The following is a 60,171-nucleotide window of genomic DNA, read 5'->3' on the forward strand; positions in this document are numbered from 1 at the left end:
TTTAATTTCCTCATAGGTTGGCAACTTCCTGTTCAGAGAGGGAAAGATGAAGCCGTGTTTACAGTTTTCATTTTCAAGCGGCCGCTGGTTGTGAGGTGCGGCAGTGTTCCTTGAGCAAATGGGTTCATAGCGGGCAAGCGAGTGGCAGCCTGACATTATGACAGGAGGTCAGCCAGGAAAAAGAACAGGGACGGATGAATGACCTCTCTCGCTGATAGCACCTTTTGTCTTTACTTCCTGGGGAAAATCCTATCCTTTCTCTCTCTCATATTCACACACACACACACACACACACACACACTTTTTTTTCAAGCTGGGGATTTTTTGAACCTGGGGTTTTGAGTGAGCCAGGAAGATGCTCTAGAGCCCCAGCTCTTTTTCTGTCTTTATTTCTTCACACCAGTTTTGTTTATTCATGTCCCCACCAGCTGCCTGGAGATTTTAGGCCAGATCAAGCCCTGACTTTCTCACCTGAAGATCTGCCAAGCACGTGCTGGCACTCAGCCTAGAGTTTCTGGCTTTGTGCCCTCAGGTAGAATTACTCGTTTCTTGCTTTACCTCAGATTCCTTATCAAGACCAACAGCTAGGCAAGCCTATAATCCCAGCACTCGGGAGCACAAGGCAGGAGTACTGAGAGTACTGAAATGAGACTGGAAATTAGAAGGCCAGCCTGGGCTACACAGTAAGACTCTAAGAAAAGGCCAGGGAGGGCGGCTGGAGAGATGGCTTAGCGGCTGACAGTGCTTCCTGCCAAAGTTTATAAAGTTTATTTCTCAGCACCCACAACTGGTGGCTCACAAACACCTGTAACTCCAGCTCCAGAGGACTGGGGGCTGGAGAGATGGCTCCGAGGTTAAGAGCACTGGCTGTTCTTCCAAAGGTCCTGAGTTCAGTTCCCAGCAACCACATGGTGGCTCAAAACTATCTATATCTACATATAGGCAGCACAATATATTTAAAAAATGAATCTTAGAAAAACAAAACAAAAACTAAAACAGTTCCAGGGGACTGGACGCTTTCTTCTGGCTTCTATGGGCCCTGGCACACACGGCAGATATTTACATAAACACATATAAATAAGCAAATAAAGGAAGACACAGTGGCCCACTGCAAGCCCGTCACTTGGGATGCTGACCCGGCAGGATCAGGAGTGCTAGAACTTGAAGTCAGCCTGGACTCCGAGCGTGAGAGTGTAAGAATGGCCCCCATAGGCTCGTATATTTGAATGATTAGTCATCAGGGACTGGCACTGTTTGAAAAGGATTAAGAGGTGTGGCCTTGTTGGAGGAATTGTGTCACTGGGGGGAGTTTTGAAGTTTCAGAAGCCCAAGCTAGGCCCAGTCGCTCTCCCTGCTGCCTGCAGATCCAGATGTAGACCTCTTAGCTACTTCCCCAGCACCGTGTCTGCCTCCGTGCCACTGTGCCCTCCGCCATGATGATGATGGACTAAGCCTCTGAAACTGTAAACCAGTCCCAGTGAAATCCCTTCTTTCTAAGAGTTGCCTAGAACACTGACTAAGACAACGAGACGATATCTAAAAACAGAGAAGGGAGAAGGGGAAGCAGAAGCAGCCCTGCATCACCCACAGTGGTAGCTGTGCTGGGCCTCCCTCAGTGCCTGGCTCAAGTTCTCTGCTGAGGCAGGAGCATGGATAACAAAGCCATCTTTGCTGTGCCTTTGAGCTACCAAGGGGAGGGCTGGAAGCAGGAGAGAAGGGTGAGGATGGAAGACAGAGGGAGGGGACCTTGCTTCTGGTGAGGACTTTCGGAGGCAGGTGAACAGGAAGCTGAGGACGGGTCATGGGCCTACTGACTGGGGTGCCGAAGTCAGCACCGCTCGACAGCCCAGCATGACAACTTCTCTTGAACTCTGTCTCAGCACCCTCCGCCATCCTAAACAGTGCTCCCAGAGCACAGAAAGGCTTATGAAATATAAACATACATCATTACGTGTGCTGAGCAAGAAGGGATGCTCATGCCCTCCTTCCATCTTTTTTACAGATCCTGGAGATTGAAGCCAGCTCACTGGATTTGGTGGCAAGCTCCTTTCTCTGCTGAGCCATTTCACACCCCTTGCAAACAGTTTTTTTATTCAGTTATATCAGCCTTTAGTCTTTGCTGTACTATAAAATAAAGTAGGGAACTTAATATCTATATTTAATAAGCTCATTGTTTATACACAGGAAAAAAAAACTTTCAAAACAAGGGCTTGCTACGCAGCTTGAACCGATCTCAAACTCAAGATTTTCCTGTGTCAGCCTTCTGTTATCTGACAGGCTACTGCCATTATCTCTAACTAGAAATAACACGTATTTTAAACTTTTTTTAATTATATGTATGTGTATATGTGTGTGTGTCTGTGTGGGTATGTGCTGGTGAGGGCTGGTGCCCCCTGGGCAGGAGTATTGAATCCCCTGGGGCTGGGTGGAGTTGCAGGCTGTCCCAAGCCATCAGCAGCAGGTTCTGGGACTCAAACTCAGATCCTATGCAAGAGCAGTACTCAGTCCTGACTGCTGAGCCATCTCTCCAGCCAGAAATAACATCTCCTTTATTCTATTTATTGTTTATTTTATTTTATTTATAATTTATGTATAAGGTCTCTGCCTGTATACTTGCATACCAGAAGAGGGCATCAGATTCTATTATAGATGGTTGTGAGTCCCCATGTGGGTGCTGGGAATTGAACTCAGGGCCTCTGGAAGAACAGCCAGCCAGTGCTCTTAACCGCTGAGCCATCTCTCCAGCCCCTGTAATAACATCTCTTTAAGGAAAATATTCTTCCCATCTTGTTAGTAGCTGCTTGAGTTCAGCCTGCTGAACAGGCCTCTGTGGCTGAGGTCTATGAAGAGAGCGAGTTTCCTTCCTGCCATGTACAAGGGACTTTGTGTATTGTCTCCCTCCCTCTCTCTCTCTTTCTCTTTTCTGTTATTACTGTCTGAGTCCAGCCATCTCAGGGACAACTTCTCCATCTTGCTGGCAGGGTCAACTAGGTTCATGTTCCTAGGCCCACTGGGATAGGATCCTACTCCTATCCTGACTGATGAAAGTTCCTTTGCTCAGCCCCTTATGTCAAGGTATGATTGGACAATGATACAGCCCACCCTGTTCCCCATTGCTTTGTGGTTTCATCCTTTAAATGTGCTGTACAACGTCCCTTCAGGGTCACAGTTCAGCTCCCGAATCTGTTCTTCGGCCCTGATGGATCAGTAGTGGCTTGATCCGCATTGACCTGGTGTTTAAGTTATGTTGGATGGAAGTGAACCCCACAACACTGGGAGTCAGGGTTACTGCAGTTACAGGCCACCTGGTATGGGTGCTTGGATTTGAACTCAGGACCCTAACAAGAACAATACACACTCAATAGCCACTGAGCCATCTCTCCAGACCCATAAAAAAGAACTTAAACTAAACCGAACACATTATATAATACTTGCAAAGCAGAGAGAAGCCAAAGTTTAATTTTGTAAACAATATATTTGGTTTGAGATTTCTATTTTTTTTTTTTTTTTGCAGTGCTGAAGATCAAACTCAGCATTACGTGTGCTAGGCAAGTATTCAACCATGAGGCTGCATCCCCAAACACAGGTTGAATTTAAATGCTTAAATCAAACGTTAAGGGGAGCAGAAAGTGTAAGTGTCGTTCTTACTGAAAATGGTACTTTTGCTTGAAGAACTCCTTCAACCATGGTGGTCAGGAGGCAGAGGCAGGCAGAGCCCTGTGAGACAAGCCTCCTTTACATAGCAAGTTCTGGCTGAGCTGACGCTACACGGTGAGTGAAACCTTGTCTCAAAAAAAAAAAAAAAAAAAAAAAGGCAAGAAAGAAAATAATAGACTCGCCCTCAAGTCACTTCCTTTCTCATGAACCACACTGAATGGCTCAATAATTCCCACCGGGGTTTATATCACCATGCATGGAGACATTGAGTCCAGACCTGAAACGGTCAAGTTCAACTCCGCTTTCTCTTATTTCACTGTGTGAAGTTTGGATGTGCTCAGTCATTAAGCCAAATGGAGAAAATGCACAAATAGACACTAGCCTAAAGCATGCTAACCTGGCTTTTTTCTTTCCTTTTTTTTTTAAGACAGGGTTTCTCTGTGTAACCCTGGTTGTCCTGGTTGTCCTGGACCTTACTCTGTAGACCAGGCTGGCCTCAGACTCAGCGATCTGCCTACCTGTGCCTCCCCAGTGCTGGGATCAAAGGCGTGCGCCCTCACTGCCTGCATTAGCCTGGCTATTTTTAAGTTTGGAGTAGAAAATCAGTAACAGCCAAGCTTGCCTACAGCAAGGTCACACGCCTGATAAGCTCTGATGGAAACAGGATGGGGCTGGAGCCAAGGCTCAGGGGTGAAGGGCGCTGCTCTTGCAGAGGACAGGGTTTGGTTCTAGCGTCCACACCAGGCAGCCCACAACAGCCCGCAACTCTATCCAGCTTCAGGCGGGGCAGGAGTCTTTAGCCTCCTTAGTTACCTGTACTTCAATGTACACACACACAGAGAGACCTTATTAAAAATAGATAGATAGATAGATAGATAGATAGATAGATAGATAGATTGATTGATAAATAAAGGAACTAGAGAGATGGCTCAGTGGTTAAGGGCATCAGCTGCTCTCCAGAGGACCAGGATCTGATGCCGAGCACCAACACACAGTGGCTCCTAACCATCTATGACTCCAGTTCCGGGGAATCAGATGCCCTCTTCTGACTTTGGCAGGAACCTGGCACATGCATGATGCACACACTACACACAGACAAAACACGTAAAACAAATATCTTTAATTCAAGGAACGAGCAAACGTGTAAAGTGTGCAGATGAAGCCACGCGGGATTTCCATGAGGAAAAAAAAAAAAAAGATTGTTGCTGGCAGAAGTGAGGATCCATGCTTCTCTTGCTTTGGTACTTAAAAAGTCAATGTATAGCTGGAGATGGTGGCATAGGCCTGTGATCCCGGCCCTCAGGAGGCTGAGGCAATCGGATCCTGAATTTAAGGCTAGCCTGGGTTATACAGTGAGTTCAAAGGCCAGGCTAGACTACATAGAGGGACCTTAGCTTCCCAAACAAGCTCCCACAGGTGAATGTTATTTGTTATTCTCTTACCCACATTGGTGTACGCACATTTATGTACACACGTGTGGGGGCCTGATGTTGGCATCGAGCTTCTCTATCACCCTTCATCTTATTTTCTGAACTGGGGTCTTTCAACCAGGTCTTTGAACCTAGAGCGTGAGGTTTCAGATAGGCTGGCTTGCAGGTGAGCTGCCTGTCTCTGGAGCTTTACATTGGGGTCCAGGCACGCGCCACCACACTTGACATTTCCGTGGGTGCTGGGGATCCAAACTCATGTCCTTATCTCACAGCAAGCCCCTTACTCATGGAGTCCCCTCTGAAACCCCCAGTTTAGACCTTTTAGTAAAATCTAGGGCTGGGGAGATGGCTCGGTGGTTAAGAGCGCTTGCTCTTACAGAGGACCAGAGTTTGCGGCACCCCTGCTGGGTGGCACACAACCATAATTCAGGCTCCAGGAGATAGGCAGTTTCTGTGTTCTGGCGGTACCTGAACTCCTGCACACACACACACACACACACACTAAGACATTTCATTTTATTTAAATTGTACTTTTTAATTTATTGTATGTGTGTGGTTGTTTTGCCTGCATGCATGTCTGTGTTCCATGTTTGTGCCTGATTCACACAGAGACCAAAGAGGGCATCAGATCCCCTGGGACTGGGGTTATAGAGTGTTTGAAATGTGCTGTGTGGGTGCTGGGAATTGAACCCAGGCCCGTGGAGAAGCAGCTAGTGGTCTTAACCACTAAGCCATCACTCCAGCCTTCACAATAAATCTTAATGGAAAAAAAAAAGTTTGCCAAAGCTAAGAGTTGTGGCAAACGTCCGAAATCCCAGCACTTGGAAGGTGGAGGTGAGAGGATTTTGAATTCTAGTTTGGTCTGGGCTTTATATAGTATCTCAAAAAGCAAAATAGCCAAGCATTTTGTTTTGCTCACTGACACTCAGACTGTCCCTTAACTTTTTTTTGTTTGCTTGGTTGGTTGGTTGGTTGGTTTTTGTGAGATACAGGATTTCTCTGTGTAACCCTAACTGTCCTAGAACTTATTCAGACTACAGAGATCTGCCTGCCTCTGCCTCCATTATGAGGTAGAGGATCAGAAGCGTGTGCCACCACTGCCTGGCTGTCCCTTAACTTAGCTTTGACATGTTCTTAGTTTTTGAGAAAGGCCAGCTACCATTCTGGTTGTTTGCTTTCCATCTTGGTCTGTCTTAGTCTATGAACCCTTCTTCTTGCTTCTGGGGTGTGGGATGCTCCTAACTTGAGTCTGTCTGAAGCATGCCTCCGTCATAAGTCCCTAGGAAATTGTAATCCTACATCTCCAAGCACCTTCCAGATCTGTTGACCTGTCTTCCTGTCAGTCCTCCACAGCCCCCCAAAACCCTGCCTGCCTTGCCCTTAGACCACCCAGGGCCCAAACACATCCACGGGGGGGGGGGGGACACCGGGAGGACTCATTGAATCTGGACAGAAGCACCACCGTGAACACACCTGTGGTTCTCAAAGAGGAACTGAGGGGGGCACGACCCCGAGGGACCCGGGGGGAATCACCGTGCCAGGGCAGCAGGGCCTTAGTGGGAGGTCCTGGGTGCCACCGATTCAAGCCCTTCCCCTCTTCTTGACGGGGGTTGGGGGGAGAAGGGGAGGGGAAGTTTCAGGGAAGCAGAGGAGGCGAGAAGCCACGAATCGTAGAAGACGCTCCACCTATAAAGTCACTTTAGAGTGACGCCCCATTGAAACCCTCTCCTCGTGGATCTCAGCAGCTTTTTTTCTCCCTGCTGGTCCTAAGTCCGAGGTGGGCTCCTCCTTCCACCTGCGTCCCCCACCTAGCTTGTCTGTCCCTTCTCTTTAGCACCGGTGGGAGGCATGCACTGTGGGCCTTTCCTCTCCCCAGAAGGTGGAAGGAAGGACAATTTCCTCCTCTTCTGGCCTCAGCTGGGAAAAGGGCCTCCCAGACACAGGGCCCACAGGCAAGTGCCCTGCCTTTGCTGGGGTTCCAGCTTTGGCCTTGGCAACGCAGCCGGTTGCTAGACTTCAGCTTCCTCATTTCTACCTTGGGACAGGAAAAAAATGTCCTCGCAGGGTCAGGGTATTATGGCATAAGACAATGCCAGTGACAGCAGAGAACAAGGGAGGGAAGTCCTGTGGAGAGAGCAGCCTCGGAATGGGTTTGTGGTTGGAACCTCACAGCCCAACACACAACATGCTCCTCCCTGGCTGAGGCTAGGCTCTTGGGCTACTCGCCCTATGTGTTGGCTTGTTTATTCTCACACTGGAGAAGGGCTTGGCCAAGTCTGGCTATCATTGAGATAGTCTCCTTCACAGGTAGCCCTGACTGGCCTTGAGCTCTCTATGCAGGTCAAGATGATGTTGGACTTCCCTGTCTTCCAGTGTCCCCTTGGGAGGGCTGGGATCACAGACCTGGGCCGCCATCCCTGCTTCCTGTGTCTATGAAGCTAGACCCTCAATGGTCTCGGTCTGAGCAATAGCTTTGCCCACCACCTTGGGTGGCTTTTAAATCAGGGCTTCACTCTTGCACCCTATAAGTGTGAGTGACCGCGAGCCACTGTGAAGATCACTCAAGGAAAGTCACCCAACGGCACCCTGTGGCGTAGGTGCTACTGATGAATTTAAGACGCAAACGGTCATGTGTGTGAGGCAGGCTGGGAACCCATGGGCTGCATTTGGAGGCGCTGAAGACTCCGAGATTCAGGAAGCCATGCTAATCACACAAAGCCATCTAGCTAGTCAGGGAAGGAGGCTTGGGTCTGTCACAAGATTCAGCACCTTCCACTCGCGCCTTCCACTCCCGCCGCCCACTCCCTGCTGCCTTGACCCTGTGACAATGTGCGAGACTGCTGAGGAGACGTGGTCTTATCTGTAAGATACACTGTCCATCTCTCTGCAGAAAGTCTTCTGTGTTTCCTGCCTTAGGGGCTTTTCACAGTCACTTGTGGTTCAAGCAGAAGCCCTTCTAGTCCTTGGTGAGAAGCCAACCAGGGAGGTGGAGCCGGTGTCCAGGAGGGCGGGGCCAAAAAGCTTCTGCTAGCTGAGGCCTGCGCGGACAGAGGCTTCGGAGTTATTGGACTAGAAATGGATCACAGGCTATGAGCACCTCCGGTGTCTGGGAACCACGCCTGGTCCCTGGAGAGTTTTGGGGAAGAGGTTACAGGGGAGATCGCTGAAAGTCAACATTAAGGACAAGGTTTTAAGTTTTACCAAAGAATCTGGGCTTCCAGACTCCAGGGGAACAGGGAGGCTGGGCCTGGCAGAGAATCGCCAACCTCAGGACAAAAGACATCTTTTGTTAGAGGCAGAGTATCAGTGAAGCTCTGTATGTGACCTGTGAGCCAGTTCCCAGGATGAGGTTCAGAGAGCCTATAGTACGTGACCCCCTCAGAATCAACACCAGGCACCCTGGGCTCATTCAGTAAGAGGAATGGGAGCAGAAGGGTTGAGGACGTGGCTCAGCCTTTAAAGAGCTCACTGTGCAAGCACGAGGACCTTCCGTCCCCAGAGCCCACAGCGGAAAAGTTGGCATGGTAATCCCAGCGCAGTCAGGGGGACACAGGAGGATCCCTGGGGCTCACCAGCCAGCTGGATTATCTGAGTGAGTGAGTTCTAGGTCCAGTGAGACACTGTCTCTTAAAAGAATGTGGTAACTGAAGGAAACACTGACATCAGTCTCCCTCAATTCCACAAGCACTCCCACACAAACAAACAACACAGGGACACTGCGGTGAGGAGGTGGCCGTTTTGGCAGCTGAAGTAAGGAAAGGGGAAGCATGACCTCACTAGCAGAGATCCCACACAGGGTCCACACAGACTAGGGAGCCACAGCCCCTGCAGAACTGGGGCACCCCCAGACTTCCTGAACCTTTCACCAGCCCTTCTTCTGCTCAGTCTTGGCTCTCATGGCCATGTCACATCCCCCTTGAGGCAGATTCCTAGTCTAGGGAAGGTGCTGGGGCATCCTTGCCTCATTGCTAACCTACAGCATGAGCAGAGTGGGCAAGGCCAAGCAAGCTCTCCACCAATACTGTTCACTAAGCTCAGTGCAGCTGTCCAACCAACGTCCCCTGGCTATGCCCTTCCCACGAGCCTGAGGGTGACATTCCTGGACCTGCACTGCCCAGAAGAGAAAGCTGATGTCTAGAGAAGTGAAGTCATTTGCCCAAAGTCATAGAGGGTCAAGGGTCAGGATTCAACAGGAGCCTCTAGCCCAGGCTCTCCCACCTCATCATCTCTCTTCCCCCAAGTGAGTGTGACCTCCATGGAGGCAGAGCCTTGGCCTCCTAGGTCCGGTGCCTTTCATTGACTGTATCTGACAGCGGATCACCTCACCCCACCTCAAAGTTTTTCCTTCTATAACACAAGGGCTTCGGGTTGCCCAGGTGAGCCATAAGACCTCAGTCTCCTGGGGTCTTTTTCAAATCCCCATTCTGCTATGGATGGCCTGGTAGTTAGAGTAGGCCAGGAACCCAAAATGCCCGCACTCAAGCCAGTGTCCTCAACCGATCCCCCTGGGAACTTCAGGGGAATGGTGTGCGGTCTCCCTCTGCCAAGCGGGCAATATGGGAGCATTTACCACAGACATTGAGTTGTGGGCATCTAATGAAGGAAACTTTAAAAGGCCCTTGGAGCAGAGCCCAGCCCGCAGAGAAAATCTGTGTGCTGTGGGGTTCTGTTCTCTGGGCACAAGTGGACCTTTCTCTACTACAGCTGTGATTACCTACTGGAGGCAAAAGATCTGGCCTGCTGCCAATCCCTTCATGTGGGTGGTGTCATTAGAACCTCACCTGACATTCCAACCATCCCTCCCTCCTGCCCCCCTCCTGCCCACCACTGCGCACCATCCTGCCCAGCTTCTCGTAGTGTAAGGAGCTGCCTGAGCAAAGGGGAGTGGAAAGTCAACTAGGGACACCAGTGATGTCACTAGCTCTGAGCAGTTGTCTGGGGTGGGCTTTTGGATGATGCAGTCACCCAAGCCACTCGTGTTCCTACAGACAACCCCAATAAACTCCTCCGTTCACTAAGCTAGACTGGAAGGAAGTTTTCTTTGGTCTAGGGTAGCTTTCTGTTTCAGGGGTGAATAGAAATGGACTCGCCAGAAAAAGTCGCCTAAGTTTTTGGGTTTTAACTACTGTGTTGAAACGTGAGGAAAACCCTGTTTCAGGAGGACCAGCCTTGAGTATCACTGTGATGCGTGCTCCTAGTCTGACATCTACTCCCCTGGCTCAGACAGCTCCCCCTTAGCTCCAAGGGGAAGAGTTGTGGTTAGAACCCTGGCGTTCTGGAAAGAGGAATCTAAAATAAAATAACAAAGCACGGCTACTCACGGTCAGCAGCTGGGTCCCCGAAGCTTGTAGAGCCCTGGCCTGGCTATTTTGTGTTCAGATCCGACGACTCAGCTAGGTTCCCCACCTAGGTCCTGAGAGCCGCAGCTCAAGCCTGGTTTTTCTTGCTTTGACACTTTCGCAAATGAGCGAGTGTGAGGAGGTCTGGTCTTCCGTTCCTTGTTACCACTTCCCTCCTGGGTCCCTGGTGCCACAGTGTTCTTGCCCTGCAGTTGAGTTCTCTCTTCCTAGAAACTCTGGCCATTGTAGGGCCTAGGCCTAGGCCCTGGATTCCGGAGACTTGGGTTCTAATCCAGCCCAGGTATATGATATCCCACAATTCACTTGACCTCAGTCAAGTTTAGTTCCTTCGTCTTTGACACATGCCAGGCTGCACATGGGCCTCCTCCCCCTAGCCCAGAGCTTTGAAATGCAAATACCTACAGGTGCTGGCAAATTACATGAATGAGTGGTGGCTGCTTGTTCTGGTTTCATTCTGTGGCTGTGACAGGTTCCACCATCAAAACCAAGTCAAGAAACCGGGCATGAGCTGGGTGCTGTGGCGCTCGCCTGTAATCCCAGCACTCACGGAGGCAGAGGCAGGCGGATCTCTGTGAGTTCAAGGCCAGCCTGATCTACATAGCAAGTACCAGGACACTGTTGTCTCCAAGTCTTGAGATCCCAAAAGACCACCACCAGGAGTCGAGTCCGTTGCAAAACACATGAGGAGCTTTGTATTACAAGCTACAGCTTGGGCTCACACATCCTCACCCGAAGCGGTTGAGGGCCGGGAACCTCAAGCTCAGGTTAGTTGGGTGATTTAAAGATTCCAGTCCCTCCCAGAGCGCCCAAAGCAGGGGGATTCTGGCCTGGCAAGCATCCATTGGTGGAAACACAAAAGGGATGCTGCATTTTGAATTGATTGGCTATAGGAAGGCCCCCAAACCATTAATGGTCTAGCTTCCCTTGTTTGGCTGCCCTAGGGAGGAGGCGTCGGTTTCCTAACAACTGTATCTCTGGGGGCAGGAAAGAATGCAGTAAGGCTAGTTCTTCCCCGCAGGTGGCTGGACATGTCTCTACCTGGCTGGCCTTCATTCAGGCTTGTGCTTTAAACTTTAAACCAATACCCCAAATTCTTTGGTCTCTCAGCATGAGTGTTTCGCCTGACTGTGTGTGTGTTTGTGTGTGTGTGTGTGTGTGTGTGTGTGCACCGTGTGTGTCTGGTGACCTCAAAGATCAGAAGAGGACTTTGGATCTCCTGGGACTGGCATTTTAGCCAATTGCAAGCAGCCCTGTGGGTGCTGGGATTGAACCTGGGAAGAGTAGCCATTGCTCTTAACCACTGAGTCAATTTTCCACCCCCCTCCTCCTTTTAAGATGTAGGTCCCAGGGACTGACTTCAGGTCCCCATGCTTGTCTCCATGGATTGGTCTCAACCCAGGCGTGTTTCTAATGTCCAGTTACATTTTCACAGCCGTCCTCAGAGAAAGTCTCTGACTAGAATCTTCTGTGCCCCACAGCTATGGAGTTGAGTGTGATGACATCCTCATCTGTCCCGCCTATGATCACCACATGAAATCTTCTCTGTAGGAGGGGTGGTCTGGGCCAGGGCTTCTTCAGGAGGGAGATTATTTTTGTGCTGTGGCTAAAGTTGCCAGATCCGGCAGTGTTTCCGACATGCATGCACCTACTCACCTGGCAGGGGAGACACCGTGACCACGAGGGTAGTTTTCTCGGGGCGAGGCTTATCCATTGTACTCCGGATATGCAATTTCCCCAAAACACGTGTGAAACTTGACTGCGTAATTGGTGGTAGGGCCAGGGATGTCGCTCAGTGGAAGAGCACTTTCCCAGAAGGCGATCGGCCTGAGCTTCCATCTCCAGGCCTGGAACAAACTGTTTTTTTATTTAAAATGGAGAGCTAATGGGATGTTGACTGGGTGATTTGTGGGACGGCCTTGTTGGGGTGAGGGAGCACAGTTGGCTGGCACACCAGCCTGGGGATTCTACTGCCATCTAGTGGGTAGATGCTGGGACTGCAGCTAAGCATGGAGCATCCGGTGAAGAGGACCATGCGCTTGTCCTGAATCTGACCTGTTTGGGGCAACCGCCACCCCCCGCCCCCACCCCCGGCCGTAGGGAGGGGCGGCCTTGATAAGGAGACACCCTTGGCCTTGGGAGGGGGGAGGTAGCTTCAGCTCTTGCTCCTCTTCCAAGAACAAGGAATTGACATCGAGGAACTGGGTGAGAGTTCAGCTCCTCCAAAATGAGAACAAAGACCAGAAACTCGAGGTGTAGCCCTCCCGCAGCCTGTGCTCCGCTTCTGGGGAACCACGGAAGCAACCGTAGACGCCAGGGGTGAAGTGGGTAAGATCTTCGGGAGTCCTGACTCCCAGACTTCTGGAGGGTGCCCCCACGGTAAAGAAGAAAGAGCTGTCTCCCAACACCTGGCTGCGTCAACTGCCCCTCAGGGTGTGTGATGGTGGTTAAATGCGTGCACGAGTGAGTGAAGGAAGGGATAGCGAAAGCAAGCAAACATTGCCAAGGTAGGGAGAATACTCAGAGTTGAGCTCTCTTTTTAAAAAGATTTATTTTATTACTGATGTGTGTGTGCACAGGCATGCAGTACTTGAGGAGGCCAGAAGAGGGCGTTCCGTCTCCTGGAACTGGAGTTAACAGGTGGTTGTGAGCCGCCATGTGCATGCTGGGAACTGAAGTTAGGTCCCCCCCCCCCCCAGGAGCGGCCAGCTCTCTTAACTGCTGAGCCATCATTCCAGCCCACCCCACGCTCCACCCCCGCCTTGAGTTCTCTCCTGTGTGGCAAGTCACTTCCTCCATCCGGTCTCAATTTCCCCATTCCTGGAATGAGGAAGTTGGAAGAGAAAAGGTATCTCTGAGACTCCACACACCTGAATCACCCAGGGTCCTGTCAAACATACTGCTGGCCCTGTCCACAGACTCAGTCTTTTCTGGCTGGCGGTGGGGCAAAAATCAACGTGCTCAGCCAGCTCCTGAGTGAGGTGCCGCTGCTGGCCTTGAGCCCATCTCAGGCCCATGTGGTCACTACGGGTGTCCCAGGATCTCCCCTTCGCATCCTGTCCGGCCACCTGGGTCCACTCAGAACACATGTCCTCCCATTCCTATGACACCTGTCCCTTAGGGACCCCGGGCTTCTTCAGTGCCAGCCTTGCCATCCCTCGTCCTGTGAGATGCTGCCACCTACTGGCTGCGTCTGAGCAGCGTTGGAGAGAGGTGGCTCCACGGAGTTGTTCTAGGATCTCCACACAAATACACACTCACACAATAACAATAAATGTCTTAATGCAAAAATACAGAGAAAGAAAACAAGCGCTAAACAGCAGGGAGAAGGGCAAACGCCAGGTAGGCACAGGCGATCGTGGATAGTCTCTCTCTGACCGGACTCCAGGTGGGCTCCCTGTATTTATAGTTAAAGCTCAGGCCTTGGCGCCGCTCTGCCCTGTCCAAATACCGAGCAAAGAAGACATGGTGGTACACGCTTGTAATCCCAGCCCTGGGGTGGCTGAGGCTGGAGGCTAGTGTTGGGTTTGAAGTCAGCCCAGGTTGCAGAGTGAGCCCCTGTCTCAAACAAAGAACCCCCGGGTGTTGCTGGAGAGGTGGCTCAGCTGCTAAGAGCACTGGCTACTCTTCCAGAGGTCCTGAGTTCAGTTCCCATCAACCACACGGTGGCTCTCAACCATCTATAATGAGATCTGGTGCCCTCTTCTGGCATATAGGTGTATATGCAGGCAGAACATTGTGTACAGAATAAATAAATCATCTTAAAAAACAAACCCCCCCCCAAAAAAAAAAAAAAACCCTGGGGGTCCCTCCCGTGGAGTTCCTTCCACTCTCAGGACATCTATCTTCCTTATTTTTTCTTAATTTAGATGAACTCTGCTAAAAAAAATTCCTTCTAAGTCATGGTCCCCCAATATTTGGCCACTTGACATTTGGGACTGCTTTGGGTCCCCCTCTAATGTGAAAACCCCTGCCTTGCCACTGAGCAAGACACTCGACCTTGGATGTCTGCTCTTATGAATTTTGCATCTACGGACCCTTAGCTCGGCTTCTAGGCCTTGTCTGAAACCTGCCTTTAGTCCTCACTGTAAATGCGGTTGAACCCCACTACTCCCTCTCACAATGGTATTCAAGGAAGTCGTCATAGCCAGGTGCTGTGGCATCTGCTTATACTCCGAACTTCTAGAGGCTGATGCAGGGGGTCCAGGGGTCAAAGCCAGGGCCCAAAAGAGATAGATCACAGAGTAGATCTGTGATCACAAACTGATGAGCTGAGGTCCATCCCTAGAAACTCCTCCACAGAGCTGTCCTCTGACCTCCACTTGTGCCCTGTGTGTCCCTTTCCCCACACAAATATACACGAATAATTAATAAATAAATAAATTTATTTATTAAAATGTTAAAGGCCAAGGCCAGCCTGGGCTCTTCCCCCCCCCACCTTGAGACAGGGTTTCTCTGTGTAGCCTTGGCTGTCCTGAACTCGCTATATAGACCAGGCTGGACTCAAATTCACAGCGATTCACCTGCCTCTGCCTCCCAGAGCGCTGGGACTACAGGTGTCCCAGCACACCCAGCTAAGCTCTTTTAGAGAGAGAGAGAGATAGTGTATGAGAGAGACAAAGACAGAAAGAAACATCCTGAGAGCTAGACCTGGTGTACACTTTCAAACCCAGCACTGGAGAGGCAAAGACAGGCAGATCTTTGTGAGTTCTAGGCCAGTCTGATCTACATAGTGAGTTCCAGGACAAAAGAAGAGGCAGGGGGACAAACCACCTGGACAAAGTGTAGGCAGAACCCCAAGTCCTATGCAATTGGATTTTAAAAATATACTTAATCATGCATGTGTATGAGCGCTTTGTCTTCATGCACATCAGAAGAGGGCATCGGATCCCATTACAGATGGTTGTGAGCCCGCTTATGGGTACTAGGAACTGAATGCAGGACCTCTAAGAAGAGCTGCCAGTGCTCTTAGCCACTGAGCCATCTCTCCAGCTCATCCTATGCAATTGTTAAAGAAGTGGGTGAGAGGGAGGCGATGATTCCTGCTACTACACAGTCTAGGACAGAGGTAACCAAGCAACAGCAGGGGCGGTGGCCGTGGGCTCACTCTGGACAGATGTCAGACCATCTAAGGTGAGGCACTCCAGACCCACAGCTGGCTGGAGAGGCCCTGGGGAGGCTCACCTTGGACTTCCCGGAAAAGGAAGTAGAAGGAGCCATCACGTAGTTTTCCACCATAGGCTTCAGAAGTACACTCTTTTCTCCTTACTGTTCCCCCTCCCACCACGGTGAGCCTTTCAAGCAGGCCTCAGCCTTCGGTTTGGGGACTTAGGCCTGCACTGGTCGATGCTAGCTGAGTACCCTGCTCAGGCTCTTCATTGCCCACCGCCTGAGTTGGTCTCCAGGGGCCGGTCTTCTTCGTGTCCATCCAGCCAGAATCTGCCTCGCCCCTGGTGTCTCTTTGGTGGTTTTCTACCCACTGCTCCTCAGCTGTAAGTTACATCTTGGAGATGCTGTTAGATCTCCATGAAAACGCCATACTTTTCTGTCCCTCCCTCTCTCCCTCCCTCCCTTGGAGTGAGACATGCCCCTGCACCTGTACCTTTGTCTGCAGCCTCCCTTGAACAGCCTCCTTACAGAGTTTACAAATAATGTGTCACAATTTTATCTTTCAGGTTTTTTTAATTTTTAAGACTTTATTTTCACTGTTACGTATTATTATTTGTTGTTGTTGTTGCGGAAGGAAGCATGTGCATGACCTATAACGAGTCTGGAGAACAGAGGACAACGCTGTAGAGTCGGATCTCTCCTTCTGTCTTTTACGTAGGTTCTGGGGATTGAACTCAGAAGCAAGCAATTTTATTCACTTCTTGCTAACTCAGGTTTTGTTTTGTTTTGTTTTGTTTGAAGATAGGGTTCCACACAGAAGCCCAGATTAGTCTTCTAATCTCATCAGTCCTCCTGTCTCAAGTGCTAGGATTCACAGGTGTGTATCATGCTGGTGCAGACAGGCGCTAAGGAAGTTGCCTTGAACTCAGTCTGTAGCCCAGCCTACAATTGGAACTTGGAATCCTTTGGCCTCAGCTTCTTCTAAACAGCTGTGATGCCAGGTCCATACCATCAGGCAGAGCTAAGAGAACAGCATCTTTAAGCACAGCTTTTAGGACCCATGACGAAGGAAGAGAGGAGCTGGTGAGCTAGCTCCCTGGTAAGAGCACTTTGGACCCTGGATCCCGGCAAGCGCCGGGCATGGCTGATGCACACCTGTGACCCCAGCACTGGCTGTGGGCAGCACAGCACGGGGAGCAGACAGGAAGATGACCAGCCTTGCTAGTCAGCCAGCCTGGGTCTGTGTGGGGGAGGGGGTAGGTGGAAGAGGAAAGCAAGCTCTGTGTTCAGTGACAGCTGTCTCAAGGGAACTAAACAGAAAGTGGTAGAGCAGGACACCTGGCATCTTTCTGTCACACACACATGCCAGGAGCCAAAGCTATTTACTGAAGCCAAAGCCAATTAATGAGCCAAAGCCATTTAGTGGAGCCAGTGCCAATTAGAGGAAAAGTTACCCAACAGCCACACTAGGGCCCTAGGTCATGGGTGATAGATTTATGTGAGAACATCTGCTCATTAGTCTTGGAGCATCCTTGAGATATCTTTAGGAAACGTTCTTACGGTATCTTGCAAGTGCGGTATCTCAAACCATAAAGCACTCTGGCTATCTTCTGCAGCAGTAAATAAGCCTTCCCCCCTTTTCTGCCTTCTCCCTATATAGTTGTGCAAAAATTTCTAATAAACGAGGCTTTGATCAGACAGACAGACTTAGCCTCATTCTTTGTGTCTCTTTGTCCTACTTCATTCTTTCCACCCCCGCCCTTTAGGAACCCGTTGAAGTCCCGAAGGTCGGGACACACACACACACACACACACACACACATACACACACATTACAGGGCCTGTGCCTGAATGAAAATGAGGACATGACCACTCCTACATACGGTTTCTCTGTCTACCTGTGTGGCTTTAAGTCATTATAGCATCATGAGCCTCAGGCCCTCTCCCTCCTCTCCTTCTTCCTTCTTCTTTTCAACCTCCTCATCCTCTTCTCTCCCATTCTTCTCCTCGGTGCTCGGTTATGGGCACACACCATGCTCAGCTTCCAGCTCGCTCTTTTTCTTTGTTAGTTTATTTTTTTTAGATGTGTTTATTCTGTTTTATGTGGTGTGTTTCCTCTTCATGTCTGTGTGTGTATCAGAGGCATGCCTGATGTCCACAGAGGTCAGAAGGCGCCAGCTCCCCTGGAACTGGAGTTACAGATAGTCAGGACACACCATGTATCTGGGTGCTGGGAACTGAATTCAGGTCCTCTGGAAGAGCAACAGGTGTTCAACACTCAGGAGGCAGAGGCAGGCAGATCTGAGTTCCAGGACAGCCAGGGCTACACAGAGAAACCCTGTGTCAAAAACTAAAACAAAACAAAACAGCACTGCAGGACCCAGGTTTGGTTCCCCAAACATACATGGCTCACAAACATTAATAACTCCCATTTCAAGGTGTCTGATGGCCTCGGCGGGCACCATACATGTATGTCATACAATACTACATGCAGGCAAAATACATAAATAAAGTGAAGACATCTTTTTTCTTAAGTGTTTGCTGCTCTTGTTGATGACCCAAGTTCAGTTCTCAGCATCCAAATCAGGCAGCTCACAACCAACCACCTATAAAACTGTAGCTCCAGGAGATCCCACACCATCTTCTAGAGAGTTGGCCAAGGTGGTCACAAAGGGAGGAAAAGGAGAAACAGTGACTGCTCAGGCTTCTGTCCGACACTCCCAAGCCCGCTCTTCAGGGTCACAGTCTGCAGGGGAGGGCAGGCAGGCAGGGCTGCTTGAAAGCTGAACTCCCTCAGGACCAGAGACTCTGCAGAGCAAGCTGTGTGCCACGTGACCCAGAAACTCCGGGGGAGCGAGGGTGTTCCGGGGCAGCTGCCCATGAGAACCCACCAAGAAAATACTCACACGAAGGGAGAGTCTTTGCTGTGTTCTCACAGATCATAGGTACCTGATCTTCTCTTTCTACACCGGGGAGCAAATTCTAGAATCCAAATGTTGGGTTGGGGATGGAAGCCGAGAAAACTCACTTCAGAGACAGAAGCTTAAAATGCAAGCTTTATTTTCTGTGCAGGCAGGGAGGCAGCCAGTTCAGGATCTGAACTGTGTCCCCAAAGGAAGGACTGTACATTTTAAAAGGATGGGAACAGGAGCCGGATGAGCTGTTGCATTGACCAATCATATTTTGACACAAGGGGTTGAGCAAGGAAGTAAACGTGGGTGATGGGGCCTTTCCATCACCTGGTTCCATGACCTTTGACTCAGCTTTTGCAGTCACCTCCTCTCTTGGACCTTGGCCTGGAATTTAGAATGATAGGAGAACAAAGGAGAGGGCAAGCTTTAAGTCAAGACAGGGCAACATATTTACAACTTGTGTGCCTCAGTTTAGATAACAGATAATGACAACTTCCCTCTTTCTGGCCTTTACTGATTAACAGACAAACATGAAATACCTGAAGAAACAGGATAACAGCTGGGTTTCAGGACCTGGGAATATGAACTCATTTTTGACCCTGCCAGCAACATAGAACTTGTCTCTGAGATGGCAGGACTGTCTCCAGAAAACCAAGTAGCATTTCTCAATTTCATTGGCCTAGTGTTAGCTGACTGCAGCAGAAAGAGCGAGAGAACTCATTCTCAGGCCCTCAGAAGGTGGCTGAGGCGCGGCATCCTGAAGGTCAGGGAGTGGTTGGAGGTGCTGCATCCTGGAGGACAGGGATTGGTTCCCGTTCCTGGGATGCTGAGGCAGCCACTCCCACAGGGAGAACACAACGCACTGTTTCCTTGTCTTGCTTTTGTTCTTTGAGCTGCTGTTGTATTGTAGGTTTATTTATTAGATTTTATTTTATTTCCTGTGTTGGGGCAGGAACTCTTGTAGACTTACTGGCCATGTGGTCAAGGATAAATGTGAGTGTGTGAGTGGGAACATGCCAAGGCAGGCATGTGGAAGTCACAGGACAACTTGTGAGAGTCGGTTCTCTCCTTCCGCCATGTGGGTCCCGAGGACCAAATCCAGGCTGGGAAGCTTAGCACCAAACTCCCTCACTCACTGAACCATCTTTTCTGGTCATGATCTTGAACCCAGCTGCCGGGATCAAAGGCCTGTGCCACCATGCGGGGCTGAGGACGGAACCAAAGTTTCTTGCATGCTTGACAAGCTCCCCACCAACTCCTCAGTCCTTTTTCTTCCTCTTTCCTTTTTTTGAGACAAGGTGGTCTCAAACCTGACTCGTGGCTGAGGAAGCCTCCTCTCCCTGCCTCTGTGTCTCAAGTACTGCGATTGTAGGTTTGGCGTCACCACTCTGGATTCTTTTATTTTGCCTTTTGAGACAGGGTCCCACTCTGTATTCCAGGTCAGACTTGAACTCACCATCTTGTGCCTGTGACTGTGTTAGGACCAGCCTAGCACTCTCACCGAGTTCAACTCGGGAGGGAAGGAGGAAGGGAGCACTCTGAGTCACATCTGAGGGGAGGCGAGAAAATCCCTTACAGTTCAGCTAAGTCTGGGCTATACAGAGAGTTCCAGGTCAGCCTGTGTCAGAGCGAGACTCTGCCTCCAAAAAGAACGAAAAAATGAAAATGGAGGGTATGTGAGCCTACATTGATAGTCCCTACATGTGTGAGGTGAAGGTGGGAGGATTAAGAGTTAAAGGTCATCCTCAGCTACATCTCAAGTTCAAGCCCAGCTTGAGGGTCACAAGGTGGGATCCTGTCTCAAAAGACAATAAGCAAAATGAATCAAAACTGTAGAGAGGTTGGGATGTTGCAAGTCCCAAGACAAATTATCTTCAGACACTCTCAGACCTCCTCATAGGCAGTTTACTGTCCTCCTCTACACCTGACCTAACAGCTTTGCTACCACTCGGTAACCTCTTTGGAATGTACTCCTACTTCCCAGCTAACCGAAGAGCTGAGAGTGTCATCAGATAGCTTCGGTGGCCTCCGAAGAAGTTTCCTGCCTTTGTCGCGACCTGCCTACCTGAAGTCTCCCCTAACGAATCTGAAAAGAGCCCCGACCCGTGACTTCCTTTGCTCTGTTACTGTAAAAATGGCAGGAAACCGCTTCCATGTGGGAAGGTGGAATTTGGGGCTATCCCAGACATGCTCACTTGTATTTGGTTCTTAAACTCGCTTATCCCTGTTGAGGTGAAAATTGTGGTTCTGTGGCAACACGTTCATAAAATGAGCTACCCAAGCCTCTGGGCACCAAGTTCACTCGAGGAGGCTGCCCTGAGTGTGCACTCGCTTGGAAACACCCTCCTGCAACCTGCCTGGCAGTGATGAAGACAGTCCAAGGGGAACCTTATGCCTCTCGGGCTGACTGTGAGGTCTGCCAAGACTGTGACCCTCTCAGGTACTCTCAATTCTTTGTTCAGTTTATGATTAAAAATTTTTAACTACCTTTTATTTACTTAACATGGGAGCGGTGCATGCGTGGAAATCTGAGGACAACCTTTGGGAGTCAGTTCTCTGTTTACACCACGTAGGTCACGGGGACCAGCTTGGCAGCAAACACTCTTACCCGTTGAGACATGGCACCAGCCTAGTTTCCCATTAAAAAAAAAAAAAAAGGCTGAGCCAGAAGCAGTGGCGAATGCCCATAATTCCATCACTCAGGAGGCAGAGGGAGGCGGATCTCTGTGAGTTTGAGGCTAGCCTGGTCTACAAAGCAATTTTAGGACAGCCAAGGCTACATAAAGAAACGGTGTTGAAAACAAACAAATAAAAAAGGCTGATATGGCGCCCATCCTCTAAGGGGTGGAGGTAGGAGGACCACCTACAGATTTGAGGCAGCTTAAGCTATACTCTAAGACTGCTGCATATGTGGATTGGAGTCCAGAGGGACACCTGCTGGGATTTTCAGATCCTTATATCCCCAAACAAAAAACGTGACACACAGGTGAGGACGAAAATGGATCCAGTTGTGATGGTCCCAGAACTCGGGAGGCAGAGACAGGCAGCTCCCTGTAAGTTCAAGGCTAGCCTGGTCTACACAGTCAGTTCTAGGACTGACACCCAGGGCTATGCAGAGAGACCCATCTTAAAAATAAAATAGGAAATGTAAACAAGAAGTGGAGAGAGTTTTTAAAGGAGAGAAAGGCACTTGGAAGAAGAGAGGTGGGCTAGATAGCCAAGACACGTCCAAGATTCAAAGGCCTGAGGTCACCTGAATCGATTCATTTGCGCAGGGTCTGCTCCTGGAGAGCGCCAAAGCTCCAGCATGCTGTGTCATTACCCGTGGCCTGTAATCTTACTCATAGGCAGCCCAGGCCTGGCCAGGTTTTCCAGTCTTCCGCGGCCAACTGTTTTTCACGGTAACCTGGACACTCCGGTTCTGTGCCTTAGCCCCTGGCAGCTGGGCTAGCATTCCTCCAAGCCCATTACCTGTGATGTCTCCTCTTGCTCTCCCTCAGGCTCGTGGTGCACAACTGTTTTTGTTTTCCTATTTCTATTTATTCTTTGGGAATTTCACATTGTACATCCCAATCCCACTAATCTCCTAGTTCCTTCTGATCTGCTCTCTGCCCGTGCAACCTTCCTTCCCAAAATAAAATAAAGGGGGCTGGAGAGGTGGCTTACAGATTAAGAGCACTGGCTGCTCTTCCAGAGGTCCTGAGTTCAATTCCCAGCAACCACATGGTGGCTCATAACCATCTATAATGAGATCTGGCAGAGAAAGGGATGATTGGAAAGTTGGAGCAGTGGGAACACAGCAGGTCTCAGCTGGGCTTGGTGGCTCCTGATCACAGGCCGCAAGCAGGAGAATCATGATATCCAGGATGGCCTGGACCCCAGTGGGAGACCCTCCCTTCAGGAGAGAAGAGAGTCAGGTGGTCCCTGAAGGGAAGTTAGTTCACTTCCTCCTTTGTTTCTTGCTGTTCCCAAGAGTGAAACTTGCAGGATCTGTCAACTAGGCTAAGCTCTTTTTTGTTTTGTTTTGTTTTTTGTTTTTCGAGACAGGGTTTCTCTGTGTGGCCTTGGCTCTCCTGGAGTTGCTTTGTAGACAAGGCTAGCCTGGAACTCACACCCAGCTGCTAGGCCAAGCTTTTTTTTTTTTTTTTTAAATTTATTCTTTTTTTAAGATTTATTTAGCTTGATGCTTCTCTGAGTCTAAGGGTTTCCACCCGCTCACTTACCCTCCCCCTCAGCCCATGACCCGCCTCCGTCCCCCGCCCTCCCGGTCCGACCTCGGAGCAGTTTAGTGAGAAGGCGCCTGTGTCTGGCAGAGCCGGTGTGAGAAGAGCCAATCCTACCCGGCTGCTGGGATAATCAAGAGTTTTGGCAGGACCTTTGGAGTACACGTCGAGATAGTTTGGAACCCGGCGAAAAGCACAGACTATGGCGCTGAAGCGGATTAATAAGGAACGTAGTGATTTGGCCCATGACCCTCCGGCACAATGTTCTGCAGGTCCAGTTGGAGATGACATGTTTCACTGGCAAGCCACAATTATGGGACCTAATGACAGCCCATATCAAGGTGGTGTATTCTTTTTGACAATTCCTTTTCCTACAGACTATCCCTTCAAACCACCTAAGGTTGCATTTACAACAACAATTTATCATCCACATATTAACAGTAATGGCAGCATTTGTCTTGATATTCTACGATCACAGTGGTCTCCTGCTTTAACTATTTCTAAAGTTCTTTTATCCATTTGTTCACTGCTATGTGATCCAAATCCAGATGACCCCCTAGTGCCAGAGATTGCACGGATCTATAAAACAGACAAAGATAAGTGCAACAGACTATCTCGGGAACAGACTCAGAAGTATGCCATGTGATGCTACCTTAAAGTCAGAATAACCTGCATTATGGCTGGAATAAACCTTAAATTACTGTTCCTTTTTTGATTTTCTTATCCGGCTGCTCCCCTCTCAGACCTCATCTTTTTAATTTTATTTTTTGTTTACCTCCCTGCATTCATGCGCATGCTCATCTAAGAAGACTTTAAGTTCTTCCAGCTTTGGACAATAACTGCTTTCAGAAACTGTAAAGTAGTTACAAGAGAACAGTTGCCCAAGATTCAGAAAATTTTTAAAAACTGGAGCATGTGTATTATGTGGCCAATGTCTTCGCTCTAAGTTGGTTATGAGACTAAACCAATCCTCACTGCTCTAACACGCTGAAGAAGCCATCTGAGCAGGAGGGAAGTGGATGCTCAGCGGTCACATGAGAGGAAGCAGCATTATTCTAGCAGCATCCATTCTTGTTTAAGCCTTCCACTGTTAGAGATTTGAGGTTACGTGATATACTTTATGCTCATAACTGATGTGGCTGGAGAAATGGTATTAATTATAGCATCAGCAGAACAGAAAATGTGATGTATTTTATGCATGTCAATAAAGGAATGACCTGTTCTTGTTCTATAGAGAATGGAAATTGGAAGTCAAACACCCTTTGTATTCCAAAATAGGGTCTCAAAACATTTTGTAATTTTCGTTTAAATTGTTAGGAAGCTTGGAGCTATTAGTTAATCTATCTTCCAATGCTGTTTAATATAGCACTGAATAAATGATGCGAGTTGTCAATGGATGAGTGATCAGCTAATAGCTCTACTAGTAATTGATTTATTTTTCTTCAATAAAGTTGCATAAACCAAATTAAAAAAAAGATTTATTTATTACTTATACAGCATTCTGCCTGCATGTGTGCCTGTATACTAGATCTCACTATAGATGGTTGTGAGCCACCATGTGGTTGCTGGGAATTGAACTCAGGACCTTTGGAAGAACAACTAGTATTCTTAACCTCTGAGCCATCTCTCCAGCCCCAGCCAAGCTGCTTTAATCATATAAAACAATGTAAATTTGCTTATCTATCTATCTATCTATCTTGTGGCAAAATATAGGTTCTTTTTCCAAAGGAGCTTGATTTGCAAAGTCTCTTCCGGAACCAAAGCCATGAGGCAGACACAAACATCAGCCTGCTTTAGTCAGTGGAAAATTCCAGATGTTTGTAGCTTCTCAGCTGACAAAACTGGCAGCCATAGAAGATGTTAAGTAAATCAGGAGACCTTGTTAGCTCCATGTTTGGTGGAATAAAAAGCCAACCCATGGGGCATATTGTATAAGAGGCCATATATGGTTTGCGACCTTAAAAACACCTTTAAAAGACGATTTTGATGTTTCAGCAGCTCCCCTTACAGATCCAAGGTCAGAAGAGCAGCCATTACTAATATGAACTGTGTCTCCAGAGCAGGGGCTCGGCTTGAACTCTGATGCTGCGGACTTAAGTGGGCACATAATTTTTCTTTCTTTTTTCTTTCTCTTTCTCTCTCTCTCTCTCTCTCTTTTTGTTTGTTTGAGACAGGAAACTCCCTCTGTAAATCAGGCTGTCCTCAAACTCACAGAGATCCAACTGGATCTGCCTCCCAAGTCCTAGGACTAAAAGCATGTAGCACCACCACCCAGCAACACATAATTTCTTTTATCTCTGCGTGTATGCCTGCGTACACATGTTCACGTGTGGGCGCACATGCATGGATGCATGAGGCAGCTAGAGGTAGACACTGAGTATCTTCCTCAGCCATTCTCCACATTATTGTTATTTTGAGATGGGGTCCCTTATGGAATCGGGGGCCCGCTGATTGGCCAGGCTAGCTGGCCAATGAGCTCCAGGAATCCACCTGTCTCTCCCCTCCCTCCGCCATCCTAGCACCGCGGTTACGTACATGCTCGGCAGAGTCTAGCATTTTATGTGAATTCTAGGGATCTGAATTTAGGTTCTCATGCTTGTGTCTGAAGCATTGAACTGTTGGATCCATCTCCAGTCTCCAGAAACATAGTTCCCAGAAGGTGTTTGGTAAAGTGTATCAAAAGCCTTACTGTTTTTTCTGCTGTTGTGGAGATAAAGGCAGGCTGAGACTCAAGGTACCTGGAGGCAGGAACTGATGCACAGGCCTTGGAGGAACTCTGCTTACTGGCCTGCTCCTCACGGCTTGCTCAGCTTGCTTTTCTATACAACCCGGGACCACCTGCCCAGGGGTGGCGCTGCCCACAGTAGGCTGGGCCCTCCCATTCAACCATCCATCAAGAAAATGCCCAACAGACTTGGCTGCAGACCAGTCTGAGGGAGGCATTTTCTCAGTTGTGGCTCCCTCCTCCCAGATGACCCTGGCTTGTGTCAAGTTGACAAACTAACCGGCTTATCTCATGACCTAATAACTTCATGGTCGGGAGTTTAAGGGAAATTCATGTAAGGAAATGAAAATTTATACGGATACCCAGAGCCCAGCATATAATAGCAAAAACAGTGTAAACAGTGGCTGACATAAAATTAGTGTTATATGGTGACAGCGTGAAACGCCAATAATCACGAATGGATGTCTGTAATACACGGAAGCATGTTCACAACATGTTTTCAAAAGCATAAATAAGCCAGACTGGGCATGGTGGTGTACACCTGCAATCCCAGCTCTTGGGCAGTGCAAGCAACGAGATCATTCAAGGACGTTCTCAGCTGCAAAGCAAGTTTGAGGCCAGCCGAGGTGCACGACAGCCTGTTCAAACAAAAACCTACTACCACAACAAACCGAAGCTAAACGAGCCTGGCTGTTTGGGAAATGTTCTCTCATGTGTTGTTGAGAGCTACGTAAGGAACAGGGACTCCACACACACAGCTCCATGGCAAGGGACTGCCAGAGAATAACTCCGGAGCAGTGACTGAACCAGTGAGAAACTGGACTGAAACACTGAGCGCCCACCCCCCAGCTCCCGACTGTAGGTGTGGCTCCGTAACTCAGAAGGCGGAGTTCTAGGAGGTCTGGAAGGCCGAGCTCCTCCCTGAGCATCACGAGAGCCGTGGGAGTTTCCCACGGACTTCCTGTGCTCCGTTGGGTAATTAGAATCAGATGACTGGCGTGGCTGACAATAGACTCGCAAGTTCTCTGGGAACCAGCCCTAGATCATTCCCCAGGAAAAAAAATTCAGGGTGTGAGGAAGGAGGTGTGGGTTTTCATACCAGTTCGGTAACATGAGAGCCCTGCAGCTCAAGCTCACTCTGTCTGTCTCTGTTCCCCAAACCCCGACCGGGTCTTTCTGTGTGGTGTGTCTTTGAGGGCACATGTGTGCCTGTTGAGGCCAGAAGTTGACACTGGGTATTCTCAATGGCTTATTACACTATTGGCTTACATTATTTATTTCATTTATTCTATGTGCATGTGTATGCTATCGTATGGTGTGGATGTCTGTTCTCTCCTTCCACCATGCGGGTCCCAGAACTCAGGTCCTCGGGTTTGGCAGCAGGGACCTTGACCTGCTAAGCGACTTCACCAGCTCCCCCTCCCCCCCTTTTTTTTGGAGGGGTGGGGAACAGGATCGTACTAAGCCTGGCTGGCCCGGAACTCAGAGACTCACCTGCCTCCACTTCCCTGAGTGTTGGGATTGCCACTGCTCCCAGCCTTCAATTGACTTTTTGAGATGAGCCCCCTAACTGAATTTGGGGCTCACTGCCTAGACTCTGCAGCATGTGAGCTCCCAGAATCACCCTTTCTTCACCCCCACAGCAGTTAACTTCCATGTGAGCCCAGAAGTTCTGAACTCAGGGCCTCAGCTACATCAGACAACACTTTGCCAGTGCCCACCCCCTTGCAACTGGTTTACAATGTAGATTCCCCTGCTGAAACCTTCAGGCTGGGCCTCCTTAGCGGTGGAAAGGTGACTTCTAACTTCCTGGCAACGAGCAGGTTATGCCCTGCGTTCACTTCAGAGTTGGCACTGCCTGTTTCTTGACACCGCAGAGAGCCAAGACAAACCTTCTCAAACCTCAGCTTCCTTCGCTGACAAATAGGAAAGGGCTTTTCCTCCTTTTGGATTCACGGAAGGATTCGTTTGCTTTTGTAACCTTTAGGGTGTGGCAGAGGGCACAGCCCCAAAGCAGGCACTAAATAAATTTTGGCAAAATAAATATTGTAAAATACCCACAGGCTCTAGTGGTTCATACCCTTAGTCCCAGCACTGGGGAGGACAAGGCAGACAGACCTCTGACTCTGAATTCAAGACCGGACAAGGCTACATAGTGAGAACCCGCCTCAAAAACAAAAATACGGGTGCATTTGTTAGCTACTGGCTTCCTCCTACTGAGACTTGCATCCTCAGAGAGGCGTCCATCAGCATTTTCCTACTTTTTGTTTTACTTTGTTTTGTTTTTCGAGACAAAGTTTCTCTGGGTAGTCTCGGCTGTCCTGCAACTCACACTGTAGATCAGACTGGCAAAGTTTCTCTGGATAGTCTCGGCTGTCCTGCAACTCACACTGTAGATCAGGCTGGCCTGGAACTCAGAGATCCACCTTCCTTTGAAGGACCAGCATGCACAGAGCTGATCAAGGGCATCTGTAGGGCCTTACGGAGACTCTGGCGCCCACTTCTGGCCTCCCAGGGCACTGCAAGCATGCCATACGTAAACAAAAAACCACTCATACAGAGATAGATAGATAGATGACAGATGGGAAAGAAGGAATCAAGCAGGCAGAGGGTGATCAGATGTCCTGAAGAAGGTATTATTTTTCACACATGGTCCCCAGTTAGGGGCTCCAGTGAGCTATTGGTAGCTATTGATGAATGATGCTGAGACAGGAACATGGTGAAAACCAAAACCATGCTCTCCCAAGGCCAGCCTGACTCTGACCTGGGGGAGAGAGTGTCTAGATGGCACGACACTGGCTTCATGCTACCCAAACCTTCTGTCAATAACAACATCCTCTAGGTGAAGCGCCTAGGAGAACACAAACACACATGAGCCTAGGTGCTGGAATCTCTCTGTGGCATCATGCTTGAGAGTATAGCAACAAGGTTTTCTGAATCCCAGATACTTCATCGCCACAATGGAGATCAAAACAGCACCTTGCCCTTAAAAATTGCTGTGAAAAATGAAATGATGTAAGCAAAAGTCTAGTATGAGGTAGAGAGCAAATACTCATGTGTACAGGTTTGCAAATTTCTGGGGCAACTGAGGACAAGACAAGTTAATTCTGGATGGCAACGGTTTTTAACATGTTTAAGTATTTTTGGCTTAAATTTTATTCTGCATCACAATTTGGAGTCAATGATGTTTCGTTGAGACAGGGTTTTGCTATGTAGTCCAGGCTAACCTAGAAATTGAGAAGCTGGGATTACAGTCATGAATGAGCCCCAGAATTCACAGAAATCAGTGTTCACCTTTAAAAGGTTGACTTTGGGAAATACGTTTTTTCTTTAAAAACAAAACAAAAACAAACAACAAAAAAAACCTCATTTCTTTCCTGAACCTTGTCATTCTGGAGCGTTTTGTTTCCCTCAAATCTCTCCTGTTTTTTCCACTTACTAAACAAGGCAAACAAAACAACCCAAGTCTTAGAGCCCAGCCAGCGCCGTGTTTAGAAAAAGCAGGCCCTGATGGTGGTGTCTCAGAGAAAAAAGTAAAGTTAGATGGGAGGGGACAGGCAGAAGAAAGCGAAAACGGTCGTGCGCAGAATGGTTGCAGGCTCTGGGTGGGGAGCGCACGACCTCTGCAGCCTCTGGGGCCGCGAAGGGACTGCAGGGCAGAGAGACAAAGACGGGGCGGCCCCGCGTGGGCCTGGCCCCGGAAGCCAAGAGCGGGCTCGGCGAGCAGCTGCCCGCGGGAGCTCCCGCAGCGCGGCGGCCGCGCCTGGGCAGTTACTCCCGACATGCTCCTCCCGCAGGATTTCAAACCACGACAACAGCCTCCCCGCACTTCCTCCGGCCTGCCCCAGCAACAGGCGGTGGCCGGCGCCTCATTGGGCGCGGGACGCGCTGCTGTGTACTCATTGGCTGCGCTGTCACCGGCCCTCTTCCGCGCTCACAGCGGCCTCCATTTTGTCGGTAAAGGCAGGAGGAGGTTGGTCTGAGGCTGAGCTGTGATCTGTGACTCGCACGTAGCCTGTTTAATCCGTGCATCGTTTCTCCCTGGAGAGGGAGGGAGGCTTGGGGTCGAGAGGGAGCTGCCGCCGCCACCAGAACTCGAAGTCGGTGAGTGTGGCGGGGGCGGCCATGTTGGCCACCGCGGGCACCATTGTTGGGCTCGGCTGAGGAGGAAGCAGGGCCGGGCGGGCGCGTCTCCCCGGGAGCTGAGGAGAGCCAGCGGGCTCGCCTTGCGGGTGACCGGGAACACGGGCTTCCGAGTATTAAAACTGGAGGCCCTCCCAGCCTGGTGGACGTTCGCTAATTTGGCCAGTTAGAACTGAATGAAGTGTTGACGAACCGCTCGCTTGGGGGAGACGTGCATGGCTAACATGTAAAGTGGTTCTGGTTTGCGAAAACTTGATACCAGCACCGCAGTCATAAGTAAAAGCACAAGGTACGTTGTTGGGAACAGAGCCTTGGGGTGGGTTTGAAAAGAGTTAGATTCGGATGAAACTAAAACCAAGCCACGGCCCCTAGTTTCTTGGTGTCGTCACAGAAGCGAATGCTTCCTTAGTTTGACTTTAAAACTTGTAGGACTTGGGAGTTATGTCTTCTAAAACGTCCCCAAGAGTTGTAAGGTAACAATTACGAGGTCAAAGAAAGTCAAACATCTTACTTTCAGCCTTGAAGCAGCAATAGCCGTTCAATTATGTCTAATCGACCACTTCCTTGGGTGGATTTAAAATGATTTCTCTTTCCTTTTCTAGCTAGGACTTCTCTCACATTTGTGTGCTGAGGAGACTCGATGTTGGCCTCAGCTCCTAGGCTGAAATCAGCAGATTGGCTCATGAAAACTTGTGTATTGAGACAAAGGAAAGGATCTAGCAGAAAGCAACGTCTCTTATCTTGGGCTTGGCAGCAAAGAAGAGGACAAGTAGTGGAAATCCTGCAATCTGAAAAGCAGACTGAAAGGTATAAAGATTACATCATAATGGGGCCATTATCTTCTGACAGAAGCAATTATGAGCTATTAAGGACTGCAGCCATGTTGATAACATGCCTTTAAACCCCAGCACTCCAGAGTTTGTGGCAAGACTATTTCAAGTTGGAGGGCAGTCTATTGTAAGAGACCCTACCAAAAAGGGGTTGATTTAAGTGTGTGGGGTCATTTTTCTTGGAATAGCTAAGTTTTTTGTTTGTTTGTTTTTCTTGGATCGATTTTACAGACTGTTAACTTGGCTCAGAACTTGCTTTATTTTTGAGGTAGATGGCTCTGGCAGGGTGAGCCTAGCTTATCTGCAATTTCTAGAATTGGAGCTATGGATACTTGAAAAGGGACATGTAGAATTTTACTGTTATTTACATTTATTTGCTTACAGGTGACAAAGAAGCAGAAAATGGGTGGTGGAGAGAGGTATAACATTCCAGACCCTCAATCTAGAAATGCTAGTAAGAACCAACAACAGCACAATAGACAGAAGACCAAGGATCAGAATTCTCAAATGAAGATTGTTCATAAGAAAAAAGAAAGAGGACATGGGTACAATCCATCAGCAGCTGCATGGCAGGCCATGCAGAACGGAGGAAAGAACAAGAGCCTTTCTAACAACTCAAATTGGAATGCTAGCTTATCAAGTCCTAGCTTGCTTTTTAAGTCTCAAGCTAATCAGAACTATGCTGGAGCCAAATTTAGTGAACCACCATCACCAAGTGTTCTTCCCAAGCCACCAAGCCACTGGGTTCCCGTTTCCTTGAACCCTTCAGATAAGGAAGTAATGACATTTCAACTTAAAACCTTACTTAAAGTACAGGTATAAAAATTAGATAAGTACTAATTTTAAGTTTTGTGATGTTTACATATAGCCATCAATAGGCTTGACATTTCATGAAAAACTGCTAATTTCAAGTATTAAGCAGACATTGATTTATGTGCTGTGTGCACTATATTGCAATAGTGTCAGTTCAATTTAAGTGACTAATCAATTCTTGGTAGTAGTGTTGCTAACTAAATTCAAGTTTAGATTTGGGAAATGGTAATCAGCCTTTCTATTGTGATACGAAAAATAAGGTTTATGGGTCAATACTCATTTGAAGAAGGTAGACGAAAAAGACTGAAGACAAGGTGCACGGTTCAGTTATATATTCTAGGGTCACCCAAATCATCAAAAAAAGCTACATCCTAGGTTGTACAGTAGTAAATGTATAAAGGGCAGCTGAAGCTTACTAGAATGAGGCCAAGTAGGTAGCCCAGTGGTCCATCCTTAAAAGTAGTGGACAGAGATATACCAAATCTTTTCTCAAAAACAAGTAGTAGTGAACATTCAAAGAACATTTTTATGCTGTAGCATCCCCCAAAGCTACTGAGGTGGTCTGGCCTCATCCATACAAAGCTTGCTTGAAGCAGGGAGTTATATATGTGAAAATTAAGTTTTTAGGGAAGAGCCATGTAAATAAATGTAATAAGTCTGTAACATATGTAAAGTTTTCTTGGCTTTTATTCTACAAAGTGAGACTTATTTTTAATGTGAATTTGCCGAATGTCAGGCCATGAACTTTTTTTATGCTATGGCCTAATTTTAAAGGTCTCGAGTTTTTAAGACTGCCCTTGTACTTAAGTGCCAGTAAGTCAATGTGACTGGCATGAACTACAAAGCAAATCTGTTAGGTTTTTATAGCTGAAAAGACTTAAGGTGCTATGATATTTCCAGTTTTTTAAAAGATGTTAAGATGCAGTAAGACTCCCTCCCCAATCTTCTTGAACCCAAAGACTCATTCTGGCTTTATCGATCCTAAAAGTAACTGATGATTAAGTGCAACCCATCATTATTTATGAAAAAAGTAATCTCTTGCATGATGGTTAACCCAAATAGCAAGTTACTTTTCAACGTTTATATTGTATTTTCTCAATTTTCATTGTATTCCTCAATTAAGTTCAGAGCAGGCATTGCCCATCCTAAAGGACAGATTCATAGATTATGATTGATTCTAAAAACAAAAAACTTGAAAATAAAATTTTTTTCCTCCCCAGTATATTGTTTTTATTTAAATTATCTTGAGATGACTGTGATGGCACTACTTTTGCTTGCTCTATGGGAGTTAAGTTAGACCTTTTTCTTTTGAGATGGGGGTCTCTGTAGCTTGACTGCTGAGATTAAAGGTGTGTACCACCATGCCCATGTAGACTCTGACTGACTTTCCTACACTGCCAAGGGGGTAAAAAGATCACCTGTGCAACCTTACAATAATTAAGAATCTCAAAAAAGAAAAAAAAAAGATTATCCCCATTTTATAATTAAGTACAAAATTAACAAGTCAAACTAGCAAAAAATCTTAGTTTGCTGGCAGAGGGAGCCAGATCTCTAACAGTCTGGTTTAGAGTTCCAGTCTCAAAAAACCAAGTGTGATCTTTAGCAATTGCAAAGCTTGCTTTCTGGTGGATACATTTGCCAAGGAGGGCAGTTTAAAGTAGTTGAACAATCCCACATGAAAGCTATGCATGCACACTGGAGGATCTATTGGACCTATTTAGAGGTAAAGTTAGATTATCATTTGATGTCCCAATATAATTCTGTAGATATATCTAATGTCAAATTCTTTAGTGTCTCTGCATACACACTTTGTTTTTGATGTATGTTACAATAATACAAAAACATAACTGGATTTCTAGTTTGGGACTAAAATGTTTGCTGACCTTATAAACACCTTATTAGACACCAATAAAGCATACCTGTATAAGCCCATTACTTAGGCATAAACACCAAAAAATAAAGAGCACTTGTGACTGGCAGGTTGACACATATTTAATCCCAACACTGATCTACAGAGCAAGTTCCAGGACAGCCAGGACTATTACAGAAACTGCCTGGAAAACAACAAAAAGCACTCATGAAGTCTAAGACAGCCTTCAATAAGGATGGTTTCGTGAATTTCCCGAAAATGTTCCTACCAGAGGCATAAAACCTGGTAGAATCTACTGGGCAGAGTTGCTGAAGGCTATTGTGTGAACTTTCTATGTATTTTGGTGGCAGTGATAATATAAGACTCTATGGCAACCTTACCTTAAAAAAAAAAACTATTAAGTGCAAAATATGAAGATTTCAAATGGTTCTAAATTTTGCAGCTTCTTCCCATGTTCTCCTGGGCCCCATTTTTATAGGCAACGACTCTAAATTTATCTCTAAAACCTCAGATTCCACTTAGGTAGTCATACCTGTAAGGTACAACAAAGTCTACAGAAAAACCGAGATTTATTTTTTGAGAGCTCCTAAACCAGTTTATTTTACTCTCCAACATTCAAAGAAATGTAATCTGCAAACAAACAAACAAGCCTGGATTACAAAGGCCTTTTACTTCTTTACAAACTACTACTATTACTAACAAAATTTTACATGCCTCAAGTTCTTATCCCCACCAACTCCACAAAAAAAACAAAACCCAAAAAAACCCAACAACTACACTTTTAACACAGGGTGAATGGTAAACCAGTTTTGCAAATACACAAACAGTAATAACTAACATAAATGGAGGAAGAGACAGGAAAACACCGAAGAGAAAAAGAGTTGTCTTCCATGATGAACAGAATACCTTGATGAAACTAATAGTTGGAGACAAGTTATGTAATTCGTCTATCAGGGTCATCATTGAAAAATCGAGAACATTTCCCTCCTGGGACACCCTAAGGACTCTGATGACCCTCCTGATTTCCTGGCTATTGCTTAAGTTACAGTCTTTAATCGCAGTATTTTTAGGAATATGGTAAAAAACAAAAACCAAAACCCAATACACTGAAGACCCAAAAGAAAGCCAGCCCAGCGTGCCCAAACTCCAACTGCCATTAAATCTTGGAATATACTCAAGCTACTTCTAACCTAGTAAAGTTAGAAGGCATTTATGCAAAATTCCTGTCCACAGTGGGTATTCTGAAGAAGAAAATTTTCTCATTTGAAAAATAGGATAAGTCCTCATTTCCTGGGAGTGATTTAAGGTTAAGTGGGAGTATCTGGAAAACATACAAGTGCTTAGTAATATTGACAGCCTTTAATAATACACGGAAGCCACAGTAGACAGACGAATATAATTACCCTACCTAACACAACAGCTACCCAAACCACAGGGCCCTTTCTAATTTACTACACTTAAAATTACTGTGTCTGTAACTTATAAATGAAGGTTTCCCAAAACAAAGAAACCCAAATAGTAAAAACAAAAGCTCCATTTGAACACAAATGAATTCTCTTCTCTGGAAGGCCTTAAGCTCAATTTGAACGGAAATGGAGAGGGGAGGTAGAAGACAGAACACCTACAAACTACACATGTATTATTAAATAGACAAGACCACTACCATTAAAACCAATCCAATGGCAATGACTATGTAATGGTATAAAATACATTTACTAATTTTTAATCTTGAAATAAACGCTAAATTCAGTTTTAATCAATTTTTATTGTGTCCTCAAAAATAAAACTATAAAAGCATTTCCAACTTGATTCAAAATAAAAACAGCAAGAAAAACGCAGCCAAAATTTATTCACTCTCACCTGGTACCTGCTGCCTTTTTGAGTTTGGACAGGCTGAAAAAGTTTTTTTTTTTGTTCTTAAAACACAACCTTCATTTTTTACCTCTCCATTTATGTGTAATCAATCCTACATTTTAAAAATGGCCAAAAGGCTTACACTCTTTCCAGATTTCAGATTTTGACATAGTTTTAAATATGTGGCAAAAATACAACAAAAATTCAAATGTGGTGGAATCAATGTTTTGATTAACAAGCTTCATATCCTAATAAGAAACTAAGGAATCCAAAACATTTTGTGACACTATAAAGTTATTTATTAACTATACACAGAATATGTCCCCTATAAAATGTACAAGTAGATCACTAAAAAGTCTAATCTGGTAAACATTTTCTTCAATACAGAATATAGTCCATTGGGGTCACAGCTGTCTGCCTCAGAATAATCTAATTATAGCACCCAGGGCTTGTTTTAATGCAAAGTTAAATACTTGTTATTCTGGGGATTTATCTATTTATTTGACCAAGCCAACGAGTTAACAACTTAATATTACTCTAGTATCTCAATCACTGTATAACAAATCAGCTTATCACAGGTTTTCTTCATTATTTGTATCAATGGGATACAACAAATACTAGATACTTTTAAATGGCAGACAACCATAAAATTACTTTTCTTTGATAGTATATTGGGTCTTATAATTACATTAGGATATGAATGGTATGAAATATCGCAATACACCTCAAGATGAGGCCACATTGTATGATTCATTAGACTATGCACAGTAGGTATTTAACTAAATAATCATCTATTCTTCTCTCCAATTATCCAGTATGTTTTGCCCACAGTAAGGGTTCAATAAGTATCTGTTGAACATACTGTCTGGTCAAGAGATGAAGAGACGGGCCCTCATGAGTGGATGTCAAGTATAAGTGGAATTAGCCTGGGAAGGAGTGGTTAGATGTAAACTGCATGTGGTATACAAGTAAATAAACTCAGATGCCAACAAAACAAACAGTTAAGCAGAAAATACTGGCACTGGGATAAACAAAGGCAAGACCTGCCAACATTGGCATAAGTGGAGCTGACTTTTAAGAGATAACCAAGAGAAACTTTATATTGGACCATACCTTTTACCATCCAATTTAGTTTGAGACAGACCAAGGGAGGCACTGTTAGAGACTATGGCTGTCTTCCTTGATATTCAGACATCCTAGTTTCCAGGAACTTAACATGGATCTGCAACCCATGAGTCAATATAAACCTGTTCGTATTTAGGGATTAGTTTCCACAAGTACAAAGTTGAATTTCCTTTTATTTGTCCTAAAATGCTTACTTTCAAACTTGAAGGGACTTCAATTATTCCATGTAGTTTCGATAATTCTTTTATCTTTTCAGACCAGGGTCAAAATATCCGTACAGTATCTACTGCAGCACCTTCCACCCACCCTTTGGTCGCTTGTGCCCTTCTTTGGTTCTTTATTCCGCTTTCAGATCTTTCTTGAAGTGTAGTAAGTAGAACTGTACTGGGTATTCCAGCTGCAGTTTGGTCTTAAATAAAAGAAGGATGTTTGTCAGTTTGGTTTTCTCTTTATTCTTCTCTGTGGTATACAGGATTTTGTTAGTTGAACTGGATGTAGCAGCTTACTGGGCCAAACTTTCAAGAGAATAGTACAGTAGTTCCCAGGTCTTTTCCCTAGGTTGTTACTTAACAGCTCAAACTCCTGTCCTTTCTCACTGAAGCATTCATTATCTCTCACTTTTCTTCTTGCTTACTTGGCTTATTTAAAAGAAAAAAAAATTTTAAAGTAAAAAGAGGCGAAATGTCAGCCTTTACTTGAATCAGGACACAACTATCCTATCAATGGAGCCCACTGCTAGACACACAGGAGGTTCTCATTGACTGTTGAACTTAACAATATGATCCAAGTTTAGCTTAAAACTGTAAAAATCTCACCAGCATCAGTAGGATCTTACTATGAGCGCAACTGTATACAGTCTTTGTGAAGCTCTGTTGGGAACACCATTTCATAACAATGTGTAAGCTTCTCAAGTTAACAGTCTTGAGTGTAAAAATAAATCAATAAAAACAAACCAGTATCAGGCCTTCTAGTTCTAAAGACTGAGCACAATTTTATCAGGCTCCTTGGCTATAAAATTTAAGCCAAATCTGGACTCAAATCTTGGCTCTGCCATTTACAGCTTTTACTCTGTGCCTTAGTTTCCCGATACGAGGGGGAAGTCTTCCTTAAAGCATTTTGTGAAGAACGAAGAAAAAAATGGTCTCTTGAATAATGTCTGGCACAGCATAAATAATGAATTACCAGTTATAACTGTTACTGCACAAAAGCTGGAATTCAGCCCACAAAAATACCTAAAGCCAACCCCTCTCCCAGTGTTTTGTTTTTTTCTTTTTTAATGCTCACCAAGATTCAATGAAAAAGAATTTAAATCATGCCATAAACATAAAACTTAGTATGTCTTGTTTAGGAAGGGGAAAGAGGACTTTGTAATAATGAAAATATAAATTTATAGTTAGCTTGTCCAAATTTTCATTTTAATATACCTATCAACACTAAATAACCTCTTGTATTATTTAACCCAAGAGGTTTAATGAATAATCAATCACAGCATGATGATGACATAAGGCGTTCCTAAGTACTATGTAAAAGATGTAGATTTCTGGCAAGTTCTATCATTTCCAGAATAGGGTAGTTGTGCCTACTGTCAGCACTGCTTAAAGTATTCCTAAGTCTACAAAGGATTATTTCCATTATTTTAGACTCATTCAGAACTATAATAATTCCAGTTAATCATTATTTCCTTCATTTTGTTTTTATTATAGCATGTTTGCTTAATTTACAGCAAGCAGAAAATAAGCTGGGTCTTGTTTTGATCCAAACATTGATGTTTTAAAGGTTGTACACAATATTTGTTAAAAAGAACATATAAAAATACCTTTTTAGAAGCTTCTATAAGAAAGAAAATACAAAGTTTAACCCCACAACTTTCCTCTTTGCTAGAACTGCAAACTACTGCTACAGTTTTAAATAGACTTTTTGTTGTTTAAACTATACATCCAGGAAAATCTAAAAAAATTAAAGAAACGTGCATATAAATGATTGCATAGCAGAACAAGAACATTAACTGCAAACAGTAAAGAAACGAAAGTTAGAAATACTATTAAATATACAAAGGTTCTAGAATGAATCCTCCAAACACATTCCACAAACAGTTCTTATAAACCATCCTTTGTTTTCTACAAGCAAGGCCTAGATTTCTAAAACCAAAACTGAAAGGAAAAATAAGGTAATCCTCTAGAAGGATCATCCCACACAGTATCTTCACTTACATCTGTAAGCAAGCACTCTTGAGATTTTAAAGATACTAGCTTTTTATTCTGAAATGACACTGGACATTTCAAGTCACTGTATCGCCTCCAAAACGATCTTGAAGAGAAATACTAGAAATTATAAATATTTAAGGGTATCATTTCCTTATTTTTAGTCATGTCCTACATTATCAAAAACTAAGTGATGTGGCATTTGTTTAAACTCAATTTTCCCAAAAACTTCACGGCACCACAAAATCACCTAGGAGTGTCATCTTTGCAACCTGCCTCACATTAATAAACTGAGGTGTGATGGGCAAGCCTCCCTCATGAAGAGGGCAGGCAGATTCTGATACGAACGCACATGCCAAGTGCTGTAAGCATCAAAATTCAGTTTGTTTTACACTATGCACATAAACAAAATGTACTTTCAAACAGTTTACTTGCTTCTAACAGAAAAAACAAAAAAACAAAACCCCTAAATAACAATGATCAACAATAGTTAAATTTTAGAGAAACTATGTTCAGAACAGTCTTTTCCCCTTAAAATGATTTCCGCCATAATTGACACACTCAAAACTTAAGGGGGAGGTTTTTTTTTTTCCCTTGTGTTTAATAATGTTCCAAATCTCAGAAACCAGCAGTGCTTAAGGGGGTACGGGGGCAAGCAGTGAAGGCTCCATGTTTCAGTGAAAGGGTCGATCTCCCTGAAAACGCTACTTAAGCCAGTTGGCATCAATCCCCACAGTGGAGTTAACAAAAGAACTATTCCACATTGCATCATAAATAATCATCATGGGCTTAGACATCTTGACAAGACATAAAGGTCCACCCTGAACCTAAATGTGTCTGAGCAGTCAGTGTTGTAATGTGGCTACAACTTCACTTTTGTATCATTCTATCTTATTAGCAAGCTACATTTCTAGGTTAACAGTTCTACCAAATATGGATATGAAAATTTATTTTTAATAAGACAATGTTGCAAATTATGGTCAACCAACATCTTTTCACCAAATACTTCAAGCATAAAAAATGAGAATCTTTACAAAAATATACAGAGACACCACAAATTGGTAGCTGCCCATAACATTAAACAAACTGGACTCTTAGAGTGGCTTCTCAACAGCATAGCATTCTAATTATAACCATGGCCCAGTACAGGGAAAACTAAGAAGTGTTTTGCTTTTTGTTTTAAACGCATCATTGCAACATTGTATTCCTGATAATTTAGGTATACCAAACTATGAGTAAATGAATGATACATGCCTAGAAAGTATCATGATTTATACTATCAGTGGCCACTGGACTTGGGACTAGTCCAAGACCTTGATCTAGATTTTGACCTAGACCTAGACTGTGATCTTGACTGAGATTTGGATCTAGGTGGTTCTTTTTTCCTTGATTCCTTTTCATATCTTGAGCCAGACTTATAATGTGTTTTGGAATCTGTCTTAGAAGTGCCTCTAGATTTGGTGTGAGATGCAGACCTAGAACGTGATTTAGCCTTCATTTCTTTCTTGGGCTGGGACTTGGACCGTGATCTTGAATTGGATTTAGATCTTGAAAAAGATCGATTTCGGTGTTTGAATCTTTCAAAACAGAGGAGAAATACAATTAGAGTAAAAATTAAATTCTATATTAATCAAATTTGTTACTTTTAGAGCAAAAGTTCACTCTAAAATTGAAAAACATGAGTCTTTTTCAAATTAAGAGTATTTACCTATCATTGTCGGAATGGCTTCGGCTACGCCGTGGTCTTCCAGTCGGTCTACTGCTAAAAAGCATATCAGAAAAAGCAAACAGTGACAAACGTCTATTTATAGTCTTGATCTTTAAATAAAGCACTAAAAATCCCTTTAATCTTAAGCAACCAACTCACACGATTAAAAATAAGCAAAAAGCATTAAAGAATATTAGCAAACATCTTTTTACTCTTAAAGACAGAGCCTTACAACATTTATTGTTTAAGTGAGCCTCGACCTTCTGGGCTCCCGTGGTTCTCCCGCCTCAGTCTTCTGAGTAGCTGTATTACAGATTAATGCCATTCTACTTGGCTACAAACATTAAAACAGGTCATTGCATACCACACTTACTTTCTAGGACTGTAAGATCTCCTATAGTTATAATCAAAAGAGCGACTCCTTGATCTCCTCCTTTCATAACTTCGGCTCCGAGAACGTCTGTATCGATCATAATCATCATATCGTGAAGAGCTGTATACATTCCTCCCTTCCTTGGCTTTCATTTGATTTGGTGCTAGGGAGTAGAACAGAAATACTTGGAAACACTGAAATCTTAATATTTAAACCATACTCTTAATAGCATTCATACTCATACTCTTAATAGCTTTCTTGCATTCCAAAAGAGAAACTCCCCTGGAACTGGGAGTTACAAAAGGCTGTTAGCACCACATGGATGCCAGAAATTAAACCGGGATTCTCTAGAAGAGCAGCTAGTGCTCTTAGCCATCTCTGCAGTCCTGTTTCTGAGACAAAAATCTTATCATATAGGCCTATGCAGCCTGGAGCTCACTATGTAGACAGGCTGGCTGAGTGCTGAGGTTAAAGGTGTATGTCACCAAGCCTGGCTAATTCCTGCATTCCTTCTCTTACGCCAAGGAAGTAAACAGTGTTTTGTAACTCAAGACATGCCTTTGTTTTGGTGAAAGCATGACTAGACTGTATTAACTTTTTTGTTTTTAAAAGGGTTATCAAAAAACAACAATGTTAAATTCCAGCACTAATGAATCACTGGCTTTTTTCAATACCTTCTCAGGCTAATCAAGACATGTTTACTACTCTTTTTCTTGCTATTAGGAGACAGATGTCTCTGTGTAACCCCCCGGCTGTCCTGGGCTCTCACTGTAGTGGACTGTGCTGGGATTAAAGGCACCACCACCACTTGCCATATGAATTATTTTTAACTAGAGGAACTGATACCACAAGAGTATCTGAATTCAAGGTTTGGCCTATAAAGAACAAGTAACACCAAAATGCAGGAACATATACCATGCAGCTCTGAGAATCTTGTATAGAAAAGCTGAAAGGAGGTAACACTTAACTCTTCAATAGCTATGTTAACCCGTCTTTTAGTATCTCAGAATTCAAGGCCAGTCTACGTGACTCAAAAGTCTACATTCCTGCTATCATAAGTAAGCAGCTAAGGCTGGCTCGGTGGTGCATGCTTGTAATCCCGGCAGCACTCAGGGAGGCAGAGGCAAGTCGATCTCTGAGAGTCTGAGGCCAACCTGGTCTACAAAGCAGTACCAGTACAAAGCTACACAGGGAAACCCTGTCTCAAAAAACAAAACTCAAAATGAGTAAGTAGCTAGCAAATGGTGTATTCTGCATAGTAAGACCAAGCACCAATATAAGATCCAAACAAGGTTTAATCTAGTCTTCCCTAGTCTAATCCAATGAACTCATTTCCAGCTGTGCACCCACACAAATGGCCAATTAAAAATTTAAGCTCGGGGCTGAAGAAATAGCTCAGAGGTTAAGAACACTCGCTCTTCTTCCAGACGTCCTGAGTTCAATTCCCAGCAACCACATGGTGGCTCACAACCATTTATAGTGAGATCTGGTGTGTAGGCAGAATGTTGTATAGATAATAAATAAATCTTAAAAAAATTTTTTTAACTCTTCATGAGAAATGATTTAAGAGAGAAAAACAAAACCAACAAAACCAAACTTAAGCCTAAAAAGCAACACACTGCACATGTTGGGCACAAGGGTACTTACTCTTCCGATCCCCCTGTGCGAACTGTATTTCAATCTGACGCCCACAAATCCATTTTCTGTCCAAATTATGTAAAGCATCTTCAGCATCACGAACATCCTCAAATGTGCTAAATGTTAAGGGGCTTGAGAAGTTTTGTAAACTCTGATAATGGTTTGCAAAGTCTGAAAACAACTCACAATCTCCCAATATTGTCCATCCAGACCCTGCTTAACTATCTGATCGACTCACCCATTATTACCACAGCATAAAAACACTCACAATTTTCTATGGTATACAGTTTTAAGAAACACATGTAAATACATGTTGTATTAAGATCTGCTATAACCAAACTACCAAGGTACACTATAAAAGAAAACTTTCCCATGTACTAAAAATTAGCTTTATAAAACAAGTCAGTCAATTCTGTTGGCTAACAAAAAAAAAAAATGTTACAATAAAACCAAATTATTTCAAATAAAAAAAAAATGTCAGCAGTTCTTAGGTAAGCAAGCAAAGTATGCTTTACAGGAGTTTCTGAAAGCTTAATTTTTCATATACAAGCAATATTATTTCATGTAGTTGTCTTCCTTGCACTGCATAGGAAAGACAGGCATGCTAGTCATGTATAGGCATTAAGTCACGTCAAGCAATACACTCAACCACTATGCCAAATGCACATTACATCCATGCAGACTGTAAATGCACACCATCAAGAAGTGGCACAAGGGATCCTAGACTGAAGAGGCCTAACTATGACACTAACTATGCAGCTCCCCACAGAAGTGCATTTCAGACTGGTTTCCCACTAGAGTCATGGCAATATTTACCATCATGAAGTAAAAAACAAAAACAAAACAAAACTGTTACTTTGTCCAAATACATCTTCTCTACAAGCATCATTCTAATAGGAGCTAAGTACACAAGACCATGACTGAGAAAAAGCTGACTTTTGGAATAGATTTTTACTATATCCTAAAATCATCTTGAAACAGAAGTGCATATTTGGAGCACCAATTAAGAAAACAGCTCCAAAATGACACACTAATTTCAAGACTGACATATTTATTCAAAACACAGTCTGCTTCAGCCTATCACGATACTTTTACTTTTTGTTCCAAAAGTAAAATTAAGGTCCACAGGCCCCAAGCTCTCTTCCTGAAGTCAGGTTAAATAGGAGAGGTTTTCCAAAGTCTCAACTGTGCTTTCAACTCTTATAAAAAGGCTGACTGATAGCTTGGAACCTTACAATGTCGTGTGACTAAACATCCCTCAAAGGTTAACGGCACTTAGGTGCTAAACGAATTTAATGGGCATTCTACTTTGTTACCCAAGAGAGAGTATAGTTTCAAAATGACTTACATCAAGAGCTACAAATATTATGAATAGGGGAGTTCATTCTTGGGTGCTACCCTTAAAAACAGAATCTTGGCAGAGAGGATGAGGTTCTATACTTTACCTACCTCTTCAGCCAAGGATCTGAAGAGAAGACTAACCAGGAAGAGTATGCAAATGAAGACCCAGCAATAGATCTTTCTTCTTTGGTTTTTTGAGACAGGGTTTCTCTGTGTAGCTTTGGCTGTCCTGGACTTGCTTTGTAGACCAGGCTGGCGTCCAACTCACAAGAGATCTGCCTGCCTCTGCCTCCCTGAGTGCTAGAATTAAAGGCGTGCACAACTTCGCCCAGCTGTATCAAGAAATTTTTATGTTCCCAAAATGAAACCAACAAGCCTGTTAATTTATCATCCTACTCTGGATTCCTTGTATAAATACTAATTACTATTCAAGTACAACATACTGTTGAGGTAAACTACCACTAACATTGTTCCCAGGCCACCTTAAACTGAAATCCTGATCAACAGTGTAAACCAGACTGGGTCAATATATTTATTTATGAAGGCAGGGACAGGCATTATTCTTTAAGTTTTAAACTAATTCACAAGGTTCTAAGCACTGGCCCCACATGAGCAGCTTTTGGCTTTTTCCTTACTAAGTCAGAGTTAAGAAAATTAAGTTTCCTGGTTTTAAATTCAGTCTCAGACACCACCCTCCCCACTTTCTTGGGCAGGGACTTACAGAAGGTCAGAAATAGGAACTCCTGAATCTCGGGGTCAAGGCTCTTACGCCTCACTTAGATCTATACCAAATCAAAGGCCTTCTGCAATCCATGCAGGGCTAACTGATCTACTGCATGTGCTAAGCCATGCAGGACCAGCAGGATTCACAAAACCAGCAGCCACTTAGAAAAAAACGAAAACAAAAACAAAAACAAAAGGAAAGATTTCTTTGAGTGTTTCTAGTGGAGCTACTCTAGATCACCAGTTGTTTTCAAAGCAGCTGCCAGTGTGCACCTGTCTCCCTTTGCGCAGGGCTCTGTGACTGAATTTGAGCACCTCCTTGCTACTGCAAAGAGCCTGTGATGAGCAGGTCTGAACCTAACTGTGCTGAACTCAGGCTTACCAGTGTTACACTCTGCTGCACTCTAGCTTGACAGACCAGGAGAATATAATGTCATGCTCTGCTCTACTCTAACTTGATAGAAGTACACTCATCACTCATACAAGACCACAACCACAGTATCAAAGGCCACAGATTCAAGTTACAGGCTTTGTCACTACACCAAATCAGCATAATTATGAAAATTAACTGCTTGAAAACATTAAAAAAAAAAAAAAAGAAAAGAAAAAGGAAAGTAGTTATTCTGTAGGATACATCAGGTATGACTCCTTTAATCTTGGCCATCATTCAACTTCATCTTGACCTTTAACTCTTTTAGTGCTTGTCAGAAGGACTTGTCATGAGATGCTTGGTCAAATATGACAGATGGCTTTATCTTTAACTTTGAAAAACAACCTTTTCCCCCTTTGTGGATAAATCGAGGCTTTGTCTCCCATTAGGCTTGTCCTTCTTCCAGCTTTTCTTTATTTTTTCTTTTCCCAAACTCTCCCTTCTCTTCAAGCCTGATCCTTAAGAGGTCTTTGGCTTGTCTACTTGCCTTAAGTGTTGAACTCTACTCTAAAAGTTCTTTCATGCTTTCTCTTTGGGGTCGCCATAACTGTACAGCTTTACATTCTGAGGTAACAACAGAGGACAGCAAATTAGGGGACAATATTAAAGAAGTTTACCTCATTGTTATACAATTTGTTTTTGATCAAGTGATTCAAAATAACAAAGAAGATTACTAAACTTTAACTTAAACAAGAACATATTAACTTTTAATTTGACTTATATCAAAGGTGGTAGCAACCAATATATTCAAACTTAAATCACATAATCACTGATTTGAGTTTCAGCAGCATGGATGGAAATTAAAATGTTTTAGATTAACTTTAAGAAATAGAGAAATGAATCAGAATTTTTAAAGATTTGAAGACATAAGACATTAGAGGACAAAAATAGACTATTTTTTAGATGTTACCACTTACATAAAAACTTGAATTTCAAACTTCAACACCCCTCACTAATCATCCATCTGAAGAAAGGATATTGAACATATGCAAATCCTCTTGGACGCCGAGTGTAGAAATCAAGTGGAACATAAACATCTACTATTGGACCATATCGACCAAATTCCCGACGCAAATCTTCAGACCTAAAAATATCATAAAAAACAAAACAAAACAACTCAAACTTTTTATGCTCATGTTCCTGAACATCATCTTAATGAATGTAAGGCTTGTGGCCTTTATCCCTAGCCCGACCAACAAGCTTTCTGAACCCCAAAGGTGGCACCACCTTTAAATTCCAGAACTCTGGAGTCGGAGTTTGGGGCCAGTCTAACCTACAGAGCAGGTTCCAGGTCAGCCAGGGTTAGTTACTTGGAGAAACTGTCCCGAAAATCCAAAGACAGCCAGTCCATAGTAGGACACACCTTTAATCCCAGCAGTCAAGAGGCAGGGGCAGGCCTGCCTGTTAATTCAAGGCCAGCCTGGTCTACATAATGAGCTCCAGGCCAGCAAAGGTTACACAGAAAAACTGTTTCTCAGAAACAAACAAACAAAAAAAAAAATCCAAAGACAAACCCCAACACACCATACAAAAGGCAGCCCAAGCTTTCTTATGCTTTTTTGGGACAGGGTTTCTTTGTGTGGCACTGACTGTCCTGGAACTCAAGAGATCCGCCTGCCTATGCCTCCCTGAGTACTGAGATTACATGTGCTTTCCAAGTACCATCCACCTTTAACTCCAGCACCTTGAGAGCAGAAGCAGGGAGATCTGTGAGTTCCGGGTAAACCAGGGTTACAGTGAGACCCTGTCACAAGAAAACAACTCACAACTCAACCGATACTAAACCTAAACTAAGGGTGGTAGCTGATGTGTTACCCAAGTACTGGAAAAGCTGAGGTAGGGAGATTGCTACAACTCCAGGGGCAGCCTGGGCTACATGTGAGCTGCCAAAGGGAGGGTGGAGGGAAAGCGCTCTAGTGCTGGGCATGGTGTCTTATGCAGTACCTAGGATGGAGAAAGCTTCGGCAGGATAAAGAGTAGGTTCAAAGCCAGCATAAGACAATCATAGCCTGTTCCTGAGACACTGTTTCTAGGAAGAAAAGGGGGCGGGGCTTATAAATGCTCATAAACTTTTTACTATTTTACACTAAGTCAGTAAACAATTAAAATTTTAAAAATTCAGTCTTCACTGTTCATAAAGGGCATGTCTTCTTAAGAGCAGGGCTAGCCCAGCATAACTTTAATCCCAGCAGGAGGATCTCTGCCAACCTGTCTACAGAGTTCCAGGACTGCCAGGGCTGCAAAGAGAAACCCTGTTTTAAAAAGACAAAACAAAACCCACTCAATTATCAAATACTCTAGTATTATTAAAAGTATGTTTTGTCTGTCTCTCAATTTTGAATGGTCTCCCAGGTGGCTTGGCACTCAAGGCAATCCTGACAGCCTTCCAAATGCTGGAATTACAGGCTTGGGCCACCATGCCCAGTTTATTCCAAAATTGCTCAACACGGCCACCATCAAAAATCTGAAATAAAACAATCACAATATCTACATATTTAGGCGTCAAAATGACAAAATGGAGTTAAAAAAAAATAAAAAAACTCCACAAAACGAAAAATTCAGTTTTCTTTTGGGGCTTATTTACGAACATGAAGTGTGACCCTATGATAAAAATTTCTTCCAAAAAATTCCTAAGGCAATGTAAAGCAAGGGAATCGTTAAAAACAAAGCCATTACCGGGCTGGCCGCGAACTCCTAGACCGGTCTTCTGACTGCTGGGACTACGCCCGGCGACAAGGCCTACTTAAAAGTACCGCCTCCGTTCAGCTAAGTTAATTACGAAGGTCCTAACGGGAGAGACTTCGGCACGCCGTTTTCAAAGAGATTTCCGCGAAAGGCGAGGCATACTCCACTTAACCGGAAAATTGTTGATTTCTCAAATCGCAACCATTCCTCCCTTCCCAATTACCTCTAAATCCATTAACCACCATCCCTACGGCTGGGGGGGGGGGGGTTAAAAAATGAAGCTCCCCGCCCCCTCCCCCATCCCGTTATTTCACCAGCATCCTTTCCGACTCCGAGACGGGGGGGGGGGGGGGCTCACTTCGTAGCCCGAGCTGACCTCGAACTCGCGCCGATCCTCCCGCCTCGGCCTCGCCGAGCGATGGCATCACCGGCCCGGGCCGCCCCGCCTGGCAACCTTTTCTCTTTCAACAACAAAAATTCCTTTCAGGGCGAGGGGGCGTGCACCCCACGGAACGTGGCCGTCGGATCAATGAGGACCAGACGTCCGGCCCGCCAAGCCGGCCTGGCCCAGCCACGAGCACGCGGGGAGCAAGGGCCGCGAGGGCCCGTGGCCCCGCGCGCCCGGCGGCGGCCCGGCCCGGCCCGGCCCGGGGCTCGCGCTCGCTCCCGCAGGCCAGCAGGGGCCGGCGGCGCGGCCTAGAGCCGGCGCGGGCCCCGCCATCTTCGCCCCGCCCCTCCCCCGCGCCGCCGCTCGCCGCTCGCCGTGCGCCCGCGGCCTCCCCCGCGCAGTAAGCCGCCCGGGGGCTCTCACCTGGTGTCGTCGGCCACGTTCCTGACGAACAGGGACGTGTTCGGGGGGCGCAGGTAGCGGGACATGACGGCGGCGGGGACTCCGGGCCAGCGGCACTAACGGGCTCCAGCAAACCGTCCGCGACTCCGGCGGCGGCTCACAGCCACTCACACTCGCTCCTAGAGCCTAGAGGGCTCCGCTACGGCAACTGCCTCTTCTCGCGAGACTTGGGCTCCCGCCTCCACTCCCCTCCCACCTCCCACTCCGCGGCACCGGCAGGGACAACGGCTATTTCCCGCGAGATCTCCGGGCGCGCGCCTGCGCGCTGGGCGGCCTGACGCTCGCGCTGCAGCCTCGCTCCCATTCATTGGCTCCCGGCGGAGGCTCTTCCCCTCCCCCTCGGCCGGTTCTTTCTTTCTTTAGCGCTTCGCTTTCCCGCCCTTTTCTGCCCTGCCGCTCGGGGAACCCCTCCCCTTCTCGGCGAGAGGGTGTTTTTAAAACTACAATGGCTGCGCTTTTAAGCCCCAGGATCCGGAGAGGCTGCTCCGAGGTCCTCTCCTCCGAGTGGTGCCTCGGTTTTTATCAGATCCCCGGGCATCAAGAGGAGCGTACGGATTCTTTGTAGGGCGTGGGGGAGGGAGGATGTGTGCGGAAAGGGGTGCCCGTGGCTCCAGAGCTTTCAGCATGCGCCCTCTGGCCCTGCGGGGCTGCCTCGCCCCCCACCTGTGTCACCTATGCCATGTCCTCTCGGTGGGAACCGGGGCCCTGCTGCCCTTGCTTGTTGCTTCCATGCGCAGTGCCTATCTGCAAAAGTCCTCTAGCTCGGAACCCCTTTCCATGTAGAATTATGAAGGCTTTACGAAAGCCTGGAAGAGGTGTGTTCTTTGTTTCCTGGGGATCCCGTGTAGGACCTTGTCTGTGCTAAGTGTCTTAACCACAGACCTGCAGACACTTGACACTCACCACCCCAATGCCCTGTCATGCCCCCATTCCCCTCTTTCGGTTGTGTCCCCCTGTAGCTTTTTTTTTTTTTTTTTAAGATTTATTGATTATGTATACAATGTGCTGCCTGTGTGTATGCCGACATGTCAGAAGAGGACACCAGATCTCATAGTTGGTTGCGAGCCACCATATGAGTGCTGGGAATTGAACTCGCGGTCTTTGAAAGACCAGCCAGTCCTCTTAACCTCTGAGCCATTTCTCCAGCCTCTCTCCCACCCCACCCCACCCCCGAAACTTTCAGTCCTCATCGTGGGACACCCCGGCTATATCCATCTATCTTTCTTCTCCCCTCCTTCTCTTTTTTTTTTTTTCAGGGCCTTGCATGAACTACATGAACACTCTAACCTACTTTCCCTAGTCTAGAAAATACTTTAAGGACCACGAACTGTTGCTGGAGAGATGATTCTTGCTCTTCCAGAGTATCTAAATTCAGTTCCCAAACACCCAATTGGGGGAGGGAAGCTCACAACCACTTGTAACTCCAGCTCCCTCTCTGGCCTCCTAGGGCACCCATATGCTTTTGGAAACACACACAGATTTAAAAACAGAAAACCAACACACTCAAACCAAAATAAAAACCAGAAAAATTTTTTAGACCTAAGTGTGGTGTCACACGTCTTTAATACCAGCACCTGGGAGTTCAAAGCCAGCCTGTTCTACGTAACAAGTTACAGGACAGCCAAGGCCACACAGAGAAACCCCAGATAAATAGACAGACAGGTGGATTTCTGTGAGTTCAAGGCCAGCCTGTTCTACATAGCAAATTCCAGGACAGCCAGGACTACACAGATTAATTAATTAGATTAATTAATTAAGCCAGGTACACAGCCTCGATAAATATAAATAAAAACAGGCCAGCTAGTGGTGACATACATTTTAAACCCAGCACTCAGGCAGAGGTGGGCTAGGCTAGGCAAGGCTAGCCTGGTCTGCAGAGTGAATTCTAGGACAGCCAGGGCTGTCCTACACAGAAACCTTGCCTCAGCAAAACCAACCCCCCCCAAAAAAAAACAGCAACGCATCTTTTAAAATGTGGGTTATATGAATAACTATTTACTGAGTTTGAAATTACAAGCACACATCTCATTCCCATTCAAATACATCACAGAGCCTCTATGGAGAGGATGGGAGGGAGAACAAGAAGAAAAGCAAGAAACCCAACAACTCTTGGCCACCTGGCTTTTGAGTACAATTTACTAAATTGCAGCTCTGCCAAAGGGGTAGGAGTGAAGGAAGACCCCCCTTGTGGAAGCAACTGCCCAACCTTATACCATCCAGATAAGTGACCCCCAAGGCCGTGGCAATGCCATTTCTCTGTCCAAAGAAAAAAGGTAGTGGTGTGTTTGAACCAGTAACTTGGCCAATCCTCTTGCATCCAGGATCTGTCTGATGATTTTCTTCTTTGCTTCTTCTAGCTAAGCAATGTTGTGCTCATTGAATTTATCAGTAAATACTCCAACAGAGTATTTATTTTTAAATCGAATCTATTTTTAAATCACACAGAGAGTTAACTCTGCTATTGATATGTCCTCTCAAATATTTCTGTGGCTAGAAAATGCAAGATAAGCCGGGCAGTGGTGGCACACCCCTTTGATCCCAGCAGTCAGGGAGGCAGAGGCAGGTAGATCGCCGTGAGTTCCAGGCCAGCCTAGTCTACAAAGTGAGTCCAGGATAGCTAGTACTAGACAGAGAAACCCTGACTCAAAAAAAAAAAAAAAAAAAGGAAGGAAAGAAAGAAAGATACAGTACAAGATAAGCCAGGAGTTGTGGTGAATGCCTTTAATCCCAGAACTTTGGAAGTAGAGGCAGAAGGATCTCTGTGAGTTTGAGGACAGACTGATCTTTACAGTGCTTTCTAGAACAGCCAGCGCTACACCAAGAAACCCTGTCTGAAAACAACAATAAACAAATGGAAACACAAGTTAAACATACTTCCACATACCTGGGGCCCTGCTATACCAGTTTCAGCGTTTACTTTTTATTTTATATATATGAGTGTTCTGCTTGTATGTATGCCTGTATACCATGTGTGCCTTTGGAGGTAAGAAGAGAGTGTTGGGTCCCTGGTACTGGAGTTATGGACTGTTGTGATCCAGCATGAGGGTGTTGGAAACTGATCCTTGGTCTTCTGTAAAATAACTGCTCTTAACTGTTGATCCATCTCTCCATCCTTCTACACCAGTTTTAGAAGAAAAGATATGGAATAATTCTGCAGAAAGGTTTTTCTACGGTAGTAAGAATTTTGATTTCTTTAAAAGCCTGACGGTTATGTAAGCCAGGCGTGGTGACACAGGCCTTTAATCCCAGCGCTTGGTGAGCCAGAGGCAGGTGGATCACTGCAAGTTCGAGGCCGAAACCCTGTCTCAAACAAACAAAAACAAAAAACCCCAGTTCGGTTATGGGAATGTGCTTTGTTTTAATCCCAGGTGTGGGATATGGGGCTGCTTCAGGTTGTCCGTAGCCACTATCCATGATATCCATGATTTACCTCATGCTCTATGTAGGGGTGTGATTTTTTTTTTTTTTTTTTTTTTTGCCAGCTGCAGATAGTTACGTTTGGAATTCTGGCCACTTTTGAGGGAGCATAAATACAAGATCCCAGAGACAGCCTGTGGCCATTACAGCCCCTCTGGATGCCCCCCCCACCTCCTGCTGGCTTTGCTTTCCCTAGATTGTTGGTTGCTGGTATCCTGACAACAAAGATTGGACTTGCCCCAAGGAATTCAAGACCCCTAATCAGCAGGAAATAGTCTAAAGAGATCTCTGACCCCCTTTCACTCTAACCTTCTTTCTAGCCTACTTAGTGTTGGGGGGTTGAAAGAGATTGGGGTGGAAAAGGGCGGTAGATATAGAAACCCAATAAAGTAGCCAAAAAGTCCAGTTACACTCTCCATTCAAGAGGAGACAGCAGAGGGCAAAGATGTGGATGTCCTATGTGAAAACTCCTTTAATACCCTTGAGCCCAGGACCACTGTCCTCCTCAGATACCAGGCATGCTGTGGGGATGGCACATACTAAAAGGACAGTGTAGTCAATGATGGTCTAGGCACCAGCCCTTGCATCTCTGTGAGTCCTACCAAAGACTTTGTCAGGGCAGGGCAAAGATGGCTGCCTATATGTTAAGAGAAGAGAGTATCATACCCTCCCTTTGGCTCTCTTAGGTATGTTTTGTCCGTCTCTTTGTTTAATATTTTTATTTTCAAAAGTAATTGTATTTACGTTTTTTGTTTTTTTTATTTTTATGTGTACGGGTATTTTGTCTGTATGTCTGTCTATACACCACATGCCTACAGTCCCTGAAAGGCCAGCAGAGGGTGTCAGATCCTCAGGGACTGGCGTTATAGCTGGTTGTAAGACCCCATGTGTGTGCTAGGACTCAAACCTGCATCCTCTGGAAGAGCAGCCAGTGCTCTTAACCACCGAGCCATCTCTCTAGCTCCTTGTTTTATTTTGTCAGTTGAGACAATGTCTTGCTATTTCACTGGCGGCCTGGGAACTTGCCGTGTAGACCAGGCTGGTTCTGAATTTGCTGGGATGTGCCTGCTTCTCCCTTCCCTGTACCACTCTTAAAGTGCGCTCCATCGTGCCTTGCCCCAAAGTCAGTTTTGAAAGGCTCCAGTGTTACTCCCTGAATTAGGGACTCTAAGGGCATCGCGCTTACCCTTAAAGAGAGGAGGATGTTTCGTTTGGGATTATGTCAGAAAATGACTTTCTTGAGAGATGGCTCAGCAGTTAAGAGCACACATTGCAATGGCATAGGATGGCTCCTAACCTTTTGGAACTGCATCCAGGGGTCTGATGCTTTTCTTTTGGAACCTGCATAGGCACAGCACACACCCACTCTCACACACACATAATTAAGATTAAAAATAATATCTTAAAAAAAATAGCTGGGCTTGCCAGCACACACCTTTAATCTCAGCACTCGGGAGGCTGAGACGGGGATCTTGGTCTGCATAGCAGGCTCTGGTCCAGCCTGCATAGCAGGCTCTGTTTATCTATTTAGAACCTGCCTCTAAATAGATAAACAAAGAAATAAGGCAACACTTTCTGGAGCTGGGGAGTGGCATGGCGGTTAACGGCCGCTCTTTTAGAGGACCTGGGTTGGAATCCCAGCATCCATAACCTGTGGTGGCTCACAACCATCTATAACTCCAGTTCCAGGGGATCCAGTGCCCCCTTCTGGCCTTCGGACGTCACCAGCCCTGCAGGCAAAATACCCATAAACCTGAATAAACACACACACACACACACACATACACACACACACACACACACACACACTTCCCTAAGGCATTGTTCTCAAAACTGTAGAGCTAAGATTCACTTGAAAGCCTGACACCCGCCTGCTCATTTCTGTGATTTTGAAATCCTTTCTTGTTTTGTAGGTGACGGCCCACAAGCCACAGGCTGACTGTCGGAAGTAGACCCTCAGGGTCAGTCAGATGGCAGCTCTGCCTCAAGTTGTCACAGTGTTGATTTCCGATTTCCTTGGTGCGATTGATTAATTCAGACCCTTGCCCATGGCAGCTGCTCATGCTGTGTCTCTTTTTTGGTGACCAACCAATCAGAAGCACACTCCTTTAATTTGCTTAGGAAGACATACCTGGTGCTTTTTGTAAAGGAGCCTTCTCACTGTCAGTTTTTTTGCCCTCAAACTCACAGTTTGCCTCTGCCTCCCGAGTGCTGGGATTAAAAGCAAGTGACACCATTCCCAGCCCTCCTTTCTTTCTTTTAACCCTGTAGCCCTGGATGATCTGGAACTTTCTCTGTAGAGCAGGCTCACTTAGAACTCACAGAGATCTGCCTCTGTCTCTCAAGTGCTGAAATTAAACGCCTGTGACACCAGCCCTGGTCCTTCCTTTATTTTCCTGATGATATGATGATAGCCACTCTGACCAGGGAGACATGAAATCTCCATGAAGTTTTAATTTGCATCTTCTTGATGGCCAAGGATGCTGAACATTGTTTAAAATACTTTTTGGCTGTTTCTATTTCTTGAGAACTGTCTTTTCAAATCATTGGACAAATTACTAATTGTCAGGTTGTTGTTATGTGTGTGTTCTCTGTCAAGGCTTCCCCCACTCCCCGAGACAAGGTTTCTCTGTGTAGCCATGGCTGTCCTGTAATTTCACTCTGTAGACCAGACTGTCCTGGACTCATTTTGTAGATCAGGCTGGACTTGAACTCACAGAGATCTCCCTACCTCTGCCTCCTGAGTGCTAGGATTAAAGGGGTATACCACCAGAACCAGCAGAACCATAAATCTGTTTCTAAGACAGGCCTTTTAAAAGAAAAACTGTAACCAGGTAACACTCAGGTAACCGGGTGGGAAGCAAGGGGAGGGCAGCATTACGTCATTTTGACTAGTTACACACAAGAAGAATCCATTTTGTTCCAAGTATTTTGTATCTAGAAAGCTAGACAAAGCATTTTAAGCTGATTGGCTAGAAGATAGGCTTAGGAACTTTCCAGTTCCCCACTGTTCTGAGAGAAAGGAACATAGGGTATCATGGTTTTGTTTAAGTAAATCAGATAGCATTAACTCAAGCAGAACATTCAACAAATGTCAATTTGAAAGTAAAAGGCTATTCAAGTTCTCGGGCTGGCAGGCAGAGCCTGAGAACCTGAATTTAATTTCACCTTACTATCAAAATGGAGACCTAAAAACAAACTGGCTTCTGTTATGCTAAAGACGAAAGCAGGTGTTAACAGAGGAGCCATAGTTTTGCAAAAAACTAAAGTAGGTCTCCATAGACTGGGTGTAAATATATGTTCTGCAGACAACCTGACTACAGAAGGTTCCTGTCATAGAACCCAGAGCTCACAGATTCTGCAAAACTGGCTGCCCAGCCAGCCCCAGGGATCTCCTGTCTCTGCTAGGATTACAGGCAAGCCCCAGTAAGGTTGGCTTTTTAGATGGGAGTTTCGGATCCAAACTCAGATCCTTATGCTTGAGCATTAAGCAATTTTTTGCTGACTGGACCCGAATCTCTCATCCCTGCCTTTTTTATTTTATTTTATTTTATTTTTTTTAATGGCCTCTAGATAGCCTGGGGTGGAACTCTCCATGAGGATAACCTCGAACCTCCTCCTTCTGCCTGCTGAGCACTGGGATTTACACGCAAGCATTAGTATGCCCTGCTTTGTTTCTGAGTAAGTGCGTGCGTGCATGCCTGCATATGTGCATGCTTGTGTGTGTGTGTCAGGCTCTCACCGTGTAGCCCAGCTCACAGAAATACGACTGCTCCTGACTCCTGAGCACTGGAATTAAAGGCATGCACCGTATTTCTTACTTGTTAAAAATAGGGGTTTGCTATGTGGGCTTAAATTTGAGGCATTCCTGCCTCTACCTCGTAAGTTTTAAGCCTACAGGTGTGTACCACCAAACCTGGCTTTTCTGCAGAACTGGAGAGTAAACCCAGAGACTTGTATAGAAAAAGGGGCTGGAGAGATTGCTCAGAGGTTAAGAACATTGCCTGTTTTTCCAAAGATCCTGAGTTCAATTCCCAGCAACCACATGAGATTTGGTGCCCTCTTCTGGCTTGCAGGCATATATGCAGGCAGAACACTATATACACAATAAATAAATAAATCTTAAAAAAAAAAACACAAAACAACAACTCTATAAAGCCAGGCAAGGTGATTTTTGCCTATAATCCCAGCATTTGGAAGATGGAGGTAGAAGATCAGGAGTTCAAGACCATCCTCTGCCTACACAGAGAGTGTGACTCCAGCCTGGGCTACAGGAGACTATACCTTAGAATACCAAAAACAAATCCAAACAAACATCTCTTCAGAGAAGGAAAACAGCCCATTGGTAGTGGCTCACACCTTAGAGGCCAGCCTGGTCTACAGAGCAAGTTTCAGGAAAGTCAGCGCTACACAGAGAAACCCTGTCTAAAAAAATAAAAATAAAAAAAAAAAATAAATAAAAAAAGAAAAGGAACACAACTATTTTGTTTCTTCTAACCTTTGCTAGAATCAGTCCCAGGACATCTAACCACAATGTTTTAGTTTGGGTCTTTAACATTTTCTGGTCTGCTGTCCTAGTTTTTCTTAGGGTGAATAACTGTCATCCAGCAGCACCCTTAGAAAGCATTTTGTTTGCTGGTGTCTGGATATTGGCTGGCAAGCACCACTGATCACCAACCACCTCGGGCAACTAGCAGGTACTCTGAGAATCGTCTCTGGGGCCAGCTGAACGCCTTTGAAGTTCTGATGGTGAACAGAGATACTGAATTAGATCGTTCAGAATTGAATGGGCTGTGTAGGTACTACGGGAGACTTCAGGAAGCCGAGGTTGGGCAGTTAGTATCTTGGGCTTCAAATGAATAGCCTGCTATGTGCTGCCAATTCATTTCCCCAGCCTCCCCAGCCACATAGTCATCCATAAATAGGTGGAGGAGACATTATCCTCAGCGTGCCGTGGGGTAGCCAGGAAAATGCAAGCCCAGGACAGCCTGGGTAGTCTGGAAGGTGTGGGCCTTTAGGATAGGGTTGTGTGTAAGAACCGATCGTGAGCCAAGCCTTGAATAATGAGGAGTGGTGGTGCTCTGGAAGGATGGAGGACATATTGGCATGGAGAATGAGAAACTGAAAGGCTTAGAGGGAGGGGCAGACAAGGTGTGCTAACGTGGTTTCTGTCATGAGAAGCATGGCATAGGTCCCTCTTGCTGCGATAAGTATCAGGACTAAAAGCAACCTGGGGAGGAAGGGGTCTATTTCAGTTTATGGGGTATAATCTCTTATGGAGGCAAGCCAAGGCAGGAACCTGGAAGGAGGAAGTGCAGAGGAGACTATGCAGGAACAGTGCCTACTGTCTTGTTCCTTCTGGCTAGAGTTCAGCCAAAGTTAACAGTCCAGGACCACCCTCCCAAGGGTAGCACCTCCCACAGTGTCCCAGGAGGCCTGTCTGGAACTAGCAACCAAGAAAATGTGCCCCCTGACACACTCACAGGCCAATTGGGTCCAGGCAGCTCCTCCGTTAAGACTCCCTCAGATCGATTGTGGGCTCAGCCGAAGCTAACAGAGACAATGGAAGGAGGTTTGGCCTATCTTAGTGAGGCTTTGAACCCCAAGCCTTGTTAGACGGACTTCCATTACTGTTAAAACATGTGAGATAATTCATTTATTGGAGAAAAGATGTTGCGGATGTAAACGTCTTCGTGTTAATCCCAGGTGTGGGACACGGGACTGATTCAGGTGGTCCACAGCAGCAAACTATTTGCCTGGTGCAGGCTCTGAGAGGAGCTCTTTGCCAGCTGCAGATAGTTTAAATCTGAGGACTCTGGAGGGAGAATAAATGCCAGAGCCCAGAGAGTGTTGGAGAGCTCCAAGAAACAACAAGGCTGCTACTGTTTCCTCCTGTGGCTCCTGGCTGCACAGTTGTTTCAGTGAGACAAGAAGCTGGAAATCTGAAACAAGGATTGCACTGGCTCCAAGGAGCCCCATGACCCTAACCAGCAGGAAGCAGCTAAGAGAACTGCACCCCCTCCCACTAACCCTTTCTCTCTCCTACCTGATGTTGGAAGGGATTGGGGTGGAATAGGGAGAAAGAGATATAAGAAATGTAATAGAAAAGGATTTTTTTTTTAAGTATGCCAACCAAGAAACTTTTTTTTTTTTTTTTGGAGACAGACTCTTGCTATGCAGCCCTCACTGGCCTGGAACTCACAGAGATCTGCCTGCTTCTGCCTCCCGAGTGCTAGGATTAACTGCATGTGCCACTATGCCTATCAAAACCAATTAAAATGTTAATTTTTGTATGTGTGTGCATCTGGGTATATGCACATACATGTGTACCAGAGTACATGCGTGAGAATGCATGGAGGCCAGAAAAAGGCATCAGCTCTCCAACAGCTGGCATTACAGGAGTTTGCAATATGCCCCAGTTTATCACAGGAGTGCTGGCATCTGAACGCTGGTCCTCACGATTCTGCAGCAAGAATTCTTAACAGAATGGTCACCTTCCCGTTCCTGTGTTGTTGTTGTTTCAAGGTAGCCTGATCTCATGTAGATCAAGCTGGCCTCTAACTCGCTTAGTGGCCAAGGATAACTTTGGATTTCTGATCTTCTTGCCTTCATCTTCTAAATGCTGGGACAACAGGTATGCGCCAGCCCTACCTGAGAAATGCTCTGTTTTGGTTCAAGGCTGCAGTCCATGGTTGCTTAGCAATTGTTGCCTAGGATCTGTGGTGGGGCGTATATCATGGCATGTATCAGAGGTAGCTGCTCACTTCCTGGTAGCCAGGAGGCAAAGAGAAGGCAACATCCCCTTCAAGGGCATGCGCACTATGACTTAATTTCCAATCAGGCCCCCGCCTCTTAAAATTTCCACAGTGCTGGGTGTGATGGCGTGTAAAGTCCCAAGGACTGTGGAGGTGCAGGCAGGCAGATCTCTGTGAATTTCAAGCCAGGCTGGTCTGTAAAGTGAGTTCCAGGCTAGCCAGGGCTACACAGAGAAACCCTGTCTTGAAATGCCACCACCAAGAAAAGAAGAAGAAAGAAAGAAAAAAAAGTAGTTCCAACTTCTTTCAACAGGCTGGAGACCAAGCCTTCAGCTTCGCCTTCAACAGACCTTTGGGGAACGCTTACCTTGGTGGCTTTTGTCTTTGAAGATAATGGGGACTTAGACTCATGAAAGGCTTCTGAGTAAGAACATCAAAAACTGGTTTCAAGCCTCCAACCCCCTTGCATCAGCCTCTTCTTACACTGGCCCGAGGCCCAGACATTGCCTCCCACCTGCTACACCCTCAGGGCCACCCTCCCTCTGTGCCCAGGACATCAAGAGGACTCCAGACAGTGTGGGCACAGACCAACTCAGCAAGGTCATCAGTGAACTGAACGGAAGAAACCTTGAAGGGGTCATGGCCCAGGATGTCGGGAAACTTGCCAGTGTGCCTGCTCGTGGGGCTCTGGCTGCTTCTGCTGCCTATAGCTCTGCAGCTCTCAGAGCTGGCTCTGTCCTCGCTGCAAGCAGAGGCTAAGAAAGTCAAGGAAAAGGAAGTCAGATGAGGACATGGCATTCATTCGGCTGGTTTGATGAAATGCCCGCTCCGGAGCAAATGAGACCATTATAAAGTCAAAACAGTAGAGTACCTGACTCCAGTTAATCTTTGAATCCAGACTGACTATCCAGATGGGAGTGTGGTTAGGCTACGCGACAGCTGCAGCTTGTGGAAGGAAGGGTTAAATTTGGCTGATAGTGCGTTTTCTTTAATTGAATTTCCTTTACCTGAATGGTTCTTTTGCTCATGCGCACGTCTGTGCAACACCCACACGCCTGGTGTTCTCAGAGGCCTGAAGAAGACTGCAGTTATGGCTAGTTAGGGAGCCAATGTATTGGTGCTGGGAATTGAACCTAGGTCCTCTGGAAGAGCAGTCAGTGCTCTTAACCACTGCGCCGGCCCCTCTGCCCATTTCTGGCTCACAGTTTTAAGGGATACAGTCCGTAATGGTGAGGAAGGCCTGTTGGTAGGAGCGTGAGGGGCTGGCAACACTGCAGCCACAATCAGGAAGCAGAGAAAGAGAGAGAGAGAGAGAGAGAGAGAGAGAGAGAGAGAGCGCTGCTGGTACTCAGTCCACAATCCCAGCCCACGGAGAGCTGCCATTACACCTGGAGTAGGTCTTTGCTGGCCCATGACCCTTTCTGGAAGGATCTCCACGCTCACTCCCAGATGTGTACTTCCCTGGTGATTCTATATGTTCAGTTGACAAGATAAACTGTCAGGAGGACTTATCACCTAACAACAAAGAGATGGAGTCTGCTTTCTGCTTTTGGGGAACCGGGAAGACAGCTCAGCAGTTTACAGCACTTGTTGTTCTTGCCAAGGCCCCGGGTTCAATTGCCATCACCCACACATCTGTAACTCCAGTTCCAGGAGATCCAGTACCCTCATTGGACTTCTGCAAGCCCAAACATAATCATATATACAGGCAAAACACTTATATACAGAAAATAAAGCTAAATCTTCAAACAACAACCCCAACTCCTTTATTTTTTGTTTGTTTGAGATAGGGTTTCTCTGTGTAGTTCTGGCTGTTCTGGAACTCTCTTTGTAGACCAGGCTGGCCTTGAACTCACAGAGAGATCCACCTGCCTCTGACTCCTGAGTGCTGGGATTAAAGGCATACACCATCACCGCCAGGCTAACCCCCTTTTTTTCAGTGCTGGATTGAACTCAGGATCATCTGTATGTTGTTCCTATGATACTTGATCACTGGGCAACA

General features: G+C 45.7%; 3 protein-coding genes and 1 pseudogene across 10 annotated transcripts; 3 read left to right on the forward strand and 1 right to left on the reverse strand.

Annotated features, from left to right (window-relative positions):
- The first annotated feature begins 12,092 nt into the window (after nucleotides 1-12,092).
- On the forward strand, nucleotides 12,093-12,242 carry LOC132653303 (U1 spliceosomal RNA; annotated as a pseudogene).
- A 6,349-nt stretch (nucleotides 12,243-18,591) lies between these two features.
- On the reverse strand, nucleotides 18,592-48,176 carry Srsf10 (serine and arginine rich splicing factor 10). 7 transcript variants are annotated; one of them, XM_060379302.1, is made up of 7 exons: nucleotides 47,959-48,172; nucleotides 45,440-45,546; nucleotides 41,978-42,079; nucleotides 40,331-40,493; nucleotides 39,958-40,011; nucleotides 39,725-39,826; nucleotides 34,815-36,457 (listed from the first exon to the last, which is right to left on the reverse strand). In XM_060379302.1, exons 1-7 carry the CDS (start codon nucleotides 48,021-48,023, stop codon nucleotides 36,397-36,399), a joined length of 654 nt encoding a protein of 217 aa, XP_060235285.1. In that variant the 5' UTR covers nucleotides 48,024-48,172; the 3' UTR covers nucleotides 34,815-36,396. The 7 variants fall into 7 exon arrangements, with proteins under 7 accessions (XP_060235284.1, XP_060235283.1, XP_060235285.1 ...); XM_060379301.1 differs by lacking the exons at nucleotides 34,815-36,457; nucleotides 39,725-39,826 and adding an exon at nucleotides 18,592-18,849 and having other exon boundaries at nucleotides 39,958-40,008; nucleotides 47,959-48,173; XM_060379300.1 differs by lacking the exons at nucleotides 34,815-36,457; nucleotides 39,725-39,826 and adding an exon at nucleotides 18,592-18,849 and having other exon boundaries at nucleotides 47,959-48,171.
- On the forward strand, nucleotides 22,758-24,157 carry LOC110545413 (ubiquitin-conjugating enzyme E2 D3-like). The gene has a single exon (XM_060379295.1). It carries the CDS (start codon nucleotides 22,891-22,893, stop codon nucleotides 23,332-23,334), a length of 444 nt encoding a protein of 147 aa, XP_060235278.1. The 5' UTR covers nucleotides 22,758-22,890; the 3' UTR covers nucleotides 23,335-24,157.
- On the forward strand, nucleotides 29,327-32,418 carry Pnrc2 (proline rich nuclear receptor coactivator 2). 2 transcript variants are annotated; one of them, XM_021631495.2, is made up of 3 exons: nucleotides 29,327-29,517; nucleotides 30,159-30,363; nucleotides 30,771-32,418. In XM_021631495.2, the coding sequence occupies exon 3, from the start codon at nucleotides 30,789-30,791 to the stop codon at nucleotides 31,206-31,208; it is 420 nt and encodes a 139-aa protein (XP_021487170.1). In that variant the 5' UTR covers nucleotides 29,327-29,517; nucleotides 30,159-30,363; nucleotides 30,771-30,788; the 3' UTR covers nucleotides 31,209-32,418. The 2 variants fall into 2 exon arrangements, with proteins under 2 accessions (XP_021487170.1, XP_060235286.1); XM_060379303.1 differs by lacking the exon at nucleotides 29,327-29,517 and adding an exon at nucleotides 29,599-29,845.
- Nucleotides 48,177-60,171: the final 11,995 nt, after the last annotated feature.

The sequence above is a fragment of the Meriones unguiculatus genome, chromosome 3, assembly GCF_030254825.1.
Source record: "Meriones unguiculatus strain TT.TT164.6M chromosome 3, Bangor_MerUng_6.1, whole genome shotgun sequence".
NCBI lineage: Eukaryota > Metazoa > Chordata > Mammalia > Rodentia > Muridae > Meriones > Meriones unguiculatus.

Coding starts and splice junctions, on each gene's coding strand:
- LOC110545413 (XM_060379295.1), top strand. CDS start 22,891: ATGGCGCTGAAGCGGATTAATAAGGAACGTAGTGATTTGGCCCATGAC.
- Pnrc2 (XM_021631495.2), top strand. CDS start 30,789: ATGGGTGGTGGAGAGAGGTATAACATTCCAGACCCTCAATCTAGAAAT.
- Srsf10 (XM_060379296.1), bottom strand. CDS start 48,023: ATGTCCCGCTACCTGCGCCCCCCGAACACGTCCCTGTTCGTCAGGAAC. Junction 42,080..45,439: donor AGGATTTGCATATGTTCAAT/ATCCTTTCTTCA, acceptor CATTTAGCACAT/TTGAGGATGTTCGTGATGCT. Junction 40,494..41,977: donor CGCACAGGGGGATCGGAAGA/GTAAGTACCCTT, acceptor TCTACTCCCTAG/CACCAAATCAAATGAAAGCC.